Below are 72,089 nucleotides of genomic sequence, written 5' to 3'. Positions count from 1 at the left end.
TCTTTTATTTATATTTATATACATGTAAAATAGTTGTATAATGTGTTTGAAAATTTTATTTTAAAACAAACACTGGGAACATATAACTCCCAACGGTTATATTTGGGAATATATGACCCCACAGCATGTTTGCTGTGGTACATATACATTTCAGTAATATAATATATTAAAAAATTTACATTCTTTAATCATAACCATCATGACCCATGTCAACCGGCAAACTTAATCATTTTTGGTATGGCTCCATTCGAATTAATTACTTGTATCCCGGTTAAGTTATACACCGCACAGTACTATTGATCAACGCGAGTTTGACGATGTAGTTCATATACTTGTTGGTAATTGACAGACCGTATACAAGTTAACCTTAATTATGCATATAGTAAGTTGGGAAACAAGCTACACATTGACACTTGTTATTGATGATATGCAGTTTTTGTATATTTTTAATTTCTCATTTCATACAACGAATATATTTGTAACAAATTATATTAAGAGGCGATCGTCAATATTAGCACGAACCATGATAAAGTTTGAAGCCCATGTGATCCCACACTTATGAAACTTTGGGATAACTTAATAACCGATTCCATAAATTTAGGTTTCATTCCATCTATAACAATGACACTTTAATTCTTTTTCTGTCTAATTGTAAGTTATGTGGAGTGACCTTACGATCAATATGATCTATAAGCATCCATATATTTACAACATATTAAGAAGGAAAATTTTTTTATAAGCTACTTAGCAATGTCAAAATTGAAAAACAGTAATAATGAGCAAATAGGTATATGCTAGAGTAACAAATCAACTTTAAATTAAAAGAAAATGTCACCATATTAATCATCCACTCTACACAAAAGTACAGCGGCCAACGCCACGAAATATCTGTTCACCCAGCACGAACATAAAATATCTTGTCGAATGTCGCATATTTAGCCTTTGCGACGATTACAGAGCTGCTATCCAGAATCAACTTTTCCGTGTCATTTTAGCAATGCAAATTTGAGTTATTCAAACTGGATACATCATACCGAAAAGAAAGACAGATTAGAAACCCATGATGAATTTGACCAAACTTGACTTTGCTCCAAACAAAGATAGACTAAGCCAAAATAGGCAGCACTTTCTCCTCCGTGATAGGAAACATCGAAAACCTGAAAAAACCGAAAGATATAAAGAAAAGGAACAGAACAAAAAAAAACAATTATTAAGCTCATTCATAACGCTAATATAGGATAGAAGAACCAACACCTAGGGATAATAGGTAAACACAGCCAGTACAAGAAATCTAAAGACAATGGTACTAGACTAATAAATCTGGTGGCCTTCCTCAATATAGTTATTGTGAATTATTTACAAGCAAACGTGGGTATCCCAAGATAGCCATACAATCAAGATGATATAATAGAGGTCAGAAGTAGTGCACATGTCAAACAGACAGCAGCTCAAAAACACGGGAGATTCAATATACAAAACCTCAAGGATCATAGCAAAAATAGAGCGTACAAAGAGAACATGAATCTAAAGCTTGGAAATAGATAAACGAGCGAAAATGCCAATATCGAGTGGAATACATGTAGAAATATTACCTATGAGGCTGCAGAAGAAGCTCTAGGATTTGAAAGAAAACCGATAAACGGAGAAGGAGTACAGAACACAGACGGAAAATAACAGAGGTCATAAACGATGAACTGAGGGAATTAGATAAACCAAGAATTCAGTCGGACACGAGGTAATTCTATCAGCATCTAAAGAAGAATAGAAAAACATTTGAACCTAGGACAATAATGTGCCGGGATATAGAGAGATGAATTCTGGCAGAGCAAGATGCAATACTGGAATGATGGGTGCTTTATTATGAAGCAAAACTAGGAACAGAACAGGAAGAACGTAGCAAAAAGTTGCATTGCTGTATTTGTTTATTTAGCTGATCATCGAAAACTACCATCAACATCTGGTATTAACTACAATAACGTTGGGACAACTAATACTAATTGTAAGATGTGGAATCATTAATAGTAAACGAACAATACATGGTTGGATTTAATGGAAGAACTATCAGCAGAACCATTCTACTGATAATTGCAAAGGCTAGAAGGTTAACAAAGTTTACATTACTGTATTTATCTCTTTGGCAACACAGGCTATAGACATCAGCAAACAAACCGCTCAAGCATAGTGGTATTCTATAAATTCATATCACGAAGGGAATCATATATTCATATGTATTATGACAAAATCACAACAAATAAACATCGAACAAAATCGTCAGAAATAGGTATCACTGTCATCAAGGTATTCAATGGCAGTTTATTTTACTGGTAATCCTTTTTTGGAATATTGTGGGAAGCAGAGTCAAGTAACGAAATTTCACTTTAAATTAGTGACTGTTGTTGAAACTTAAATATTTATAGATTGTCACACCATTACACCAAGTACAAGTTTATCTCAATGCAAGACCATTAAATGTTTTTCCCGATGAAATGAATAATATCGTATTAATCGCAAAACTAACTTCAAACGTGTTTAATAAACGACCGCTATTTCAGCAACCGTAAAATTGGTCCATTAGTAAACGCAAATGTTGCCAAACGGTATATGATGTTTGTACTTTCATTTGTATTTGAATTGAGCAAAAAAATTGTAAAATCTCGTGTATATATATTTATTGGTTTAATATATACTATATTTGAACACCAATTGATTCACGAAGAGTTAACCGGTGTGTAACTTAAAATAAATACAAAATATTTATTTATTAACATAAAATATTTAACAACAGTATTTTAAAATAATTTTTTTATAATTTTATGTAGAGGATTTAATAAAAAAACTAAGATAAATTAGAAATATTGCCTTTTTTCTTATCAATTACAAATGTTAACAAGATATCTTCAACAGCTCCTCTTCCATCCTGGATGTTTTATTCCCATTATTCTCAAAAATCTTAAGATTTTAATCATTAATTTGTAATCGTCTTGTGTGTTGCCTTGGGTCGATATCCAATTGTGTAAAACACTAGCACAAGCTATAATCTGCATTGCAGATTCACTCTCCAAATGATCGCTCAATTGTTGAGCGCACACTGTATAGCTTAGTATTGAAAATCTGTTGAACGTCTGTTAAGTGACCATTATCTTGATACAGTTTCATTAAATTCATTAGTTGTGAATAAGCAAAATCGCCTACCAGGTGCTTATCGGATTGCAATAGAGGGTTTACTTGGTCAGTAAGATTCTGATCTGTGTATCAAGCATTCGTCCTGGTCGACCAATGTTTATGTATAACAGCAATGTTTATGTAAACAGCAGAAACTGTTTTCTATTACAATAATTATGACCATTTCCTTCTGGTTGTTTTATGGCAATGTGGAACCCATCGGCTGCTCCCACAACACCAGGTACACCCCCGGTCGATTTTGAAAACCCTAAAAAAAGATTAATTTGCATAAAAGAAAAAGAAACGATAAAATTGTATTAATATTTGTAGTATCCTCGTAGTTTTCAAGGCATTTTACACACTCGCCTAATAACTGGCATATTAGATCATCTAAAGCCAAAAACCACTCTTATTTATTACCCAACCCAACCCACATAATAAAAGTTTGCGTTTGCCAACGCAAACGTAATTCCCTGGTGAGCACATCCATTGAATCATCAAATTCTACACACTTTCCAGAAGCTTTCAAAAATCTAGCAATCATTTCATTGCCAATACTGCAATTACGGCAGTAACACCATTATTGACTATCATATGCGTAGTCCAGTAATGTCCAAACGGAACATAAACAATTAGAAAGATTATAGATCTAGGAGGTAATCCTGCCAAAGGAACCACTTTTCCTTTGCATTTGAAAAAAATCAGTATTGTCGAACAACTGTAGAGTGAAGTTATAATTTATACTTTTAAGTTTAATTTGCATCTTATTTAGTCCTATCAGAAATATACCTTCTTTGCGATTATCAAATATTGATTAACTTCGAAATTTTCGTCTAAAGAATTGTGCCTGGAAAGCAACTTCAAGTTTTAAGCTGTTATTGATTAAACTACGAGGAATATAGCCCATATTCTTTATTCTGAATAATCTGGTATTACTAAGGAGAAAAATTCTCGAGAATTCCAAGCTTGTTTAAGGTACAATTTTGTTTATACACAAAACGAGCAAACGATTCCTGTAAGATTGGGTGTATTCCTAAAAATAAGGCTGTTAAATAATTACATAAACACAACATTATCTGTTTCTTGTCTTGTTGGTTTATTTGGACGGAAATTGACTCCTACGAGATGATTCATATAAACGTCTTTTTTTCACTCAAAAATCAACAAGAAGTTTCAAGAATACTTCTTTTACTTTTTGGAGTAAAATTTAGCTATCTGGAGTTTCAAATAAATCACTGTAGCTAATCCATAAAAACGAAAGCTTACTTAACATTACTATGAAATTAATTTCGATATAATTTTTCTGTTGATCTTTTGTAAACTGCAACACCAATTACTTAGCAGTACAATAAACTCTTTACCAAATTCAAAAAGATTAACGTCGTTATCCGTTGCCTTTCAGTTGCGATATTGCGTTCCCTGAATTTTAATATAGCAACGAATCTCAAATAAATGAGTTTATGATTGCCCGCGGGTTCCAAGCTCCGTTCAGATTCATAAAACGAATTTCTCTCTCTCTTTTCAAGTCGAGAGTCACAATAACAGATGTTATTGTATTCCCTCCGGTTATTTCAGGCGGGTTTTCTTCAGTTTGGTTTTTCCACCCTACCATTCAATCGAAACAGAAACATAGATTAGTATGGAGAAAAATATTTTCATTTTTTTCAAATCAATAAATCTCGCTTTATTACCTCTTAAAATAATATTATGCTGTTTACTTCAACTTTATGCGTTCAAATAAAAATGTCATTTAAGAAGTAGAACGTTTTTAAATTTAATATTATCAAGAAATACTTCCAAAAACATATCAGATATAATTTTCGCAGTAAAAACGTGATGTGCATAAAATTATAAAATTCCACATCATTTTAATTTACATACTTAAATAGTCTTTGTAAATGGTCTTTCTGAAAAAATCTTTTTCGCCTCTGAGTTAAGTTGATTCTTTTTGAGCAAAATTGCAATTAAAAGCAATTAATTACCCGAACTCTACCATGTGTTCTTGTATAGCGAGGGCACAGTACACTCACAAAGCAAACCCTTCCAACTGTGAACTAAACAGTGGCCACGGAATGCTTTAGGGGGCAAACAAAGATTTCATTACGAAATTTCGAGTACGTCCGGACAAGAAAGGCTTTCAAGTACGCCCGCAAAATAGACGAATCAAAAATAAAAAATAAAAAAGCTTGGAGCGTGGCAAAGGCTGAAATGCGGAACGAGGCAGGTGTACAAGCTTCCACAGAGAAAATTGCTAATAAAAAAATTACGCAGGTCGCCAACGTAATTTACCTGAAGCGCCATTGTATGCTGGAAAATTCTGTTTCGTTCGTGTGTATAGAAATTTATCGACCAACACGTGGTTTGGACCATATCCTCCAATGGATGTTGTAGGCCGTGTTACAATTGATGGATGTGAACGAAAAACTCTACTTAAATTGGGGTTTGGATAATTAAATTGTGTTTCCATTTGGATTTCGACCCTATTTTATCAAGAGAATTTTAATTGAAGTAATTCTTTTTAGAACACTATAAGATTTTTTTATAGAAACAACTTCCAATCTAATTTTACCTGAATGATTGAGTGAAATAATTAGCGAATCCACTCGACTATATTCACAATGGACCACAATGTCACCGTCAAAATAGCACTGGCAGGTATGCGCTTGTCGCGGTCCCTTGGTGCATTTAAAATTCCATGTTTGCAGAATGGGCATGTGAAATTCATCGTTGCCGCGGGTCGAATTCCCCCAGCACCTCAACTACGACAAAGTTTAAAGGATTTATGAAAATCCATACTTTGTTGTAAAGGAAATAAAAACCCATAAAATAAAAAAAAAGTTTATTGAATAAAACTTTAAAAAATTATAGTCTTAGAATCTCTTTATTAATGTTTTCTAATACCAAAAACCTCATTACCTGGAAAGCCATAAAACCGTTTTGGTTCTACAACTGGAAAATCATAAGCCATTGGAACACTATAAACATGAGAAATCGTTGGTTTAGATTCTACAACGATGGGAACACCGTAAGCATTTTTATTTGGTTTTGGATCAACAAATTCTGGAATACCATAGGTGTACGAAATTTTTGGTGGTTTAGGTGCTTCTATTACAGGAAGACCAAAAGCAATTTCTAGCTTTGGTTTAACAATTTCTGGAACACCATAAACCTGCGAAACTGGTTTTGGTGGAGCTGGAGCAACTTTATACGGAATTTGATACGAAAAACTTGAAACTATCGGTTTAACAGGTTTTGGTTTAACTATTTCGGGAATTCCATTAACGGTCAGGATTGGTTTAGGTACTTTGACACACCATAAATTTGTGAAATTGGTTTTGGTGGAGTAAATTGAAACCCATAAAATAAAAAAAATGTATTGAATAAAACTTAAAAAATTATAATTATGTTACTTATTGATAACTAATGGGTACAGTCTTAGAATCTCTTCATTAATGTCTTCTAATACCAAACACTTCATTACCTGGGACTCCATAAACCGGTTTTGGTTCTACAACTGGAAAATCATAAGCCACGGGAACACCATAAACATGCGAAATCGTTGGTTTAGGTTCTACAATGATGGGAACATCGTAAAAAACTTTATTTGGTTTTGATTCAACAACTTCTGGAATACCATAGGTGTACGAAATTTTTGGTGGTTTAGGTGCTTCTACTACAGGAAGATCAAAAGCGATTTCTGGCTTTGGTTTAACAATTTCTGGAACACCATAAACCTGCGAAACTGGTTTTGGTGGAGCTGGAGCAACTTCATACGGAATTTGATACGAAAAACTTGAAACTATCGGTTTAACTGGTTTTGGTTTAACTATTTCGGGAATTCCATAAACGGTGGGAATTGGTTTAGGTACTTCTGGAACACCGTAAATTTGTGAAATTGGTTTTGGTGGTGCTGGTACATCATGGAAAGTTACAACTTCTTTGGGAATTTCGTACGAAAAGCTCGAAACAATCGGACGCTGTTTTGGTACATCAACGACATGAAATGGTTTTGGTGTTACTATTACGGGAGCGCCATAAACTTGGGAGATGATTTCGTCCTGGGGAACACCATAAATTTGCGAAATTGGTTTTGGTGGTGCTGGAGCATCATAGACATGAACAATTTCTTCGGGAATATCAAATGAAAAGCTTGAGACAATCGGATTATTTTGAATTTGTTGTTTTGGACCTTCAACTGCATGAATTGGAACTCCATAACTTGTAGCTGGTGGTGCATAAAAATCCGCTTGGGATAATTTGAAAAGGACTATTAAACCTAAAATGATTGTTTGCTGTAAATAAAGTAAACAAAAAATTAGTAGATTATATTTTATCACAATTAATTGATTACTTACATGCGACATTTTCGGTTTGAATTTTAACATTGAAGTGAAGCCAATTTCTAAATCGTTACCTTTTATATACGAATTTGGAAACAAATTAAAGTTAAAAAAACAATTATTTTATCAAATAATCTAAAGAATTTTCTTAAACATTTAAAGAACCGGAAATTACACTTTCTATTTTAACGATTTTAAACGGAATTCCACACTATTATGTTAATGCTTTTCTTCAAAAAATAAGAATCTAAAATAAACCAATTTTAAGAAATCATTTAATTTTTATGATAAAAAGCTTGGTTATTTGGCAAATATTTGCTTCCAAAAATAATTTGGCAAATGTCCCGTTCCTTTATATTGCCATTTTCAAGCTCGCTTTAGCGCTCTAACTCAAAAAACAGGAAGGTCAAGGATAAAGAGTTCACGTTTTGTACGCTTGTTTTGACCTTCAACAATTTTAGTCGATAATTTTATATTTATAGTTTACAAGAAGTCGTTATTATAAGGAAGTCGTTGTTTATCTTTGTTTATGAATCATCTTGTTGTATGTAATAATTAATGTTACAATCATTGCTGAATACTGAAATAAGTAATACTTATCGGCCCGGGTAGCTCAGTCGGTAGAGCATTGGACTTTTAATCCAAGGGTCCAGGGTTCAAGTCCCTGCTCGGGCGATTTTTTTTGACATTTTTACTATTTTTTCTGCTAATATAGAAGAAAACCAGAAGCAAAAGAAAAGAAATTTTCGGTTTTATTACATAAATGAAAATGAAATTTTAGTATTATTGAAAAATATTGCTGATTTGCAAAGTACCATCATGAACTTGCCAACGAATTTTTAAGACTTTTTGAAAAAAATTCTTTGGTGCAGTGTTTTTGCCGCAAGTTGGGGCTCTCTAGACATTTCGTCATATTTTCCCTAATGAAGAACTGAGAGCCATAACTGATTCCTAACCCAGGAAGGAATGAATTTCGACAGAAGTGGCTCACGCTAGAACATGTCTAATAGAAAAAATTAAGCTATTCTACCAACTAATCTGTTCAATTTTCTGGTAACCAAAAAAGAAAAGTATCTTAAGAAACAATTGGAACGTTTTGATAATATCAGATGATAATCAGTGGATACAATGAGTTACACTAACAAATAAAAATTCTGTTTCTACTCCTGCGTACTCTACACTCACTCTGGAACGGCTACATAATGCTTTCATCTTTGTTCTATGTCGATATGCTTACATAGATGCTTATATCCTAAAAGTTATACCGCGATAGTTCCTAAATTCTATGGTCTTGCCAAGATCCATAAAAAAGATTACACCTGTAGACCTATAGTTTTATCCACTAGGGCTCCCATTAGATCTTTAATTGGTTATTTTCAATTTGAGTTTTATACTGCTCAATCTTCCAACATTACCTGTCATACAGAATCATAAAAATGTTAACAAAAGGAAACAGAATCCAACTCTACGTACGTATTCAAGTGGATAGATTGATTACTTACTGTATTTGTTGTCTGTAATTTCTTTTCGTTGTTGACCCGTTGAATGTCCTTCGACGTATATCCATTCTTCAGGAGTACGTCATTTAGAAGTCGTTCTTCATTCTTCAAATTTTCTCGTAGTTACAAACATCTTCTGTTATGGATGGTGCTGTGATCAATCTTGTAGGTAGAGCTTCCAATACCGGGATCCCAGACAATTTTTGTCTGATATTGATGGCAAAATACCGGTATTGCGGTATTATTTTTATTTAGCGCCCTTGTGTGCTGGAAAATGATGTAGAGGATTCTTATTTGTTAGCTATCTTCTGTCCGATCTCAGTTTACATTTTCAAGTGACGTTTTTTGACGTTTCATTAAAAACATGTTAGCCGGAGGCGATCGATTGAAAACGGCCCTGTTGGTTTAATCCTGTGCTGGAAAACGATGTTGACCAAACAGAAATTTGTTATCTATCTTATGTCCGTACTAACCTCATTTTTTGATCAGTGTGAAAAAAAGGTTATTTTTTACCATCTACAAGAAATATCATTTTGCACTCTGACAGAATGTTGAACATAACGAAGACTCAACCTTTGATGACGACAACTTAATGTTCGTGTTCAAGAAATTTGTCATACCTAGCCAACAATAAAATACTCTAAAAAAAATGGTGTTTCAGGTCAGTTTGATTCGTGTAGTGTCCCACCAAATATAACTGTAGTATGATAAGTCTGACAAACTACCAAGAGCCATTATGTTAAAGTTTCTTTCTTGAATCTGCACCTTTCCAGAAAATTCCAAAGCAGGAATTCGAAAGAATTCTACAGAGCTTTAGATAATAAAGTGTAATATCATTTTTTGACGCGGCAGTGAAGTTGAACCTTTGAACCAAGTGAAAGACAACAAAACAAAAATTTTATCCAGACCTTTAAGTTTATTGGTACTTTGTACAGATTCCTAATATCTTTCCATTTTTTGATTATCTTCTCAAATTCTGTATCTTATGCTTTGTTGCCAATCTAAAAATATAGTAGGAATTAACCTATTGTTAGCAGAGGTGACGCCGCAAAGGGGATAAAATCTTACAATTAGATATATCTAGTGATTGTAATTTAGTGAGTAAACGTTTTTATAGTAATACCGGTATCCCGGTTTTAAAAATTTTGAATACCGAATACCGGTATTGAGATTTTGGTCCGGTATTGCAAGCCTTGAATTGTTGATCCTGGTTGTTGTTACGTCGAGGAATGGTATCTGTTTGTCCTTTTCTTCTTATATGATGAACTTTAGCATTAAAAATTCTTCGTGCATTTGTTTACCATATTTATTGTGTTGTTGTCATCCACGTATCGTAGCCATAACTTTGGTTTCTAAGGAGTAGCTTTTATCGCATCTTCTTCAAACAGCTCTAAATAGGTAGCGATAACTAGTGATAACGGCGCGGCGATCCCATGGCTGTTCTCTCATATTGCTCATAAACCTCTCCTTTCCAGCTTAAGTAAGTCGACTTAATTAGGTTCTTCGTCGTCCTAATTAGTTTATTTATGGGATCCTTTTACTTTTCCTGCAGGTGTCTAGATCCAATAGTGTTTATCGTATTCCTGTCGACTATTATTTCTGACCTTTGCCTGCAGGAGGACAACTGTGTCAGTTTTCTCTCTTATAGTACTTAAAGCTTACTTTACCATCTCTCAAGTTGTACGTTGATGATTTACTTGACATTAATACTACTGCGATGTCCTTAGGTTTTGCCGTTGGCAACTTTGCGAATAGCTGTCTCTACTTCACACATAATGTCTTCTTTTCTTTGTTCAAAACTTTTTTGGCTGCATCTGAGTCGATGTGGTTTTTATCACTTTCGAACATGGTTCTGTGAAAAGTTGCAAAATAACATGCAAAACATTCGCTACGACTTTTATACTAAAAAATTTGTTGTAATAGGTTCCGTGTTCCGTGCGCTACCTTCACAAACTTTAACAACAACATTTACGCCAAATCTTTACATTTTAATACTTATCTCGGTTTCTATGCATCGGGGAGAGAAAATGAAAGAGGGCGATTTTGTTGAGAATTAAATTTTCTGCAATATTAATACTACAAATTTTTTTGTAATAATTTCTGTTTCCCGTGCGCTACCTTAACAACTCTTAAAAACGACATTTAGGCAAAATTTTCATATTTATCTCAATTTCTATGCAACGTGGCGAAAAAATAAAAGAGAGCGATTTTGTTGGGAATGAAATTTGCTACAACTTTTATGCTAACATTTGTTTGTAATAACTTCCGTTTCCCGTGCCCTACCTTAACAACGACATTTACGCAAAATTTTCACTTTTTCACATTTATCTCGGTTTCTATTCGTCGGGAAGAGAAAGTCTAAGAGAGCGATTTTGTTGAGAATTAAATTTGCTACAACATTACTACTACAATTTTTTTGTAATAATTTTCGTTTCCCTTGCGCTACTTTAACAACTCTTAAAAACAACACTTAGGCCAAATTTTGATATTTATCTCAATTTCTATGCATCGTAGCGAAAAAATGAAAGAGAGCGATTTTGTTGGGAATGAAATTTGCTACAACTTGTATGCTAAAATTTTTTTGTAATTTTTTTCCGTGCGCTTCCTTAACAACGACGTTTACGCGAAATTTTCACTTTTTCACATTTATCTCGGTTTCTATGCATCGGGAAGAGAAAATGAAAGACAGCGATGTTGATGAGAATTAAATTAGCTACAACTTTTATACTACGAAATTTTTTGTAATATTTTCCGTGCGCTTCCTTAACATTCCTTAAAAGCAGCATTTACGCAATATTTTTACATTTATCTCAATTTGTATGCGTCGGGGAGAGAAAATGAAAGAGAGTGATCGAATGAAATTTGCTATAACTTTTATACTAAAATATTTTTTGTAATAATTTCGTATTCCCATGCGCTAGCTTAACGACCCTTAAAAGAAATATATTTATAATTTATAGCAATATATTTATATACTTATTTATTAATTATACAGATTTTTATATTTTTATTCGTTATTATTCTCCCTAGAAATATGTTCTTTAGACGAATGTAGTTTCACTTAGCAACTTAACACGCACATATTTGTCTTCTAATTGTAATAATGAAGTTGTTGGTGTTTCTGTCTTATTACACCAATCGCAGTCACATTAGCGGAAGAAATGATAAAAATCACATTGTAACTTTTGTTTTCCTCACTCCGATGACGGAATCTTTCAAAGAATTTTTACTAATGTCGAAGAGATTAAGATTAAAACATCAAGAATAGGACGAAATTAAGTGGACGAGACTTGAGTTATTGTAAGGCACTTGGAAAGAAATGAGTTTGTAGAAGAACTTTTGCACACTTTTACACCGTTATTTTTTTACAAACTATGTTTGTATTTCAACGTGTTAATATAACTTTCTCTAAGTGACACTTCTATAATTTATATTGCAAATATGAAAATAAAAAAAATGTTTTAGTTAAATTTGAATATAAAATATTTTTAGTATTCAACTTGAAAGCTATAAAACATCGGATCGGAACGAAGTGAAAAAAGGGATCGCGAAATAAATAAAACATGCGACAAAAGCAAACGTTTCCCGGCGAAAAGTTCTCCCGGCAAACAGCGATCATTGGTCCCACATGAGACATACGCCCCTGAATTCCAATGCCCATATTTACTTTTGCCCGTTTGCCCACGATACAAATTTAAATACGATATATACGGCATACGATCAAGTGAACGGTCTCTTGGAATAGTACTTTCTCCATAGAAAAAAACCTTAATACATATGTATCTCCTATATCAAATATCCGGTTAACATTTTCAAGACTTCTCAAAAAGAACTTGTTGAGGCACTACCCTCTTGTAACAAAAGTACAGGAGCTTGTATTTTCGTGGATGTCATCGACTAATTATCTACAAGTACAGTGGTTTCGTTGTTAGCGAAGTTGTGTGTGTCGCACTCGAAGCCAAGAACCGAGTAAATAGTGAGTCTTTGGTAGTGTTGTTTAACTATGGCTTCGAAGTGGAGGATCGGATTAGATAGTTTGAGTATTTACCCGTTGAAGGTACACGTTTAGTTCGAGCAACAACTTTCATGAACAAGTTGGTATATAAAACGAGCAACACAGAATTATTATTGTTGAGTCAGTTGGTTAAGAACACGTATTAAGCATGACCACAAAGTGCCGGTGTTAACTGAAGTTAATTCGCGTTTTCCTTTGATGTAGCAATTTTGACCAATTTATTAATAACGCAAATTGGATACTAAAAAGAACTCCTTTACCGGCGCCAAGTTCATTTAAAATAACAATGTTTATAGCTTATCTTCTAAGAAAACCGCGCGAAAGAAAATGTTAACGTTGATTATCGTATAATTAAGATACACGGTTTAACTTTCATTAGAAAGGATTGAATAAATTTAATATCTACAAGTACATATAAAAACGATGACAAATTGGTTACCTCATTAATTGGAACCTTCACGTCTACGTCAGAATACTAATGAGTATTAGGAATTTATCTTACTTTATTAATGCATCTTAATGACTTTCATCGCTATCTTATACATCTATCTCTATAATAAAAAAATAGTTTGAAATAACTAAAATTTGGACGTAGGTTTCAGACGGCCAAAAATTTACATCTGCACCAATTGTGGGGACCCCTCTCATCTGACCAACAAAAGACCTGTCCCGAGGTATAATAACTGGGGCCACTCCCAGTGTCATCCAGGACACAAAAAGGCAATTACTTCGAATAAAAGGGCCACTCTTCGAATTTACTCTTGAATGAGAACCTGCTTTCAGACTGTCGCGAGACAAGACCGTGAATAACAGGATGAGTAACTGGTAATTGACAGGAAAGAACGACCCACGTGTAATCCTTTATTTTCGACCAGCCGGTGACTTATATAAGTTATCCAAACAAATTTAATCATAACTCAAAGCATACACAATCTTTATTTATTTGGGGAGGAAAAGATAACGTGATACTGCATATTTATAGAGTAGTGCTTAAGAATAAAAAAAGGGTTGGGAAAATGAAGGGTAAACTAAAATGTATAAAACGTGATTTGTCAACGTCGACGGACAGCTAAGTGTACAGAATTAACAAAGAGTTAATAAAAATGCGGTCGACGTCTAATGGCTTCGTTGATGATATAGGGTCGCCGACCTCATAGTTTTCTGCTATCGTAGGGTTGGTCGTAATAGCATTTATTTATTTAATTAGAGTGCAACAAAGAAATCGATATAAACCAACCTCTTTTGAATAATGGAAATATTATCTAACTTGTTATTATCCGAGTTTTAAACCTTATAACATACTAAACCGATTATATTTCATTACAAAACTTTCAGTTTACCTACTTTTCAAAAATATACTCAAACCATTTGCGCAACTAAACTACGTTATTAGTATAAAGCCAAAATTTGTGTATGATTAATTGAAACATGAACGGAGTTAGCGTTATTGTTCGCATGTAACTGTCAAGTTTCGATCCAAACCGTAACGATATCTCTCTGTTAATTATGCAAGAGCTCGCGGGAAGGGATTGAAACAAACGTCATTACTTCTTCGGGTTGTCAGCCGTTTGATAACTTAACAATCGCCGCGCTCGCGCTTGGAACATAAATCTCTTTAGCATTTAAATTGAATTACCATATCAGAATGCAACGGAATCGCTGCCACTTTTTGTCCCCGAATTATACAATTCCGGATTATTCGCTTGGAAATTAATCGCGTAATCGGGATCTGAGGGAGTGTACACGGTCCAGAGATTAACCTCTTTGTCGGAATCCTGAACCCATTTCGTGTGCTGCTTGCGGTTTAGATAAAAACAAAACCGACCCATTTCCTAATGTCCTAAAGGAATGAGTTTTCTCAATATAATAAATTGAATTTGTTACAAAGTAAGTATTGAAATAATATTTTAACAATGAAACTTTGAAATAATTTCTTATTATAATTATGACCAAAGGCTTGAAGCGGTCTGATCATCGCCTGCCCTCTTTCATCTTCAAAAAAATTACTTTTTCATCATGGTGTGAAGGTTTTGTATGTTCAACAGCCGTCCAAGGGAAAATGTGCATCGCCTGATGTAATGATCAATTTAATAATATAATGATCAATGTCCTGTGTATATTCCTACATGTAATCACTGAATTGCTGGCATTGAATGTAGTAAGTTGATTATATTGTGTGGGACACTCTAACAGAATATGACAATTAATCTTTCCACGCTCGATTAGGTAAAAAGTTCATGCTACTATGTCCAGAATAGACAATTTACAAAAACTAAACAATACAGACTTGAATCTTTCTTGGAACATTATTTAGGCAAATTCCATTTTCTTCTTGATGAGAATTGTTTACTTCACCCACTTTATCTATTTATTTCTCTCAAAATACGACAAATTAATGTGGTGCGATGCGGTATAAGAAAGCACGTGTCCAAGTTTCTGAAAAGAACAGTGCGGGTGAAGTTGAAGCATGTCTTAGGAAAAAATAGCAAAACTTAAGGATCATAAAAACAAAGTGTAAAAGGTACAAGGTGACAAAAAGTAAAGTTATAAAACTCACAGATTGTGTAGTTGTCTATATCATCAATATGGAATCAGTAGAATGTAAGTAGATCTTTGCGTGATCTTTGCGATCATTTTTTTATAAAATTCTATAATCCATCATTTGAAAATTACTGTATATCAAGAAACCAGATCAAAGTGTTGAACAACGCTTACAATATTAACAATATTAACATTGTTATTAAATCATCCTTGCTTATTGATAAAATAATTTAATAGTGATTTTACATATCCTGGCTACCGCATAATCTCTTTGTCGTTGTTATAGACTTACATTTTATGTAAAAACTAGAGCATGTGGTTTAATAATTACCTATTTTTGGAACGGCTTACACTCAACTTGTTCCCAATTTTATATGGAACTAATAAACTGTCAAAATTGGCATATCGTCCAGTAAATATCGGTAATGAACATCAAAATAGACACTCGATATTAGTTTCTAATAGGATTTCATAAATAAAAGGAAAGGACAACAATAAACCTACAATAAAAATGCAAGCAAGCATAGTGACATAGCCCTTAATCAAATTCTTATTTGGGCTGGGTTGATTTGGATTAAATTAAACTTAAAGGGTTCAGCAAACTCACAGTTTTCTGTCAAAGTTTAAATTTTCCTATCGAATTCCCATTTTTCGTTCATTTCAGAATAACATTAAATACATCTGAAATATCACTCATTCGTTCTGAAAGATTAAAGATCATTAATTTTGATTGAAAAGCAATTGCACATCACACCTTTGGGAATCAATCGAATATATTGGTTTTATTTGGAGTTTTAATTTTTTATAATCAGAACATATCCTTACCGAATAATTGACAAATCAGAAGAAAGCAACTGAATAAGAAATAAATAAGAATTAGTAAACAAAGTACGCTTAATAATGAATGTATCTGGCAACATGGCCAGGAACACCAACCAAGTCCAACTTTCTACGAAAGTGTTGAAACATAATATTTTTGTATATCCCCGTTTGGGTTATCGTTTATTTGAATTTAAGTTAGTTTTTGTTTAACACGTGCGAGGTGGGGATGTAAATTTGTGAGGTCCTGCGAGTCTGGTTTTGATTTGGTTTTCCACATTGGTTTGTGACACCAGACTCGAGTGACCTCTTGGGAACCTACAACATTTTTTTGTAAGCTGTTTGTCCTTGTGCTCAGGTTTGTCATAATTAAGTTTGTATTTTTAATTAATTGTTAACTTTTGCATTTTATTGAGAGTGTGGTTAATAAACCAGTTTTCTTTTGGAATTTTAACATTTAATTCATCCACCTTATCCCGAAACCACATTCCACGGAATTTTCCGCAAGAGTGTTTCTCAGAACATATTGCTACATTGCTTTCAGCAGTAGTGGCACCATCTTTTCAACCGAAATATATATCTAACTTATCCAAAGTCGTAACGGTATCCTCAAGCAATACCATTAAGTAATGCCATCATGTCTCCCCACATTCACAAACAATCTCCCCCACAACAGGGATGTTCATTACCTTCACTGATGGTTAAAGTAATTTTTACTAATACATTGCTTTTCTACGTTGACATGCTCAACTTAAGCCTAAATTAACTTTTTCACTACCTTACTCAACACCAAAGTGAGCGGTCTTTACACCTTGGCATAATATGTATTTCGACTTACATCCTTCAGCAACATTGTTATTTTCAACTATTTTAAACACAAATAGTTCTGACAGTCTTTTAATGATTTCCAATCTTATTCTATCAATGCCAAGAGCCTGCTAGTCTTGAATATTCCTCACCGCCTCCCCCATCATAATTTACATAGGAAATCATCACATCTATAATATGTAATGTTGTTCCGATAAATACAAGCAGTTCTGGGGTTGTCAACTTCTTCCACGTTCCAATTCTTGATCGTTTTGTTTTGTTACTACAGTAATAATTCGCATAACTATTTTACTTTCTGAAGCAGCTATTTGCCAATGATTTTCATTGCTTTAAATTTCTGTTGCTAACTAATTGCATTTATTTCATGCGGTACGAGTTGTTTAGATACCACCAATAACATATTAATGTAAGCTAAGATATGCACTTAATTGACTATACATTAAACTATATGAGTTTAAAAAATTAGTTTCATTACTTAAATCATTAAGAAATCAAAGCAATAAAGCAAACTCACATAATGACGCATTCAATAGACGTGTTTATGTGCTTTCGACAACGATAATGTTAAAGTGCGAGAATTTTTATTATGTTGAGTGTATTTTATTTTCAATATAGATCTCAAAAAAAGATAAAAATCTCAGCAAAAAAATCGTGTTGCTAACGCCCCGAGGAACCCAATCGAAGGGTAGCCAAAAGGGTCGTTCAATAAACGCCATTTAGGCGAGATATTATCAATATTTTATGTGGCGCCAGGCCTCTTTTCTTTTCACCCCGTAATACAACGGTGCACAGACGACTACGTCGATCGAACCCTCCCTGTACTTGATTTTACTTGAAATCACTTTTCATTTCATTGTCAATCAAACGTAAAATACCATAAGAGATTTTCAATTCAACATTTTATAAGAAATAAACTCGTAAAAAATAAGTAATTATTTATAAAAAATAGATTTATAAGAACAAAAATCTTTTTACTTGTTAATAAAGTATACAATAGCACTCAATTAAGAGTTTAAGAAGCGTGTCCAAATGGCGGTTACCGCAAAAGGCACCACAAAGACGATCTCTTCCAGTTTACGACGCCTGCCGCTAACATTTATGTCGTATCATATGGTAGCGGCAACAACGATTCACTCTGTAAGCTCGTTGTTTTTGTATTCTTTTTACATAGTATGGAGCTCAGTTTCACCGAAAAGATAAGTTGCGACAGTGAGATTTTTTGTTGAAATGTTTATCTATCTCATGTTAACATTTAACTATAAAAAACTTCATTTTTCATTAAAATTAGTTTATTTTTTTATGTTGTTATCAACGAACAGAAAGGGTTTAAACGTTTGCAGCCATTTCCTCTCTAGAAGCGGTGTAGTTTGTAGTGTAACGGAAGTATAAATAGAACTGGATGTTCTTTCCGGAATAGATAAGGTTAAAATTGAGGAAATCGTTAAAATATACAATGTACCCGAGTTAATCCTAGAAAATGTTTCAACCAACTAAAATATAAACTATAAATAAATTGATGTTTAAGTTCTTGTAAACTACCGGTGGTCTTTAGTTAGATGATCTTATACAAACCACTGGACTGTGTCTTCTCTGTTATCTACGTTGCTAAGTTGGTGGGGTGTAATAAGCAAGGGAATTGGTTAATATCCGGCTTAGACATTAAACCGAGACCTCGACTGCCTCAGATTGTCGTAGTCGTTGGGGTTGACGTTATTAGCAAGTAGAGCGCCCTCCTTCCCAGGTCAATTAGTAATCCAGAGGCGACGTAAATCATAATCACGGTCGTCCAGATTGGGATTCCAAACGGAAATTAGGTCCCTAAACGCTGCGATTTTTATCTAATTCTTAAATATACTGTTTTCATTATACCGTGTTGGTTAACAGAACGTTTTCTAAAGACCCTCCCGCTGCTGTTAAACATAAAGACACGTGTCGGTGGATGTTCAATGGCAACAACCGTCCTCGTTGAACATTAACCGTTCATGTTAGCCGGCAATGTAAACCCCCGTGGGTTTACATTGAAACGCAAACCAGCTGTTTGCACAATGGATAGGTTCTATTGTACGCGAACAGATTTGTGTATGTTTTTAATAACGCTGATAAAATAAAATCAATTTTTATCGCTAATACAAAATTTGTTGTTATTTTATTTATGTAACAATAATCCGGCGATAAAATTCCGAGTTAAGAAAAGGTATACACCTATAATAGGCTGATCGGTTTACCTCTTGGTGGCCATCCGGGACCTCCGATATTGATCAATAATGCGGTTATAAATCGCGCGTTGGCCTTTTAAACGGTGACCAGGATGACAGGGACATTGTGGTTATATTTACGGTTTCCTCGTGCGGGGGATGAGTCGCTTTATTCGTGTTTTCAGTCATATTATTCTTCTATACATCATTTCGCCCACGCCCATGAAGAGTTCGCATGCCATTATCTGTTTACGTGTGCTCGCTCACATATGGCAATGAAGTCTCTTTTTTATTATTTTTTTTAGTTTTCTCGGTATCGAAGACGACCGCCCAGGGTCATATCTGTAAACACGAAACTTGTTATTGATATTTAATATTGAACGCGGTGGGGACGCTGCTTTGGCTTTAATTTATTCATACCGCACTGATATCGAATTACATTTAAAATGTTGTTGTGTTATTACAGTATTCAAGAAAGTTGTTGATTCGTCACCGATAAAATGAGAAATACACTACATACTATAGTTACATTGTCCATATTTACATTCGACACACGTGTAAACGAGTTCGATGCCACCTTGTGTGGAACTACTAATATGTAAAAGCTGCCATGACAAGAAATCACCTGGACATCAATTGCAAATAGCACACGAATAACAAGAGTGGCAAGATCGGACAGGTGCGCTGTTTCTTGCAAAGGTTCTGTATGGTGTGGGCGTGATTATGCAAATGTTCAGTAGCAACAGATGGCGACAACATTTCACTCCTTTCTTACCGTTAAGTAACGAAAAAAAATGTCTTGTTCTTTCTCTTATAAAAATAATCTAAAAAAATTCAAAATTAATTAATTCAAAATAAACGAATATTGTCAGGTTCATCTCAACTTTCTCTTCTTATCTACTTTTACAGTTAATCAATGCAAATCCGATAAGTTTCAGAATAAAATCCCGCCTCTATTGTGTTTTGATGGTTGATGTTAGAGGACTCGTTGATCTTGTCCATAAATTCTGTTGTAACTAGAATTTTAAATGTTTCTTCTAAGGATAAGTTTTAAAAGTTAAAAAAGAAATAATTCGTTAAAGAGAGGCACGGCACGCGATTAATTGTAAACAAGTCGCCGTAGAGTCGAGCAGCTCGCCCATTAATCTCGAAGACATAAAGCCTCTTTCATGCGTTAATTTCCATGTTGTGAGCAATCTGCACGCGGTATGCGAGATTCTCTGCGAGTTTGCTGCCGTAGTAATTACGGCAGAGTGTGGGCATTCGGATCTGCACCGTTCCATCTACGACAGTCACACTTCACTTTAACCATCTTTTTCCCCCTTTTTCTCTGATACCACCACAGCGAAAACTAAATATTCTTTCTTCTCTCGTCAGGTCTTTAAAAAAAGGGCCACGTATCATTAACGGCACGCGAAAAGAACTCATGGAAACCTCTTAATGAAGAGAGGATTCTGGAGCCCTTATACTCTGTGAGTAAGGGAGAAATTATCCTCCAATTTAATAGCGTACGGTTGACTGGATTGCAAACACGAACCGACGTATAATTGGATTATTTGGGGTAGTATTGACTTTTGAATGGGAGTAGATGAAGTCTACTCAATTTTATACCAGCATTTTTTAATCGCAAAATTTTATCCCATCTATGTGAAATAAATTATTTATCATAACTGAACACATTCTAATATTACTATTATAGGTTTAAAACAGCTAAAATTATTACCGTTTTCGTGGTTAGTTAAAGTTGTGTATTTTAAAGACCTCTTACTTCGAAATTACCTTTAAAAAGTTCCAACAGTTACTAGTATAAAAGCTCCATTTCTGATGTATAAAACTTATCGTTAACTTTGAGTTGTGTTTTATGAACTTACTTTATTAGTTTTTTTTTATTAGTCGAAATTGCATTCGTCTATGTTAGGTTTCTTTTGAACGCCCCTTGCAGTTAATACTACAAAATTATAATTGAGTCTATAATATCGGAGTTAAAAGCTTTGACAAAGTTGACAAGCAAGCAACTAAAAAGCAATATTAGATATCAATTATAGTGCAGCTTTAATCTTATTTGTAATTTCTTTAGTTTTCACAATGGAAAATGTAGATGCAAAAAGAAAGAAATAGTAAATTAGTTAGATAGTAAATAAAAAGACTTAGAAAACCTAGGTGTAGATATCCTCAAATTACGTTTATGCCTAATATTAATTAAATTTTCCATAAACAATACTTTCGAAGTTTTTGAAATTTAACACCAATGGATACTATCAAGGAAAAAATAGAAAACAACGTTGACTTAGTTAAAATTGGATAAAACCAGAATACAGTAAAGTTGTATCTTAAGTTCTTGCTTCAAAACATATCTTTTCTATAGTATCTTTCGTTATATTATCTGAAAGGATGTTGGTGATTATGTTCGCTCTTCTTATAGTTCTTTTCGGTCTTTGTAATTTTTTTTTTCAGCATTTTTCTCATCCGTAAATCATTTTTATCCAAACACGTTAATTACTGTATGACTGCATGTAGATCTCTGTATATTCCAAGACTTTCTGTTAGTTTCCATAGTTGATTAAGATCTTCATGTACCTTTTCGATTCTTTTATTCCAGATTTAATCTTAGATTGCTTTTATATCTTAATCAATCAATAGTTTCAATTAGTTTTCATTCTGATTTCTATGCCGCATTTAACTTGAGACTACTTTTGTGTTTATTTCCATTTTACATACATGGTTCAAACAATGTTTGATTACTACACTTCAACTACAGTTATTCTTTTTTCTGACATTTTCGTACAGGACACAAATTCTTTTTCTTTGGCTTCACTTATTGAAACTTTGTCTTCACAACAACATTCCTTTTTTCGCCTAATCCTATCGCCGGAAATTCGTAATTTCTTCCCTGTTGTTGTTATTTTTTGCCAATATGACTCGTCTTGATATATGAATGCGCTTTCAGAGTATCATTTAAGTAGCTCTTTGTGTATCAACCCTACATTGAAGTGCTACCGAATTAGTGTGCATATTTCGTTCGACTCATGAAACGATTACAAAACGATTTTTAGATTTTAATACATAAACAATGAACAGTACATTCGAATGATAGCTGGTTTTAAAATTTTATACTTCAATGTTTACAACATACTAATACAAAGGTATTCTTACCCCAGAATATTTAAGAATATATTATTGTATTCTAACAAATTACCATTGGCACTACTTAATGAATAAAGCAAAGGCATTCCTTCATGCATGTTGCTGTAATCATCGAGTGACGATGCAGCATTTGTTATAAACACTTCATGTGAATCAGCATCTAAATCATCTGATCTTTCATGTGAAAAAGGTTAGAGGCTTCATCATTTAATGTTGACGCTAGGAGGACCTATCTTGTATACGAATCCGGTTCTTTCTTAATTGATCTTGCAGTACAACTTATTTTGACATACGAACCTATGTTAGAGACGTTTTTCTTTGATTCAGTAATAAACATTTCTCATTTCATTGCCTCTTGACTATTCTTTTACGGAATGTTAAATTACAAACTAACCCAAGTTGTCCTTCTTATGTTACAATGTTGTGCTTGAATATTTTGGCTTTCCTTACATCCAAATATTCTTTGCCTTTCAGTTGAAAAACTGTATCTTTATTTATTTTTCACTCACTTGCATCTGGTGTCCTCTTTCCTTCTATCATTTATGTTATCATATCCAACGTGCGATAATGCAACACTGGTTCTAGATACTAATAATTTAGCCTCAGGTTCATTATTTTTGTGCGACATGAAATGCCAAATTATTACTAATAGATAAAAATTGAGAAATCAGCATTTGTGTTAATGAAGCATCTGTTATATTCAACTCAACACGTTAATTTTGTACTGCTTTTTTTATTCCACATTCTTTTCTGCATAGTTAAAATATTTTCTCATAATAAAATTAATTATTCTATTATTCTGAAGAGACTATTTACCAATATATAACACTGACGGTCGTCAACCTCACATAACGCTTTCAAATACACGGTAGATTTGGAAGTATATACTCCGTAGGTTGTAATTGTTTCACAACACAATTGACGATTAACGATTACTGTTTGTTGATCTATTTGAAGTCGTACTACGTCCGCAATAACTTCTCAATGTTAACAATGATGAAAGTAATCGTTTTATAGAATTGTTGCTGGTGATCATGCTTACTACAACAACTTAAAATTGAAATTGTGATTAAAAATTAAAATTAGAATACTAGAAGGTTAAAAACTGTCTGTGTAACTCCATATCAATTTAAATATTTTGTACTTGTAGGTTCTTAAACTGTTACTTGAGATTTTTCTGAACAACACATTAAGGAAATGTAGTTTTTAGGTTTTCTTTTTTTAATTTTGTATGTACAATCCGTTAAAAATAAACTTGACAGATGCGGAATGAAGACTTTATCTCCGTTCCTGGCACCATGTTTACCAAAAAGACAAATATTTACTTCTTCTTTTAGAGGATACCACCGCTGCGGTGTCGAAACGCGTCAAACACGTTGTAACAGGACGTAACGGAATCAAAAAAATTAAAAAAGAAGAAAGGAAAAATATCAACCCATTAAATTTGATTTAATATTTAACTTTTTTTATCTTTCTTTAGACGTGCAACATTTATTAAAATTGCGTGTAGCAACTCACGCAGGTAATTAGCGATTCAGTAGGGAAAGGCTGACTTCCCCCCAAGCCTTTTCCTCTCACATTACATGCGCGGATGTGTTCATATTTCACGTCCACGCGCCAATAACTATTCATACAAAAGTCCTAGAGGTGTTATGGGAAAAGTTGACTCATAAATTTGCGACCGCTCTGACCGTACCTGTGGGGAACTCCTTCGGCTGAAACTTTTCTCGACCGTAGTTTGTAAAAGCCGAGGCGTTAAAGAAGTTGGCGTCCCCCTTTGAGTGGGTTCGTCACCCCGTGTTACCAACTTTCACGCGCTAAAAACCCTTAACTCGATAACTACTTATTGAAAATAATTTAATGTGCTCTTCTCAAAGTTTTCTTCTCATCTTGGTTGTTTTCTTCCTCACCTGTCTGTTGTCTTATCTCTTTTGTACACATCGATGATCTTAATTGGTTAGGTTGGGTTAACTCGAAAAGTTTATTCTCTTTACTTTAGGTCTTTTATGTTCAAGTTGGATCGATCGTTCAAAATATACATATCTCCTTAGCGACAGTTCCATAAGTCATATTGATGGCCTCAGCAGAGCACGCTATTCAGATCACATAATCGTATTGGTGCTGCAAGGGACACATATTGAATTTACCGCGTTTGATAAATATGCATGACGATATACGGACACGGTCTTGGTATATCGATTGGCGTCTAGATGGCTTTACACGTCTATCACGTAGACACCGTACAAGAAACTGATACTAAAATGGTGTTCCGATACATTGTTTTAAAGTAAATTTAATCTTTTTTGTTTGGTCTGGGCCCTACGGGAAGGATTAAAAAACAAATCGATATTACAAGGTATAAACATGATGACGGAACCCCCAGTTGGTCGTATCGACCATCCCAAGAGCGGTAATGGCATTTTTGCATGCAAACTTATCGATCGCAGTCTGAGTGAGTGGCGACACACGTGCGCCGCCAGAATAATCAACCCCGTTCGGCATTATCAAAGAAATTACTCTGCCATTGTTTCCTTTCGGTGTCTGTACGATTTGATGAATATTCCGATGGCGTCTTTGAGAGTTAGTCTCATCAGACAGCTGCAGCTACATAACAACGAATTCAATTCAAATTTATAGACAAGAATCGTTTTTTTAATTTATAAATTGTTAAGTGACAAAACAAATTTTTAAAGGGACCATAAAACATGATTGGTACAATATTTACTCCAAACCGTTTACCCATGCACACACACCTCATTATTCCCCAAGCATTCTCGTTTTACGGTCGCTATTTCGCCATTCCATTTTCTATAAAGTCGATTTTCACCCTCTTATTTTATAGCGTCGACCGACGCGTCATCTATTATCGGCCCAGGGCACGTAGTGTACAAATTGAAAAATTCAATTTTCTACACTATAAACTTTGGCCAGAATGCAAAACGTTTACATACCCTATACTTACATCGAAACAGAACGACTCAAGAAATGGGACTGTTAGTTAATACATTAAAAAAAAATTTGTATGGCTATAATTTTAAGTCAAAAATACAAGCAAAACACAGAAAATGATAGAGAGAAAACTTTTAGTGGATGCAGCTGTACGTGTTTGGAACGATACATAATATAAAGTGAAGGGTTCTATTTACGAGATGGCACCTCGAGTACTAGTTCACAAAGTGTGTATTTTTCATGCTCGTATATTTCATCTTTATCCCACACTGGCTCATAAAATAATTCAACCTAAGAATACTAGCCATATATAGACTTGAATCGCGTTGTTTATTATTATTGATCCAAAGAAATTTACTGCATTAAAAATTTTATTTGTTGTCTAAATGACAAAAAGGATTTCTGCGTAAATCAACTTTAAAGAATTATATATTCAAAATTTTAAATTATGTATTTATTGAGTTGAAAATTTCAAAGTTAATTACATCATTTGTGGTTCGCTCAATTCACTTCCATGTGACCGAATCTGAAATGACATCGAAGGTTTCAGAACTCCCTAATAGTCGTCCGAAGTAAGGGTTTCAACTACCCATGCGGATCGATACTATTCATTACGTCTTCGGACCCGAGTGGGCCCTTATATTGAGACGTGTAAACTGACCGTTATTGACTTTCGGGTGATATTGGCCCTTATAACTGCGTTTCCTGCCATTTGGCTGGCTCAAGATATGTCCTGCGACGGCCGTGTAATGGTCGTTCGCTTGGATCTCTCAAAATTTTCCACCAGGCGAAAAGTCTCGCCTGGCAAATGGACCATATCGCGCACTGTGTTCGGCCGTTTCGTAAATTTGTGTCTCGTCGTCGTCGTTGGTTTCTTTTCTTGTTACAGTGGAGTCGTATCGCGACGAGTCGCCTCGTTTTCTGATGGGATTTTAATGAGACCGCCCCGAGAATCTTCGTATACCACTACGTCGTATCTTCTTAGATAAGAATGTAATCAAGGGGTGTGAACTTGATGGCGCAAAATTTATAATTTTGTAAATGCAATTTAATTAGTTTGAATAGATTTTCTTTTTTGTAACAAAATGGAAAATAAAGGAATAATGTACGTTTTCTTTAGAGAGGAATTAAAATTTAGACAGTTTTATTAAATAAATATAATTTGCTTTTTTTGATAACGTTTTAGTACATAATGACATTTTTTGACAAATAATAACTTAACCGGTGGTTTATTACTAGTAAAATTTTTAGTAGATTGCTAACCATTTGATGAGCAATAATAGCTATTTAAGAAATTTTACAAAATCAAAAAACAAGAAAAGTGTAAAAGTTGCACAAAACAATTTTTTGGAATGTTAAATGGAATGTTATTCCAAAGGTGTTTTATATGATTGTGTACATTTCATGATTCACTATTTTGCTCAAAGCTACATATCAGTATTCACACGAGGCTAAAAAAATGTGTTGAAACAATGTAAATATACAAAAAACGAGAGAATAGAGGCTTTAGTCTACAATGCATGTGACCAAATAGCACATGGCGTGTGGCAGGAAACAAATATTAATGACCTTGGTGTTATAAAAAGTGTTGCCCTTCAAGGAATTATTAAAAGTGATTTGAAACAAAGATTAATCACTCATATGTTAACTTAGATTACCGATGATTTTGGCCAACACATGTATCTAAACATAGTTGAAGTAATTACTAAAAATCAGATTTCTTGAGAAGCATGTTTGTTAGAGCAGCCATGCAAAATTTGCCTCAACGTTCTTCAACCATAAGTCATTATTTTCTACCCTCAGTCGTCGCATATCAGCAGGTAAAACATTATATTTCGGTTATTTATTTCGGAAAAGTAGCTTTTCGAATGTAGCCATACCTCATCATACGGTAACTTTCGCATAATAAAGAGGTTGATCGTGAATTTGTTTCAGTTGCTCGGTAGCCTAGTACCGCATATTTTGTTTATTCACATATTCTCACAAATGGAAATGCGTCTCATCATACATTACTAAATTATTTAAAACATTATTCTTGCTACTGCTTCTCGTGCTCATTCTACGTTCTCTTGTTACCCACAGTTTTTACAGAACCAACATATTCATTCCGTACACTTCCATGATTACGAAACCTTGTATCTCCAACAAAATTGTGTTGCACTGTTATTGAAGTGCAACGATAATTGCACTTCTATAACACACTCCGATACAAAAGCTACGTTGATTCACTGGCCACGTATGGTTACCTCCATGGCTACTAAACGACATTGAATACGAATAATTAAACCATTGATTCTCTCCTCCACTTCACTGATATTCAAAAAGTGGGTTTAAAAAAATCGTTAATATGCATTACGCAACCCTGTACAAGTTTTCCAAGCGTGCTGTATGTTACCATCAATTTACTGAAAATTCTTTATTGGTAGTCGAATTTATCCTAAAAATTCAAAAGCGCCAAAACCTTTATTTGAGTTCAGGTATAGAATTAATTTAATGGCATTTAACTTGAATGGGACAAATTCAATGCCCAATATAACATGGCTAATGACATATTTAGGCAGTCAGAAAATATGAAATTACAGTTTCATATTTATGTTATTAAATGTCGAAAAAACATCAATGAACCCCGCTCATTTCGAGTGTGCTGGAGTGTTTAAAAAGAGTTCATTGATCAGTTCGTTTCTTGGGTGTAGTGTTTCAACAAATACATTAATTTTATATTATATATAAAATACATAAATGCTATTAACATGATGACTGGCTTTCCTTTCGGTTACGAAAATAATAAATTCTTAGTAAGAACTTCCCTGATTTTGAATTTTCTCCGTCTTCAGGTCGTCGGTATAAAACTAAATCTTTTGCTTGCTATAGACATATTTTAAGGTTTAAGTTTAATGTTCTAAGTTGATACCTTGCGTCTTCTTCATCTTCCTCCTTTTTGTTTAGTAATGCAAAAAACTTAGTGCAGAGGTAAGATGTAGTAAGTATATAAAATAATTATTGCAAATAAAATTGTTCTACAGTAAGTTATTTTAGACTTTATCATCTCAAATGCTCACGAAAGGATATGAAAGGACTGATCATGATTACGTCATCTAAATATACTAGACAAAACTTCCAGGTAAAGCTTCTTAGGAAGGTTTTGATTAATCGCTCAAAGGTTGCAAGCCACAAAGTTGCATAATCCAATAAGCATAACCGTGAGTTGCCCATCATATTTAATCCATGTTTGACCCATCATGTTTAATTCCAAAACACCTGGTTCCAACACCCATAAACCACTAGATTGTTTGATGATACTTCTTATTCATGTTGTAAATAATTCTTTTGTCTTCTTCCCCCTCCGCCAAAGGAGATTTCTGTGGTCCCTGCGATCTAAATTGCTACCGAATTAGTCTTGATTATCCGATCACAATTTTATGGCACATAATATTTGTTCGTCTACTTCCCCCTTACTAACCAGGAAGCAACTTTAGTATTGCCACATCAATTCATGTATTTGTTTCAGCTCTGCCTTCTCCTTAGTGATGTCTCACTTGCAAGCTTGTCAACTTTGTCAACAAATACATCAGCATGCTGAAAATCAAACTTAGACTTCCATAACGATTTCACTTTACAGTGTTAGATTCGCATCAGCAACATATAACATACTTTCTTTTAGATGTAACATGAAACCTTGGGTTAACCTTCATTAACACTTTGTAATTACGTAGAAGAAAGAAAGAAATGGAATAGCTTTCGTTAGTAGCTAAGAACTGTAGAACAGCTTCTAATTTAATTAATTGTATTTGCACATCAGCTTATTTGGCGCCATTTTAGTTTGTTATACTGCTACAACATTACTAGCATAGTGTAAACATTTGTTGACAAACATTCTAATTGTATCGCTTTGATCTTACCATATCGTTTGTATACATCCATGAACACGAGGCAAATTAAGGCAGCCATACTCAATGTACGCTTGTGCGTTGGACACAGCGAAATAAAACTTTTCATATTAAAAATGTGATAATGTAAACTACAAAGTAATAAGTTAAGTAAAACTGTATGGGAAATAACATGCAGGTTCTTAAATACCAAAAATTATTGTTATTGCGTGTATAAGAAAAGTCGTGTTGAAATATAAAAATTATATATTTCAAACTTTCATTAAAAAATTGTTTATTATTTTGTTCGTTATTCATTGTTAAAGTTAAACCAAATAAACAAATGATACATACATCACTACAAAGGAGGTTTTAAATGTAATAACTACAGATTTTTGAGATTTGCTGAAATATCAATTAGTCTAGTATAAGAAACTCAACATATTATATTATTGCGCTGTTTCTAAATTATCCTCTTGGAAACAATAGATATTTAAGCTCTTCTCTTCCTGAAGCTTAACATAATTTAATTGACGAAATTTACATTCGATTGAGAGCTACCCATTACTGTTTTAATACATACTCCATTTACTAAGTTTAGGCGTTCAATTACACTATCTACAATGACTATTATTGATTGCTTTGAAACGCATATAAGATTCACGGTAAATAGAGCCTCAAACCCTGTTTGTGATTATGCAAAAAGTGGTACCTAAAAACGCGGTTTGAGATAAAAGAGTAACAATAATGCAAGTAGAACTAATACTAAATCTAACTACAAACAACAATACTTACATAATACTAGTACTCAAATTTAATTAAACAAATATTTTAAGAAACCAAACAGAAAATTTATAGTAAAAAAAGGAACAGATGCAAAGAGTGTATACATTTTGCTAGCTGCAAACTACTAATAGTATACAAAATGCACTGCTTGGTTTTCCTAATTCCCTATATTCATAATATTAAAATAAATTAATTCAAAATAAATATGAGCAAAATTATAAGCTGAGTTGCTTCGAATTTTGAGTTTGTTCATTAGCCTTTTGACATATTTCCATTGCGATCATGGTAATCGATATCAGTCGTGTTTTGCCAAAGTCTTCTAATATACTTCGTTGGTAACTCTGGATGTCAGTCATTATGAACTAGATTCTAAAATACAAAGAACATCATTCAATTAATAGGATTATAAAACTAAAATTTTAAAAAGAAACATATATCATCACGTCAGAATTATAACATTTTATCATTTAAATGATAATATAGGTATAATAACGTTATATATTTTACATAGTTGACATGGGTAGCAATTTTTTTATGTATTCTATCATTTTTCTGTTTTCGTCGTTTGATATGACATGTACCTCCGTTATTTCTGTAACTCTTCCTCTCATTATGTGTAATCATTACTCTATGTAAAAAATTGTTTTTTTGGAATGTGCAAAATTGCGTCATTCTGACATCTGGTAGAATTGTTATCAGTCAGTTGACCTAATACGTTTATATAGTGGTGAGAGCATCAATACCCAGGCTGTAGTGATAACAGACATTATTATTCAATATATACTCTGAAAAAATGTTTCAAAATGCCCTCAAGAAATCAAAGTCAGCGGAGAATATGTAAACAAGTTAAGATACGCAGACGACACAGCCATTATTGTGAGCAGTGCAGAGAGATTGGAACGAATTTTGAATGGCGTGACTAAGGATGAGATACTCTAGGATTTAAAGTAAACATAAATAAAACAAAAGTAATGGCGTGCACACGTATGCCAAATCACTGTATTAATGTTCGTATTATTACTCTACACACACTTGTTGTGTCAGAAACATGATAAAAACAGAAAAGAGAGATATCAAGTAGACTTGATCGAAGATAATGCATATCTATCAAATGAAAAGCTTAATTTAATAACTTCAAAAACTTGATACAGATTAAATAACATTAATAATTGGATATTAAAGAGTCCTGATACACATCAATTCACTCGTGATGAAGACTAGACGCAGATTTAATGGATTCTTGACTTTATACAGATCTGACATAATAGATACATTGTAAAGACTTGATGAAGGGAAGACATGAACATCAGCATCAAACAACTCCATTTGAATGCAAATTGGATAAAGACTTGACGGATGCGTGATGGAAACTTAAAGTAAATTTGATCAAGTCATAATGCATGTATCCAGTCTGACGCATACTGGAGATTTGAAGCAGACACCAAAAACTAGACACAGATTAAATAAGGAGTGATAGAGATTTTGAAGGAATGTTGATATAGAGCTATATGTAGGTTTGATGCATACCCAATAGGAATAACATACAGTTTTGATGCAAATTTAACGGGTTCTTGACTTTTAACAGATCAGACATAATAAAAACATGGTTAAGACTTGATGAAGAAATGATGTGGACATTAACCAGAGTAGTTTGAATTTAAATTAAACTTGATTGAGTCATAATGTATCTATTGAGTCAGTGGTGTACTGGAGATTTGATGCTGACTTCAAAAACTTGATGCAGCTTAATGAAGAGAGTGTGACGTTTTTATGCGGTTTTGAAGGCTATAATACACTTCTGGATGAAGTTTTGATGCAAACCCGATAAAGACATAATGAAGCGTTAATATAATCTTGATGGAGTTTTAATACTATGCAGACTTACAGGAAAAATATGAAGAATTGACGCAGAGAAGATTTGTTGAGTTATACGGAATTGTTTAGATGCAGATGTGGTGAAATCTTGATAAAAGCATAATAGACATTTAAAGTAGGCTTCATCAAAGCATAATGTACGTATTCAGTCATAGATATAATAGAGATATTATGATGCTGATTTCAAAAGCTTAATGTACAATTAATGAAGGCTGTATGGAAACTTGATGCGGTTTTGATGACATCATGATACACTCTTAGATGCAGTTCTGTTATACACCCGGGAGATATGATGGAATATTGATATAGGTTTGATGAATCCTTGATTCTATATAGACTTGACTTAACAGAAAAATATGAAGGCATGACGCAGAGATGAATTGAACTTTATACAAAATTGTCTTGGTGCAGACGTGGCGGAGCTATGATGAAACGGTAATAAACATTTAAAGAAGGTTGTAGCAAGGTATGATGTTTCTACTCAGTCAGAGGTATAATGGAGTTATGATGCAAAATTGAAAAACTTGTAGATTTAATGAAGGCTGTAAGGAGATTTGATGCGCTTTAGGAACGCGCTGAGGACTTGATGCTTGGATGATATAGTCTTTATACGAGTTAATCTAGATGTAGGATGGAGATTTAAAGCAGTATACATGAATTTTATACAATCTTGAAACATATTTTATGCACTCATAGATGTAAATTTGATGCAGATGTAATAGAAAGTTGATTCTGTACAAATTTGACATGAGGGAAATATGAGAACGATATGCTGCATCTTTCCAAAACGTATTGAATATTTTCATGATTTATGTGATATTTGGAAAACATGGTTTTACCGTTTCTAGATTTAATTATTTAAATGAGAAATTAATGAGAATTGTAAAACTTTATACATAGCGGTTTTAATGCAAGCTGATGAGGAGTTAATCTTCGCCTGATAGAGATTGGATACTGGACCATATTGAAGATTTAATGCAGATTTCAAAGATTTGATACAAACTTAATAAGACTTGAACTTACCAGATAGCATAATGCATATTTATCAAGTCAAAGGCATAATGGAGATTTGATAACTTCAAAAACTTGATGCAGATTAAATAAGTTAAATTCATTGATTTAAAGAACTTTTATTGGGTATTTTTGTTATTGTCCTTACGTTGCAGTGATAATTTTATTTTTTAAATGTTTAATCAATGCGAAGCATCGGATATGATCGCTTTGTTACAACTAGAGTACTACAATCTTCTGCTAAATTTTAAAATGAAACTTTTTGTATTCGTAATTCAGAATAGAGATTATTGAAATATAAATTCTAATTGTAATTCTTCATAACGATATTTTAAATTCTTCACATTACCACTCAGATCTTTCCTTGTTGATTTAGTTGCTGATTTTGGGTAATCTCTTCCTTTATATGTAACGTCTCCATCTACTCCATAGATCACCGTTGATTTAAGTAGATATCTAATACGTTGTCAAGAAACCTTCTTAGAATGACCTTAAATTACCTTAAATTTGCGTTAAACCAGAAGAACAAATCAATATCGAAACAACTTTAAACAGTATTTCATAAAACAATTAGAATAGAGATCAAAATTGGTTTAATGTTAAATGTCTGTAAACAGCTGAAAAGGTGATAAAACAAGATAAACATAAAAGATTATATATGTCATAACATAACCTTTTAAGTGATTTTGTTTAACGTTTTTAATATATATTTTAAATCTATTTAAAATGGGAATAGAACACATCAATTCTGTGATGATGATATTTTTAAGAGCAGGTAGCCATTTTGATTGTTTTACACTTATTTCGGCCTCCGGGGTAAATGATGGTGCAAAAAATAATAATAATATAACAAGATATTATACATATGTATGTCATAACATAACCTTTTAAGTGATTTTGTTTAAAATGTTTTAATATACCTATATTTTAAATCTATTTAAATGGGAATAGAACAAATCAATTCTTTGGTGATGATATTTTTAAGAGCAGGTAGCCATTTTTATTGTTTTACACTCACTTCGGCTTCCGGGGTGAATGATGGTGCAAAAAATCTCGTAATATTTCCAATTAATGGTTTCATGTTAATGAATCCGAATCGACTTGCTATCCAAAATAGTACCACGATTAAAATTATGGTCAACACCAAGTATAATTTTGGCGTTGCAAACGATAATAAATTTGAGCTCATCCTTAATAACTTCTTCGTTTATCACTACAGTACTACTTCTCATAACTATCAGTTGAACATTAACTGATAATATGTAATGCCAGTAGAGAGCAGCACTGTTGATAAAAAAGATACCATGTTGCATAATTTTAAATCATTATTGCTATATTATAAATTTAAAATTTTAAATGATATTTTTTTTTTATTCTTAACTTTGTTTTAAAGAATTTGAAATCAAGTAATACATTCCTCGCCCTTAGGATAACATGCTAATGGAAACAGGGTGCAGTTAAGCGAACCGTTCCTCCACAACAATTGACTTAACCACAAGAAACGCTATTTCGCATTACCCTAATCCTATTGACCGGGTATCTCAAGCTATTGACGTGTGGCGCGTCTTCCCTAAGCCAACGCGGTTAATATTAATGAACTTCGGGGAAAACGTAGGGTGACGTCGCGGCATCGTCCACAGGAAACCTTACTTATTCGCCCTAAGGTTTATAAGAATAAGGGCGGATTATTTCGGATTAGCAACAGACAGACATCGGATACGGTCGACTGTAATCTCATACACAATTCGGTCCGGGGTGTAGATTGATTTTTCTTTTGCACGCTATCCAACGTTGAAAATACCGATCATGAACTTGAATTAATTTAAAAAATAAAACTACACAATTTAAATACAAATAATAATTTATTGACTTATTTGTTACAGATGGCTTGAAACGCAATAAACGATCAGGAGAGAGGTACAAAAGTAAACCTCCTCTACAGTTCAACAATGAACATAATTATCCTGACGCTGATCCTTCTGGTTTCGGTTTGGGAGAACGCGTCCGTGGATCCTTGTAAGTACACAAGAGTCGATAGTTACGGTTCAAACTAGGTAATTGCTGGAATAGGTACATTTGCACAAAAGGGGAGGAGGGATGTTGTCGGTAGTCTAGGGAATTTCGATTCTCTCTCTCCCCTATCCATTATTAATACAGAAATTACTGGGCAACGAAGCAGGGTCATGAATAATTTCCATCGATCAAAAACTACCGCCGATGGAATTATTACCAATTAATCTGAACGCTCAACTTTGTTAATATTACGTGGAAAATTTCTGACATGTTTAACAGGAGGGGAATCTATATTTAATCAAGTTTCGGATGTATTTATGGAATTTTAAATTGTGTACAATATCATTCAAAAGTGAGAAATCAAAAATTCACATCCTATGTTATTTTCGTATATTAAATCTATTCTATTTGGCATATTAATAATTATAATTTAATTTTAAAATAATATTATGCCTTAACTATTTATAAAATAGATCTTAATCTTAATGTAAAATTCTTCTTTTCTCAATAATAATAATTCTTTAACGTCTCCTTATATGTATAGATTGGAATTTGTTGCATGTCATCAATATTTTTCTTATTCACACTTATAGTCCATTCATCATAATAATTAATTTAGTATTCTATAGTCCCTGAGGGATTACATTTTATACGTTGGAGATCTTTGACTTGTGATTCCTTTTTGTCGACGCATAGTAGTAGAAATTCAATTTTTTGTTGACCATAAACACGTTCTATACGGCCTTAACCTTAAACAAATAAAAAGGATTAATAATACGTGTTGTTAAAGTAGAGCAAAACATTTAATGTTAGGTTAGTACATAAATAGTTATTTAATAAAACTCTTTATTTCACACACATTTGTGAAAATATATTAGAATGTCATTCTTTATCACCCTTCTTTATAACAACATTTTCTCATTTTTTATTTACGAAAAATCTTCCAAGCAGAATTTTGGTCATTAAATGGAATTAGTTGTTCTTTAAAGTCAAAGATTTTAGCAAAAAGAATTCAGCACAAAAGCTACTTCCAAATAATGCCAGAGGAGGTGAATAAAGACCGAGAAGAAATCAACGAAGATGGTGTTCTCACAGATCAATATTTGTGTCAAGAAGTAAATAGTGAACACGCGAAGAAATCCTTCCAGTTTGCTGCAAAATGAAGATATGGCATTCTAAATCGGTTCTCTCAAAATGAATTGGTCGTCGGAATTTATTACTTTCAATTAAGAAGCTACAATATAAATATTATAATCATAAAAAAAATTCAAGAAAAGAGAAATTAAATTAATCAATTACATAAATTCATCAACAACTTACAATAATCTTTTATTTATATAAGTCAAAGTCAGCTCGATATGGAATAAAAATTTGGGATCTCGTAGACGTAAAGACATCGTACTTTTTCAACATGCAAATTTACGCAGGAAACCCATTTATGGGTCAGTCTGAAAAATTACAAAGTGAACGTGTGGGGAAAGACCTCATGAATACTCTTTATAAAACTGGTCGAAGAGTGATAACAGGTAATTTCTTTACAACCATCTTTTGCAAAGTTTTTACTTACTTAATTTAGCAAATTATTCTTCTTGGAATTGTGCTGAAAAATAAACGACGCTCCACAAAACCTATATGTATTGGAAAAGAGAAATAAGAATCCATTATAGATTGCGTTTTTGCAAAACATTGTGATAATGTCATATATTCGCAAAAAGAGCAGGTTTATGTTCTATCTATATCTGAATGTTACGATCAATAGGTATCATGTCACTAGAATCAGCTGTACATCTTGTACTCGTCATAATATTTGAATGCATTTATTGCTTATACTAAAAATATAGATAAGTAGAAAACTTACAATTATAAAAAACGAATACTTTTAAAATCATTTGGTAAAGAATTGGCTCTTCCAAATATAAGAGAGCGATTACCAAGCGTAGATAAAATTCTCATGTTATCCCAACACAACAATGTCAATTGAGCTTTTTATGCAAAGAAACAAGCTATTCAAAAGTGGAGAAGAACTAGTCTTTATTCTAGAGATGTCAATATTAAATATATAGAAGCTCATTACGAAAGAGAGTTAGTTACAAATTTTGCAATGCTTAAGATCAGTCCTTATTTCTTTACTTACACTGTGTACTTCAAATGGAGCAATTTGTCATCTGTAAAATGATTTCAAATCGTGGACATAATGATGAAAAAGCCATAAGACAGGTAGAGCAAAGATTAGTAGGAACTGGTAATTTTAATTCCCGTAAGAATAAGAGAGGACGCCATCCTACACTAATCGCCGATCAAGAAGAACAAATTTTTGAATTTGTTGAGACACAATGAATTATTCCAAAAAGATTCAATTCATGATTATTGAAGAGAATTCAATAATCATATTTGTATTGAAGAGACTTCAAAAACTTCGAGATCTACATGATGGAGACAAAGAGTTTTGAGTCAGGTTTTGTAGTAGTTAATGTATTTCGTAAATAATGATCCACATTTTATTAAAAACATTCTCTGGAGTTATGAATCCATATTTACTCAGACTGGTATCCTAAATAGTCATAACTTGCATAAATGGAGAGATGAAAACCCCCATTTAATACCCAAAACGTCACCCCAAAGACTATGGTCAATAAGCATTTGGACTAGATTATTAAACATCAACATCGTTGGTCCACACATTCTACATGACCGACTTATTTCAAACTTGTATCTTCAATTTTTAGTGATAATTATTTGTTACTATCATTACTAGATGATATTCCATTGCAAATTCAACTATTGGTTCTAATATGATAGATTGAAAGAGGTATACCTACACTATAGCCTCCTAAGTTCCCGGATTTGAGTCCACTGGATTTCTTTTTTAGGGTTTTTTTTTAAACAGGTTTACCGCAAACCAATTACAAATATTAAAGATGTTATAGCTCGTATTCACGCTGTTCACGTATTATCACTATGAATGGAATTCGCTATGTTGCCATGTTGGAAGACTATTTTTTGCCAGAATTGGATGGACTTGATATTAGTGACCAACACTGTGGAACCACAGCTGATGTTGACACAGCTGACCAAAGAATTAATCTATTGAAGAGGAAGTTCAATAACCACGTAATCTCAAAAAATACGTTAAGTAGTTGGTTTACGCCAACAAGCCAACAATATTAAAGGAATTCAGGGACAATATCGAACATGAAATTGCCATGGTTTCACCAATATGTGTGAAAGAGTGGTGCAAAATTAGGTCCAAGGAATCGTTCGCTGCAAACGTGCTCGCGGTGCTAATATGATCGATAACGAATTCCATGGTAAGAGCAGGTGGTGTACAGCACCTGGAATAAATTCTAGCTCAATATCTCAATTATTCTGTTTTATTTATATACAAAGTTATGGTGTCTTTATTGAAAAACCTGATACTTTATGCATGGGTGGAGCAAACAAAATGTTAATTACCTCATTGATTTTAACGAAATCAAATTGGAATTTACTACCTGAAATATAAAAAGAAATAATTATAAAATTACCGCATACTTATAATTTACGTACATACTTGTATTTTTAGGTAATGTTGTTAAAGAGCAGATTTATATTATTTCATTAGTTCTATTCCACCTTCTCTCAGTATTAATTGACCTGGTGATGGCTTCATATTGACATGATTTTATCCAAAGTTGTTTTTCACTTTCTTTCCAACCCATCATTTCTACTTTTCCACAAATTGTTCTTATTCCACACAGCATCCATATTTACATACATTTTTTGTTTGAATCAAATAGCAATTATAACCTATTGTAAAAAAAATTAATAAAATCCGAACGTTTCAATAATATTTAATTTAACACGAATAACCCAATCTATTTATTATTCAGGATTATTTATTTAATTAATTTAAATAAACAATTCTCACAGAAATACTGATTTTGAAAATGAATCTAAAATTTTTAATATCGCCTAAAATTGATTATTAAAACAAAGTAAACAATCTACTTTTTAATTTTTTATTTTGTTTATTTTGTTTTATTTACTGATATAAAATTAAATATTAAATTGTTTTTATTATAGCTCAATGTATCGCTCCTTTGGGTATGGAAAATGGTTCCATAAAAGACGAGGATATAACGGCAAGTTCATCGTTCGACAGTAGCAATGTGGGTCCCCATCACGGCCGGTAAGTTTAAATTTATGCTAATCGACTGAAGGGCGGAAATTCCGCTGGCAATCCTTCATGTTTTCCCGAATTGAACGCGCGCCTTTCTCGGAACGAGAAGAAACACCTCCTCATTCTAAGCTCACCCGTGACAGTGACAGATCACGTACCTTTTCTCCTCGTAGGTACTTTCGCGGTAGCATTTCTAGATGGACGTTTTATAGTCTCTCAACTGAAGTAGGTGAATAAGAAGACACATAAGGAATGTAAACAGCCGCCTCTTTACGTCATATTTTCTCAACTCTACCGCATATTTTCTTTTTAACTCCAACTTTAAACCAATTCATTTTTTTTATTTGAGTTTATTTATTTTGTTTCCCGGATATGGAGTTGCATAAAATATGGAATCCGATGAAACGCATTCAGAACGGTTTTATTGCCTTAGGAACTTGCCTGACGGTTCATATCGGTTTCATGACCACATTCCCGGACACCATTTTCAATTCCATTTGGGCGTCCGGCCGCGTCCTCGCGTCATAAATCGACATATCGCTCCGGACATGTGACATTTGACATCTTTATACGTCGAATATCAATCGTCTCTACTTCTGCGGTTGAAAACCGGCCACCGCTCTTCGTTGATTGCCTTTTCATGTCCAAACGGACTTCTTTTACTTCTTTTCGGGAGTTCTTAGAACCTCTTATGTGTGTAATAGACGTGACTTTCAAGAACTTATTGAGTTCTCTATGGATTGAGAATACATTTTATTAGAAAATAAATTCAATCTAAAGAGAAAATAAGTTGATTTAGTATTTATCATAATATCTACTTATTTATATCGTTTTTGATTTGAGTTATTATTTCGTTCAAAAAAGTGCCTATATATTTGGAAGGACGTTTAGATTGTTACGGAATATAAAAATTACAAAACAGTATAGCAGCGTATTATGAAGAACATAGATGTGAAGAGTTCAAGTCTGGAACTAAAATGGGAGCCGATCTCAAAGATCTCAAAAAATCATATTGGTCTTTGATGTCGGAGTTCTTAATTCTGTCCCATCTGGTCTTTCATGAGATTGTTCTCAAGGTATTCATTTTTGATACTCTTAACATGCTGTTAGTTTTTTTGTGTCTTCACGTATTTCAATTTTGGGCAGATGCAAGGCTTGTATAGCCTACCATTACAATTCATCTTCGACCAAACTGTATCTCGTAGGCAGCCTGAAATTACGAACGGTTTGTTAATCTGACATCTCAGGTCCTTTACACTATCGCACGTACTTGAAATGTCCACACCCAAGTAATAAAATTCCATGGTTTGTACAACGGACTTGTTATTGATTACCATCTTGTTGGGTTCCTTGCTACCACCATGTATTCAGTTTTTGAAGTAGAGAAAGCTATGTTTAAAACTTCACTCGCTTGATAAAACCTGTGTAGTTGTTTTTGCAGGTCATCCTATGAGTCAGCATCAACAACATATTATTTTGTCTTGTCACCATCATTGTAATATGAACTGACATCATTTTGACTACACATTCATTTTCACCCAGGTTGATTTAACTTTGAATTAGGTTAATTTAATATCTATTTATCGATTTTATTTTGACATGGGTTGAATTTATTTTGAGTTGGGTCAACCCCATTTTGATTTGTGTTGACCTTGATTTTAACAACATTTTATATTGTGTCGACTTGATTTCATATTGAGTCGACTTCATTTTTACTTCCGTTGAAATCCTTTCAACTAGGATTAATTTTATTCTTACCTAAATTGATTTAACTTTACCTAATATTAATTTCAAACTTCAGCTAACTTAATTCTAACATGATTTTATTTTTGCATAAGCTGAATTTTTTTTAATTAGGATAGCCTTATTATATCTTGGGTTAATTTCATTTTAAGGTTCATTTTCATTTTGACTTGGCTTGAATTCGTTTTGACATAACATGACTTCATTTTTACTTGGGTTGACATTACTTTGGCTGGCATTGTCTTAAGTTCTACTTGGCTTAACTTTATTTTGACATGATTTTTCGTTTGTGTTATACTCCATTTGACTTGGATTTGAATTCAAATTTAATTTTCAATTTAATTTTCATATAAATTTTGCGTTGATTTTAGTTTTTATAATTAGGGAATATTATTATTGATTTCAATTAAATCGTTCCTTTTTCAATACAACTAGAAGCTTGTCTAAAATGCGCGAACTGGGTTGAGAGTCCTTCAGGGTTCCATTGTTACTTCGTTATTGCTTTTATTTCTCTCTGCCATAATTATTAGGAAATGTATTGACTTTAATTAATTTCTCCTAGAGTTTATTTTTCTTCATTTTCAGTTTTGTCAACTTCAGGTTCGACATTAATTCGACATAATTTGGCTTAATTTGAACTTAGAACAGCTTCATTTTTACACTGGTTGATATATTTGCTTTGTATTAAATTCTCTTAACGTAATAATAGACATAAAAAAACTGAATAGAAACAGAGCCAAATCAACTTGCTGAAGCAAATCAAAGTTTAGAGGCTTCATGGGTGAAATTACGTCGTTCAGTATTAATAAAGATAATTAAAGACATTTGATTGGGCAAAGTTTAAGTTATCTCCTTTTAAAATTTTAATACATTTGAAAATCATCAACATATTGATTCTGGAGTGTTCTAAGTCAGAACATAAAGTTATTGGTATAGTATAATCCTGGATAATTCCAAGGGTAGTAACACTTTTATTCTATTGATTTTGTAGTAGAATACTAACCTCATTAAGATGACCCAATAACCTAATTTCAACACTTCTCTCCAAAATTTTAAACGTTACAAACAAGATGCTAACAGGCTCCAATTCTTTAAACTCGTTCGGAAACAAATCCGTCTTTCTTTGGCCCAACTCCCAACTCCTGACAGTAATAGACATCTTTCTTTGTGCCTTAAATTATTGGAATTTGGGATTACCACCCCCAAGTAAAAAAATTAAATTATTGAAATTTTCTCATATTGATCTTTCAACCTCAATTTTTTCTTTATACTTTATTAGAAAAAATATGAGATTAATACACCTAATAAAAAATAATTTTAATTACAATTTTGATATTTATTTTTAGTATACGTACAGAAAAACATGGTGGTGCATGGTGCCCATTAAAGCAAGCAACCACAGAACCAGAAGAATGGATCCAAATCGATTTAAAAACAGTCCATGTGATCACAGCAGCAGGAACAGCTGGTCGATTTGGGAATGGTCTTGGAGTTGAATTCGCCGAAGCTTACATGTTAGAATATTGGAGACCAAGGTTGTCCAAATGGATTCGTTACCACAACTATAAAGGTGAAGAGGTCAGTATAAAGTTCAGTTTTCATAAAATTTTTATTATTAATATACATTTTTAATTCATAAAACACACACAATAGGATAGTATTTATATATTTAACACACAGGTAGGGAAACCTTTTAAAAAACCGTTTCTCCGCTCCCCTAATGTATTCGAGTTATTACACACACAAAATAGTGAGGAGTGGTGAGTTGGCTTCTTGGGGGGAAAATCAATACGGCCAACCCCATTGCGTGACGAGCCTAGTAATAAATGTATTTGAAAATGCGGGTTTTCCTGCGTTACTCATAGAAAAACAGGACTTAACTGTTTTATAATAATAATAATAAGAATAATACAGGGTGTAGACAAAAAATAATAAAAAAAAAGTAATTTAATAAGATTTAAACCCATAATACTCCATATTTTAACGTAAATTACCCCTTTTATCTCAACTTTTAATCAATAATCTCACAAACTCTCCTTAAGATAAACGCGGAAAACTTCCGAAAGAACGAGTACGAAGTCGTCCGGATCTAAACTCTGAGCATATTTCTCCACAGTTTTTACGGTCATGTTTGTTCACCCCAGTGACTTATGCCACTTTCCGAATGGGTTTACGACCAGACTTTGTAATTTCGCTCCAAATAATTTAATTACTCGGCAAAGATTTTTCTTGTTTTTCCGTTTACTTCGTCCGTAAAATTTACATTAATATCCTTAACGTTTCTTAACAATTTTTATACCTCTAGATATTCCGCTAATTGGACGGCTCGAACGTGCTCTTTTCTTAGCAGTTAACTCGAACTGAAACAACAACGTAAACATAAAAAAATAACGAGCTCCATTTACAAAATGCAATTACTTCCGTTTAAGTCTGACATTTAAATGCATCTCCACGTAATATAATAGCTATTTATATGTTTCAAAAACGAGTATGAAGGTGATCCAAACCGTGATTCAAGGTTGATTACATTATTTTATTTATTAATATAAACAAGTAAATAAAATATCATTAAATTTAAGTACCAATTAAATCTTTTTTGCGGTGTTCAATAATTCAAACAATATAATTCTGACCTTTTGTTTTGTTGACTTTTATAACAACTTTTCCAATACAGCGAGGAAATTTGAAAGCTTGACAAAGGTAAGGTCAAAGTTCATTGTTGAATTGAATATTGTTCCAAAACAAAAATTGAAATTACAAAAAAGATTGAAATTATTGTTTTCCCAAAAATAAAACTCAACCTACTGTTTATCAGATATGTACATATGGATTGAAAGAAAGCCTAAACTACACACAAGCTTATTCAGATTAGATGTAGTAACAAGAACTCTTCTAAATTGAAATAAGAATTGGAAACGAAAACGAAAATTCCGGGTACTCAGGTGCTAAAAATTTTACACCATTAAAGTATGAATACCGATCGATTAGGAAGCGATTAAATCCGGTGAATTGAAAAGAAAAATGTTAACCTTGTAAGATATTACACTTATTAGAACTGATATGAGGACTGCCACTTAAGTTTTTACGTTTACTGATTTTTGAAAAGTGAAAATGTTGAAACATTTTAAATTAACCTGCATTATGTTCCAAGAAGTATATAATAAATTTAAATATTAGATAAAGATTAATTAATATTGCTAGTTTAACAGGTCGGTGATGAATCCGAATACGAATTACGACAACCATTGAGAGTTAACAGTACAGAACACCAAGTTTAGAGATTGCATCAGGCATAACATGAAGTAATTCCAGGTTTGCAATGAGTTTTCGAAGCATCGAATATATAATTCATTCATTTATTGACGAGGATAAATATAGTATTGGATAATGTCTTTTGAGGATCATAAGATTTAAGAGCAAATAACTTAAAAAAATTAGTTATAATAAATAATGTTGAACGCTGTTTCGATGCCATCAACGCAGAAAAGTTTTAAACTTAAATCATAACAAAAGTAATTCATATTAATGAAATCAAATTTTATATAAAATAATAGAAGAAAATGCAAAAATTTACCGGTTTAGACATTTACAAAGATTATAGAGAGTAATTGGAATAAACTACTATTGGTTTGAATCATACTGGTTGGAAAACGTATGAATCAATAACTGTAAAGATGTCCATCAAGTTGACCGACAAAGTAATCGTGTCAAATAATCTCAAAGTGGCATGGTGTTACAGCAATAGAAACACAACGTCATTTATAGAATTTAGCCCTCTGCAAGTAGTTATAGGGCCATAAATCGAACATTGTAAGGTGAAGAAGCACTCTTTTAGTATTCTTGTCGACAGTCCTTCCTGTCGTCTTTATAAACCAGACAATGAGATGGCACAAAAGTTCTAGTGGTGTGAAAGTTGTGCAAGGAGCCATTGAAATAGGAGTTGCTTACATACTTTATTTATCTTCCACTATCCAACACAGATGCTGTCCTCACTTAATAGCACCGAATGAACACACACACACGAATATTTATATTGAAATTCGTGATTGCGTTGCTCTTTAAACTTTAAAATTACTCATCTCTATGTATCTCTGTTGGACATTGCAGAAGAAACAGGATGATGTAAAAGCACAAAGCAAGAAGAGGTCTTTATTTTTTCCTGATAAAAAAAGATTACGTTAGATTGGCAGGATCACAAAATTCATAGAAATACAAAGTAAAACTGTTGAAGAAGTATCTAAGTAGTGTCTCCCTATATAGTCTAATTTGATAATGGTTGAGATTTGTAATAAACAGAAACAAAAAAAAACTAGAAAAAGCTCTTTAATAACATAAGCAAATTTTCAAAAAATACAAAATATAGATACTAACAGAAGAAAAACAGAAAGAGAAGAAAACCTGAAAAAGCTCTTTAATAACAATACAATGCTCGCAAAAATGTGTAATGTTGGCAGAGGTAGAATAAATTTTCCTAAAGTTTTAATGACTGTTCTTGCATCATTTTTTGCCATCAAATCACTGTAATTGATAGGAATTTTGTAAATACTAAAAATATTTCTCCAAAGAACAAATTATTTCGCTTCAGCTAGCTAGTGCGTAAGCTACATCTCAAAAGCAAAAGTATAGAGGATGCTTTCGTAATACAATATGTAACAATAAAAGTACCTTTGCAAGTATCTGTACCTTATGTAATTCAAAAATCTATCCAACTTTACCTTACATTAGATCATTAAGGTCATCGATACTACCAACCAAAGCAAATAGGAAAATGGAAAGTTAGGAAATTTTAGAAAAAATCTTAAACAGTTAAACAGAAAGTAACGAAAACATAATTCAAAACAAAACAACAGTAGTGAATGAGAATAAGACTCTAAAACAAACAGTTCCTCACCTGTTTATTTTAGTGTCTTATTCTGTCTCTTGTCTATTTTGAGAAGAATAGAAATCAAAATGAGACCTGTGCAAAAAAATACAAAACATAGATACTAGAAAAAATCTGAAGAAACTCTTGAATAACAGAGGAAAATACATTGCATGTTGGCAAAGGTAGAATGAACTTTCCCAATGTTTTAAGCACTGCCATTAAACGTACTACTTACTATATATTGTATAGTTCCTAATCACTTATTGCCATCAAATCACTGTAAATAATATGAAATTTCTGAGTATTGACTGTGTTTTCTTCCACGGCAGAAATCTTTACAATACTTTATGACTCGTCGCTAATCCTTTATAACATGTATTCTGTAACAATGATTGCTCTAATTTCTTGTTCAGAAGATTAAAACCATATTGTATCTCGATAGCACCTCTTCAGAACTTTTAGAATATTTACTTAAGTAACTTAATATCATATCATATAGTTAATTATAAGTTCAGGGTTAATATTTTACAAAATATGTTAAGCAAATCCAATAAGAAACATCGTCAAAATTGAACAAAGCAAATTGTAAATGATACGACTATAATTCTTCAACAGTCAACGATAAATTGCAAATAACTATCGTATTAGAAATTTAAAAAAAAACAAAGATAATTATTTATTTTCTAATAAGGTTAAACGAATTATCTATCTCTACATTAGTTTAAATTCGTTGTCTATTTCATACTATTCATTAAAGTAAACAACGATTGTTAATTGTGATCTCGTGATATAGGTACACTAAAACTATTAATTTCACGGTTTCAGTGAATTTCTGTCAATTAACCACAGCATGTTCTACATTAACTCGTTTATCGCTTAAACAAACTGTATTTTGGTAATTTGTGGAAATGTTCTGCTTCCTCTCACCGAGGATTTATTTCGATTCGATTCCTATGGCCGGCGATTAGTATTTTTTTATTTTAAATCAACAATTTCGAAATTTTAATCGAGTTTAGATTAAAATGTTGAAACACAATTTCATTGTTTACACCACAACCATAAAAAAATAAAAAAAAACAAAAAAGGAAAATAACTGTTCGCAGATTAAGAGATTAAAATATTTTCGTTGGGGGCGACCTTTTCCAGTTTATAAATTTTAATGGAACGTCGGCCGTTTTCCACCCCCGCAATTTGTAGGGTTACACGTTCCTCATCATACCGGAAAGTTGGCAACGACCGCAAGGCGTTTCTTTTTTTGAAAAACGAAATGAGAACAGAAAATAGAAGCGCCGAGATTTTTTTAAAATTCACTTCAGATCGAGTTCATCTAATGGACCCCGTTCTAAACGAGCTTTTTTTCTGCACATCCCTATCTCCTGGTCCTATCCGAAGATATTCCGTATTTCAATTCATCCTCGGAATTTCAGTAATGGTGCTGAATTTCCAAGGTTTTCCCTTGAATAAGTGGGTGTGAGTGCTCGAGCGAAAGTGCTCTTTTGATACACTGCCCAGGAGGATTTTCTTCACTCCACTGTGCGTTAGGTAGTAACTTAAAGGAACCTTTTGAAAGTTATGCGCATGTGAAAGGAAATATTGATCTTAAGAGGCTACTTTACCAAACAGCTCGGCAAATTACAAAAAAAAAACATTATTTATGAAAATATTTGGATGAAATTTTGTACATAGCTTCTTCTAACAATTCTACATAACGCATGGTGAAAATTTTTAAAGTTTTCCAAAAAAAGGGGTTTTTTTCCTCAATATTATAGAATTTGGTCGTTCTTTTTTAGCTTGCATGATAGTATACTTGAAAATAGTAACATTTTTCAAATAAATTTTTTCAAAATTTTTAGTTATAAAGGAATAGTTTGTAATTTGCTAAAATTGCAAAAAGGTAGCGTAAAAATGAATATTTTCCGTCAAGATTCCCACGAAGTATTACCACCGCGTTAGTCCCGCCTCCTGCCGACTGAGCGGCGCTGACATCGACTCTCTTCATCGAAGCTCCTTGTTTTATCTATTACTTTTTAATGTGGTACAGAAAATAATCATTTCCAAAAGTACGTTTTGAACTTTATTTTCCGTGATTTTCTACTGATGATTGTGTAATTTAACAAAATTTTTGAATTTATAGTCAATAGTTGTTATTTTATTGTGTACTATAGTGTTAGTTTAATTTAGTTTGTGTAAAGTTTTTATAAACAATGGGTAAGTATGTTCATCTAAAAAACTACCCCTTAGCATTTGAAGATGTTCTCGAAAAAGGAGTAATAGACGATAATAATTTACGATATAAATTTTTATAAAATCTAAAATTTCATATTTTATAGTCCGAGATTCAATTGAAAAATGTATTCATTCCGAAAGGTAAGTTAAATTTTATTAATTTTATTGTATAAACTGTGGCACACATAAAAAGGACTTATTTAAAAAGAATAAACAAATAAACAAATGATGCAGAACCAAATACTGATGGTGGAGAATAATCCATTCAACTGCAACAAAACTCACATTAAATTTATTAATGAGTCAAAAGAAGGGCTTAGCAACTCATTTCTTTTATGTTTTATGTGCGGGATAAAAAGGAAGCTTTACACTGAAGAAAGCAAAGAGTCTATTGAGATAAACTCTGCTGTTGTTTCTGTTATCTGTCGGTACCGGATATACACAGGCTGAAGAATTATTGTTATGTGTGGATATACCATTTATGTTAACAAAACCATTCCAAAAATATCGAGAAACCGTAAGTGACATGGCATAGCAGTCTATGAAGAACGCAGGTAAAGAAGAATTAATTTAGTTACAGCTTCAGAAGAAGTAAATAAAGACTGAATAAAGACTGTAAACGCTAAACGCTACTGTAGTACTGCTATAAAATAATTGTATACATAAAAAAAAATACTCGTGTATACAGGGTAATTCAGGTAGGTAGCGAAAGCCGATCAGGGTAATGATAGCAATTCGGTTATAATTTATGAGTGACATTTCACACGAAGAATATAAAAGAAAGAAGAATTTATTGGAAACTTGCAAGATGGATGCATTAACAGAAATAAAATACAAATTCTTACCAGAAGCTAAAGTACCAATCAGATATGGATCCAAGAAAGGTATCTGTGCCTAACTGCATCGAGATTTGGTGATGTATGTAGGATGAGAAATGACACGTCTTGCTTAAATAAAGTTAAATCAATCTTGTACTCGAAATTTGCTAGAAATAATAACACTAAACATGGCCAAGACTATGAATGGCTTGCATTAAAAAAATTTGAAAGTAAATATAACTTGCCAGCAAAGTTTTGAGCTCTATTCATCCGTAGGATGTATGGATTCTTAGTTGCAAGTCCAAATGAAACAATAAAAAACGAAAATGCCATCGTCGAGGTGAAGTGTCCAGCGAATTTCAAGAGCTTACATCTATTCAACGATGGCAAATTAAAATTTCCTAAAGATTTTTCTAGTCAGGGCTGTTTTATTTATTACACTATTAGCCATATTTTGTATACTTGAATCATTATTTAATATTATTATTAATTAGGTATTACATATTATTTCATTTACTTATACAAGGTGATGCAGACCATGCAGTCCATTTTTTTAAACAGAAATATTAAAAAAGTTCGAATGAAAAGTAATAATATTCATACAGGAACCACATTTATTCAGCTATTTTTTCTTTAATTTTTGTAACTACCTGTGTTTTCAAATAAAATTACTTACACGGTTACTCTGAGACACCTGTATATCAAACGAACGCATAATAATACAACAAAGATATAATTTATAAATGTTGTACCGAACTTTTCACATTCCCTGTATTGCAAATATATCTATTTTAATATAAAATGAAGTTATAAATGTTATTTTCGTTTCAAAATGATATAAATGTTTTATGCCTCGCAAAATTATTTATTGCATTTGAAATTGATTTTTGCCTTACATTCAATTGAATTATAAACCCATAATCTTAGATGTTCTCAACTTCTTTCTCTAATTTCTCTATTAAAAAATTAATATTCTATTCATATCGAAAAAAAGCATTAAAAAACTGATATTTGCGTAATGTAAATTGTTGTGAACCAAAATACTTAAAAAAACAAACGTAGTAAAAAGGTGGGCTACGACTACGATTATTAATAAAAAATCAAAATAATAAATAAATTGGAAAGTCAATAAAAAGATTGATTGTAATTCGTAATTAAGAAAAATTGTTAATAAACAATAATATTTAGAAGAAGTCGTTTAATTTCTTCATTAACAACATCGACGAGAAAAAGAATCGTAATAAAATAAACACGATGTTTTTTTATCTATAAAGGGTCGGGCCTAGTAGAAAATAAACTCCGCCTCGTTGCTTCCGAACGTCCGTCGTCTGCGCCCCTCAGAAACTGACCGACCTGGTAAAGTGGGCTCTTAAATATGAATGTTTGTAATGAAAAATTTCTTTTTTGACAAAAAAAACCATACAAAAATTTATCAATAAGTATCGAATCAAACTTGACACAATAATTTAGTCACCTTTGGATATAATGTACGAAAGATGGGTTAATTATTATTGAAATTTAATAAAATTAATGTTTAAAATGTGTATCATAGTGAATTAATAGCGAATAATAACGCTTGCTCGTTCCTATCTGGAACAATTCGGAGGGGTGACTTTTTTCGAAAATTCAATGTTATCGCGGCATCGTGCATAATGCACATTCGTTCCGCTTTGTTAACGTTTCATGAAATTTCATAAAATAATTGAATTTCGGTGTCGATCCCACTCTCGGGACTTGTATCGACATATTTTCATCCAATTTTAAAACCTCCATTATTAAAACTACTCTATTTACAGTCAACTCAAAAATGCACACGAAATCTGTTCAAAATGTATCTTAAATAAAGTGTTGATATGCAACCATCTTTATAAATATGCTAAAAGAGTTGTTTAAACGAATATTTTTTTAATTTGAATACATTTTGATCTTATTTCTTTAGTTTAATTAATTTAATTAATTAAAAAAAAATAGTCTGATTGAAATAAAATTTGTTCCGTATCCTTTTATCAACAGTACAGTGTCGTCTTCAGTACTGACAAGTAAAGGTCTAAGGTCTAACGATTACACCACCACGACCCGGCAATAAACTAAATCATGACCGGGCTCTAATTTCCTGCTATCACGCGATCATCGCTCGCCTATTTGGCGCCGCGACGCCCGCGCCCCCTCTTTCGCCTTTACCTCACTCGTCGTGGTTTCCTTCTCTTTTTTGCCCTTTGACCCAGCTCACGGCCATGTCCGCGTCTCTCTTACCTTCGTTTTCCAACGTTACAAGTCACGCACACATGTTTCGAACTCACGGACAATTCTCTTGTTTCTTTATAGATTCTTTACACTCATATAAGAAATAATATGCTCAAGAGACGAAGTATTTATGACATATAAAAATAATCTCCTTTTTATTACTAATCTATGTGGTGAGCAAAAGGAAATGTCGGTATAAAATGAGTGATAAGATATATTTTTAGTTTGTTTACATCTAGTAAACATTTGTTTTGATAAAAAGTATAAACTTTGTTGTTTATTGGTGTTAATATAAAATATTATGGAATTATGCAAAAATTTTTTCTTCTACTCATTATTTAAATCGTCTTTAAATAACAAGGTACCTAAACATATACAAAACCTAAAAATTCATTTTTTTTCAGAAGATCGTTGACATAATCTTGAACCCGATTGGATAACTCTTATTAATAATGATTAACTCTTGAATTTTCATATTCACCACGCATTAAAATAAACTCAATTAATACATATTATTATCACTCTCCATTATGACTATATAATTTTAGCGAAATTTACATTTCACAACAATATGCGTTCTAAAATAAACCTTGCTTTTTAATAATAAAGCCCACATAATCCGTGTAGAGTTTTGCATACATTGTCCGTATTTTGACAAAATAGTTATTTTAATAAATTACTATGTGTTCCCTATGTTATTACACAAAATACAATCAATTGAAATATCTTTTACCATGAGTCCAGAACATGTCAACATTAGGAAGATTTCCTTGAAACTAGATTTGGAATACTTCCTGCTCTTTAGCCTGATTTTTTATGCTGCGGACAACCAGCTAACTTTCCATCTTTTTGGAGATTGTCCTGGCGGCCTTTTGGATGTTGGTCTGCAATCTTTGGAAATCCTTGGCAATCTATTCCATTCGTAAAACATGCTCATTTCAGAGTCACTTCAGCGTATTTTCAGCGATTACTCCCAAAATTCCATCTCGTTGGTACGAACCATTTTTTTTGTTTCCACTATGTCTGTCCACACTTCCGCAATATATGTCATTATTCGCCAGTTTTCTCACGTTCTTCTTGACATTACTAACTATTACCATAGTTTTTGTTTAGGTAACATTTATCTCCATGTTAACTTTTCCGTCTGTATTCTAAAAGCCTGTCCATATTTTAGAATAACTAATTCAATTGTATTTCTTGTCATATAGAGTCTATAGAAATACAATTTCATACATTTGAAATCATGGTTTCAGAGAAGTTGTAATAAATGGTTTTTATATTCTTGGTTGTCACAAGTTTAAGTGTTCGTTATAATAAAACTAAAAACATTTTACTAAAACTGTTTATTCTTTGATATGTTGTTGTAGACTGCTCAATTGAATGTATCAAAAGTCATACATTCAGTTCGTTTCATAACGGATATGCATCGTCGACAAGTATCTATTTGTTACATTATGCTGATGCATATCCGTTCAACTTACTTGTATTTCTTATTACATATTTAATTCTAATTATTTTATAGTTTTATTAATTCTTAATTTTCCCATTACAAAGCTATTTCAACACGTGGTTAACCATTCATTTTATAATGTTTGCAATTCGTTTTTCATCTGATGGCTTGGTTTTCCTTTCTTCTTCTCTCTGTTTGTGTTAGTCTCTATGAGGTATAAATGAAAATCAATCCCAATCGAAATCACCAAAAATTCAGTAATGTTTTTTTATTTATTTCTTTTCTATCTTGCTTGTACAGCTAAGCATTAAATGCTGAAAAATATCAACAAAATGAAAAAGATGAGATAAAACTTTTAATTTATGTCCTTAATCGATTTCGATTTTTTCAAAAATCATCTTCCGAAGGAAGCGCTTGAAAATTCTAAATGAAAAAGATTCGAAGACCAACACAGCGGAATGTTGTGCCGCCCAATTTAGCTATCAAGTAAATCTCTACTCTGGGCATATGATGGCATATGATTCCGTGATAACGTTTAGACAATCAATTTGAAAAGATGAGTATCACATTCGATGTGGATGTTATTCACCTGTTCCTCTGTCCTCGTCACCACCATAATTCTTCACCTTGTTCCATCCCCTTTAGAGTTCCCCCTCAAGTGCAGCCTGTTGCAATTTCCTCTGCGATGAGGACAACATCATCTACATGGCACATGATTGCTCTGAGATTGAACATGGGAACTACCAAAGTTTCTGTTCTTCTCTTGCATGTTTTCACCACTTCATCCATAAAAGCTATAAATAGCAATAGGGATAAACTGTGTTCCTGTCAAACACCTTTTTCCATAACGAACATGCTAGAAGTCTTCCCCTTAAGCCTCACCGCTCCTTCCACTCGCTGGAACATGGGCCTGATGGCCTGCATCAGTTGTGGGGGTCGCTTTTTACTTTCTTAATAATAGAAAAGAATGTCAAATATCGTTGTGGTTTTTCTTTTGCTGATATTTTCAAAGCAATTTCAATTCACAAAAAAGGATTTCCTTTGTTTTCTTAAATATTTATTCCAGATGGAAGGCGTAAAGAAGCCAGAGATAATGTAACAAGACTTAATTCTGCCTTTATTCCTCATCTCATTGGTTTTCCACTCGCTTATCTTTAGCATATCTTCACTCATTCATTTTCTATTAAGTATCTGTACATATGGAACACCATACATTGTTATGGATTCCCTTATCAACATTATGATTTCGTTTGTATACCACAAAAATTTCAGCTCTCTTTTAGTATTTTTCTCATTATGGTAATCCGCTTTTATATTTTTTCTCGCCAGTAAAAGTGTAGAAAGTGATTCTTTCTTCGAACCCTCATGTTGTTATGATCTCAATGCGTAAAACATGTCACATGCTAATATCTTGCGTACATCACCTTCTAGTTTTAGCAATTTTTTGTACTGATCTTTTCTTATACAGCGATAATGCTTCTAACAATGTACCGAATGAACTATTGAATGTGTCGATTGTAAATCCATATTAAATAAAAAAAGGTCAGGTGTTATTGAAATGTGAGTACATGTCGCCTAATTAATTAGATAATCAACAGTGCATGATGAATTCTCCTTCGTAATGATAGGTATACGTCACTATGAATAATTGACAGGTATAAGCGAGTCATCACTGTGGTAACTTTTCTAACGTCAAACTCTTTAAAAATAAAAAACAATTGATTGGCTCCACGTTTACTCTACGACACAGACTACTCTACGTGAACTTTCTTTCAGTTCTTACTAAGCTGGAACTGCTTTATAAAAAAGATGTAATCTTGATGAGTCAATATAGAAGCTATAATGGTATTTATTATTAGAGTTGTAATTTTAACCCAAATCAGTTAAACGCACTGACTAAGGAGCACTATTGACGATTAGCAGTATTGACGACTAGGAGTATTATTGCTGCATCAGATGTCTCTGGGTTCAGCTGCAAGAGATTTTGTATGTTTTACCACAATAATTGCCTTTATGCCTTCTAGGAGCCCACTTGGACACTTTTTTATCGTATGCATATAAGACGTGCCTTGACCTTCTAATTCGCGGTCACTTCTCATATGATCACTTAATCACCCTTGATCATAATGAGATCAGGTTTACATAGACTGCCGACACTTATATACTCTAACCAACCCATTTCAACTCGACTAAACTATCTTCGGAGTTTCTGGACACAGATCTCATTCTCCAATCATTTGCGATATTACGAGTATTTCCCCAGTACACACATACGTATACGGCGAATTCAAAAAGCGCAGGGAAGATGGTCGTTTAGATATATAAATCCAAGTCCACCGTCATGGCTGTGATTTTTTTTACATGATGGATCTCCTACATGAATCAGACGGTCATTCGATTTAAGTACATCGCATGTATTGACCAGTGTCTGGGCAGTCTGGACTATGTAGCAAGAGTGGAGGAGGTAAGATCTAATAATAAGCGATAAAACTCTCTTGTTAAACCTATTTTGTCAAATTCACAGGGGATAATCGGTGTATAGGTCCCCCTGCCCTATACGAGATGGGGATCATGTATGCTATTTTACTTGTTGCTAGAATTCCCCTCCAACTCCAAACTGAACCAGGGCGCAAAATTTTTTCTTTAAATCTAAAGAGAGTAGATTGGTAAGATCTCTTCCTGTCACGTTTGGCCCGAATAGTGAGGTCTAAAGCAATGAAATTGCGGAGTACATCGTCTACACTTTTAAATCCTCGTTACAACTTTCATCGATCATCTAGCATGATGAACGTTCGACGCTTATACATGCATTAAAAGATGTGTTACGTCAGACATCTCGTGATATTGTGATTGGTCATTTTGAAAGTATATTTTTATTTTCATTGTTGGTGAATTATTCAAACGGTTTGAATAATATTAATTTCTAGGAATACAATTGAAAATTCTGTTAGTACAACATGAAATAGCAACATTTTATTGATTATTTATAATCCATGAAACTATTTTATGGCATGGTTTGGTAGAAATACTACTGTTTAAATATCGTATTTAATATCGGTTGAATACTAAAACCGTTGCCATGGAATCTATGTAATTTTACTATTCAAAATGTGTGGATTCATTTTGCGCATTACGTATAAATTTCTATATCTACATGAAACAATATAGCCAATCAGAAATTTTGATTTGTTGGTTTTTAATTTCATCCAAAATCCATATACTCAAAAGATTTTTTACCAACACAAACAATAATTAAAAATCATTTTTTGTTTTAGGTATTCCAAGGTAACATAAATACTTACCTGGAAGCAAAAATTGAATTAGATCCACCAATATCAGCAAGTAAAGTTCGGTTTTACCCATACAGTCATCATAAAAGAACCGTTTGTATGCGCGTTGAATTATACGGTTGCAAATGGACCGACGGCATTGTAAGTTATTCAATGCCGCAAGGAGATAAAAGAGGTGCAAATTGGGAGTTTTACGATGCAGCTTACGATGGTCAATGGGATGGTCACGAATTAAAACATGGTTTGGGTCAGTTAATAGATGGTAAATACGGTAACGATGACTTTAAATTGGGATTTCGGGATGAAAGACAGAGTTGGGTAGGTTGGAAAAACGATAGTAGATCGAATAAACCTGTTGAAATAAAATTCGAATTCGACAAAGTGAGAGAATTTTCATCCGTACATATTTATTGTAATAATTTATTTACAAAAGATGTACAAGTTTTTTCGACTGCGAAAATTTTGTTTAGCGTTGGTGGTAAAAGATTTAACAGAGGTGAACCAATTACTTACGAATACATAGAAGATAGAATTTTTGAATATGCTAGAAATGTTACGATTAAATTACACCATCGAATTGGAAGATACGTTAAAATCCAATTACATTTTGCTGCAAAGTGGATGTTAATAAGTGAGATTAGTTTCGATTCGATTATAGCCCATGGAAATTTTACACCTGAACCGGAACCGACCACTATTTCTCCAGTAAAACACCACGAAAAAAATTCTAAAGAACACAATAAAATTGAAATTCCAATTCCAAATAATAAAATTAACGATTTCTTAGCATACATTGTAATAGGATTAGTTGTTATAATCCTTCTTTTGGGTGCATTTATGTTTCTAATAATCAATCGATTTCGAAATCGAAAGTTTCTACGAAGTCCGAACAATTCAAATATTGGATTCCCTGAAAACACACTTCCTCATTTCCAAGGAGATTCCGGATACACCACCAGCGAAAAATGTAACGCAATAGAAGCGTATGGTGTTACTGAAATTGAAGATTGCCGAAGAAGTCACGGTTCGATTAAATCGAGTTTAAGATCAACTTTACCACTTCCACATCCTGGATTGGATCATTTACAAGAAAGTAATGAATATCAAGAACCGTATCAGGCTTTAAAATTTGCACCTTATTACAGTTATAGTTCTGTTGTTATGGAAATGCAGGATGTTCTTATGAATAGTAATAAAAAATATGGTAAGTTTAAAAAAAATTTATGATAATTTTATAAAATTTTCAAATTTATAGATGCGTATGATTATGCAATACCAGAAGCTGGTACTTTACCTTTATTGGGATCTGAAAAAGCAACTCTTCCATTAACTAGAAGTCGAGGAGGAAGTATAACATCGAAAAATTCAAGATTTTCAACGCAAAGAAATAGTCATGTTTCGGTATGTGTATATTTTTAAAGAAAATATTTTGTTTTAACTTTAATCGTCATTTTTATTTGAAGAATGGAGCACAACAAGAAGCTTTGGCAGCATTAAAGAAACGATTAGAAGAATCAACGTTACCAGAATTTCCAAGACACAGATTGCGAATGTTATCAAAACTATCAGAAGGCGCATTCGGAACTGTTTACATCGCCGAAGCGGATGGTATCGCTGAATACTCATCAACTTTAACTTTAGGTACTCGTCTCGTTGCAATAAAATTTTTAGGTGAAACCGCCACTGATAAAGAACGTAAAGATTTTCATCGCGATGTTCGAATCTTAGCAGCTTTAGAGGATTCGAATATGGCAAGAGTTTTAGGAATTTGTACAAACGATGAACCACTTTGTGTCGTTATGGAGTACACGGAGCACGGCGATTTGTGTCAATTTTTAAAGACTCACGTCGCCGAAACTAATAATACATTACCGTTTGGTGTAAAAACACTTAGTTTTAATTGTTTATTATACATGGGATCGCAAATTGCTTCCGGAATGCGATATTTGGAATCGTTAAATTTCGTACATCGTGATTTAGCGACGCGAAATTGTTTGGTTGGTAAAGCTTATCAAATAAAAATTTGCGATTTTGGGACATATAATGAACTTTACGTTAATGATTATTATAAAGTTGACGGAAACACACCACTTCCAATAAGATGGATGGCTTGGGAAAGTGTTTATCAAGCTAAATATACAACTAAAAGTGATGTTTGGGCTTTTGCGGTAACATTATGGGAAATTTTAACATTTTGTCGAAGACAACCTTATGATGGTTTAAACGATCCTTTGGTTATGGAAAATTTAGCACATATGCACTGTGATGACGGCCAATACATGTATTTACCAAGGCCGGTTAATCATAAAGATATAAACGATTTAATGTTGGAATGTTGGCGACGAAAAGACATTGAAAGACCCAGTTTTACCGAAATACATTTGTTTTTGCAAAGAAAAAATTTAGGGTACGCTCCAACGTAGATGTAAGAACATTTTTTAAAAAATAAATTTTGTGGGATCAAGATTAAGATTTTTAGATGAGAAAGATTTTTTTTAAAGTATGATTATTGTTGATGTTAAAAAAAACAGGGAATGAATTATTTTATTTTATAATTATATATATATTTCGTTTATTAAATTGCAATAATTTTTTTAGTTTCAACTGAAAAAGTGAAGCTTAAACACGCAATAATTAATAAATTGTAAATAAAAGAACCCTTTTTCTATAAAAAAACTGTATTATTATTAAAGTTTAATGATAAAAGTCACGAATAGTTATTTTTAAATTTATTTTAAAGAAGATTAATGTATATAGAATACAGGGTGATAACGTGTATTATTACCATTGAGGTTATATTTTAAATATCTGAAGTAACAACCATTAAATAAATTGGATAATTTTAATACTTTTGAACGTGAATCTTACGCTATTAGAATAAAGCTGTGGTAATTTGTGGCAATTTTATTACACAAAAACTGTAATGTTTCTTTTTGTAATAATAGATTTTAACAGATGGCGCCTTATTAGAGAGAAATTCAGATAGAGACATGCAAATCATTTGGAGATTTGAAAGTCATATTGAAACGTTACCACTTTACCCTTTTGTTTTTTATCATGCCATATCATGTAAAGATTATACACTGCAATAGAGAAACTATCTTTTTGTCAAGAGATTAAGATGGTGATTAGAATGTAGAGGAAGGATTGCTGAAGTTGTTATTAGAAAGGGATTTTAAGGAACTTTGTTGAAACCATCCTTATCATACCGGTACCCCTTATTTAGCCACTTAATTAATTATTGATTATATTTTGTTGCCCTTATTTTTGGCCAAAAATCAGTTTAATGTAACTTGAGATCTTTCTGTTGTTTGAAGGTGGAGTTTTTTTTGCAGTAGAACAGATGCATATCAGAAGCTAAATGCACATTATACAAGAAGGCTCCATTGTAAGTACCTTTTACTAAAGTAGCATTGCGTAAATTTATCTTGTCACCAACGTAAATTAATATCTTCCGACCAATTGTGATTTTTAATGTTGGAAGTGATTTAAATTTCTAAAAACATGAATTTTGTGAAAAACAAACAAATTTGTGGTAAATGTGGCACATTACTTATTGAAAATGAAATTTCACAGAATTCGTTACATTCTGCTTAACATAACGTGTTGATAAGACTATTTGGATTTCAATTCATTGCTCTAGATTTGATTTGCACACCATATTGACTGATGTTGATTTAACTTGCTTGACCAAAAAAGTCAGAAATAAAATCAGATCGCAGATCGATCAACAATTGTGGCGACAATGATATCCATCCGAATACGCTCAGTAGGCTCAGAGGATTCCTGAGGAGCGCACTAGAGTACTTTAGAGTAATCAAGTTATCATAAATAAATTTACAAAAAATATAAAGTAAGTGCATTTATTATTCAGAATATACATGCCAATTTAGAATTTTTTTGTACTATTGTAAAAGGACAACAGCATCAGAATAAACAAATATTTATAATAAAGCACAAATACTAAATCAAGATAATCAGTGCAAAAATCAAGTACAGTAAAGTGTCTATTGACGCTGGTAATCAAGGAGAAATAGAGACAAAAACACGAATAATACAACCTAAGGGATTGAACAAAACAGCTATCTCTGCTACATAACTTTATTCTAAAACCATGAAAGCATATACAAACAAAACACTTAATTTATTCTTAAAATAGTCGGTTATTTTCACACCTATCTTCTTTTCTTGTTAATTATCTTTTCTTTAATATTTGTTTTGTTAAAATACGAATTTTTAAAATGTCTGTATGTCAGTGAAATGTTGCTGTTCCATAACATCTAAGAGTTTTAGCACCTTTCTTGCTGCTAACTTTAGATTCTGATTTTGATCCGTCACCTTCTACTAATCGGCACTAGATTCCTGGAGTGAACTTGGTCCAGGCATTGTTTGGTTACGTAGACCAACACATTCGAGTCAATATTTAACCACAAATAATTTCTTGGAATTTCTTTCTTCATCCAGTTCTTCTCAGCCCTGAACATTTTTTAACGACTGGAACACATCTAAATCACTATCAATTTCATGTTTTTCAGCTGATTCAACGCATAAAATGTTATTAAAAAACTTTTGTAATTGTGGCAACTCCAATATTTTATTGGACATACAATATGTTGTATGCTATATCTCGAAGCGTAATTGATTTACAAAACTGTAAAATCCTTCTTTACGTTATCTTTTGCGACCAGACACATTAGTAAATTTTTGCTGTCCAATCTCTTCATTGTTTCTATTACACCCTAATTCATAGATCAAATCAGGACGGTAATATTTGGCGGAAGACAACACAGTGATGTTCGCATGTGACAACGTTTCACCTGATATATGAGGTGAGGCATTATCAAAAAGCACTACTGCTCAATTATATTGCTTTTTGACCCGGGTGACCTTTGACATCTACATAATTTTTTTCGAATGGAACAAATTTATCTTTAAACTACATATAAAAATTTCCCCTATCATCCACGCAGAATGGTGGTGATAGTATTCAACTGGCTTTAACTTCCTTAATACAGCTAATTTTAGTTTATGTTCCCCAGTAGCATTTAAACGACAAAAGACTGTAATACGATATGTATTCATAACGGTTTTTCGTTAGTAGCTAATTGTACGCCAATAGAGGCCGATCTCATCAAAAATGTATATTTGGGCAGTTGGTTTGTGGCACAGAAAAACTTTCTTTAAAACATCTCAACCAACCTGTTGAAAGTGTAAGTCCTTCAATGATTACATTTTTACGAAGTATTGTGCTTTAACTAACACATATGGACGGGAAACAATTAACTTTACTAGTGTTCGTTGCTGAAAAAGACACATCACCATTACATTTTCCATTTGCTCAATCTTCGCAACTTTCATTGCTTGCCAAAGTCCAGCTGCTGTTTCATATACCTAAAAGAATTTTTCAAATTTGGGCTGCTGTTCACAACATCCCATATGGTTTTTTTATCCAACTCCTTTTCTTCTCTTGTCTCTACATTTGTCTTTTAATCATCTCTTATATATATATATATATATATATATATATATATATATATTTCCACTTTTAAAACTATCCGTTCTCGCTTAGGAACCATGCTAAGTACTAAAGGAAAATTACATTTCTAAACAATGTAGTAATAGCATCGCGATGCACAACGGTGCCTACGCAACAAGAAGTTACCCACAAGGAATGAAACTACTGACAATATCAGTAAAAATATAATCTGAATAAATGCGTATTCCGTTTTTGTTTTTGTTTCACCTCTTCATGAAAAACAACCCAAAATATTTATGTTGCAACCTCTGTACTTTACCACAGATTTAATAAATTTAAGTTTTTATTCTATGTAATACCCAAAATAGCTGTATATTTTTGCTGTATGATAACGTATGACATTCCACTTCATTTTCTTTTGTGAATGGCTCTGTCGCACTACTTAATCGCTATTATAGTGACCTTGTTAATATATGCAGAAAGTGTTGATAACTTGAAAGTGAGTGATAACTTCCTTTGCTATCCAACGAACATTTACAGTTTTTTGTCTATTTAATCCCACAATTATGACGCTTTGAAAATCTTTTCAGAGATTCCTCTAATTCACTTTCTAAAGAAGCGCTTAAAAACTAATTATTGAAACAAATTTTATGACATAATTTTTTGGATACAATTTTTGATAAGCTTTTTACCACTACCTCCACCATCAGCTGATCACATATCACTTTCACAGTGTAAATTTAATAAAAAAAAACTTTAAAGCCACATTTTTTAGTGTTTTGTGCATATCCTCTTTTAGTTGTGTCTTTCTTTTCAATGATATTGACTTATTAACACATAAGTGATCAGCTAATTTTACCAATTTGTACCGAATTGGTTTATGTTTTATAGCCATCCACAACTGTCCATATTTTGGGTGATTATTGAATTCTTATACAAAACCAAAAGCATCATAACATCAGCTACATGAGATGGCTTGCAAGGCATTAACTTTAAAATTCATGTTGAGTGCTGTCAATCATCATCAACATTTTTATTGGTTAACTCAAAGACGTTATATAATTAAGGCTTTATATTATCTTATGAGAAAAGTAAAATTATTTGGTAAAATGTCGATATAATAAAAATTTTTTTAGCTATCTATACCTTACAAATTCGCATTACGAAATATTGTTGTAGTATTTCTACGCTATGTATCGCGAAATTGAATTTGTGCTTCATTGCCCTCCAATATTTGTTCATCCTGATGCTGTATTCCTGCACTCCTCAACTGGATTGAAAATATCTAAATTGATTTTTGGATCCTGCAGGTATTTTGCTGCATTGTGGAGAATAAATAATGGAATCAAAACAATTTAATTTCTTTCAACTGTACATATTGTATTTATTTTAATAATTTTGTAGAAAAAAGTATTGCTGTATATTACCTTGAACACCAAATTTTGTTATGAAAATAACCCATTAATTTACAACATACCTCACCTTGATTAACTCTGATAATGAAATTAGTAATACCAATCACAACTAATCAATCTTTGTTTAGAGGATGAAGGATTGCAATAAATGCTACTCGGATACAGCAAATGCTACAGTTTTCTTTTTGTAAAGTTTATTTACTTATATGATAAGTTATTTCAGTTCGAATATGTAAATGTTGACCAAGATATTTAATTTACATAATAGAGCAGAATGAGATTAATAAAATAACATATAAGTAGATCTTAACGGCTTTTCTAATAATAAATTTCTTTCATTTCTGATGAATAAGATAATAAAATTTTTACTTCAAATATTTAAACATAACCTCGATGATTATTACGAACAAAAAAAATAGGATATAATAAAAATGTATCTTTTGTAGAGTTTATTTGAAAGCTTTTCCGCTTGTAAATAATTTTTGATTTGTAAAAAAAAATACATATATTTATAATTTATTTTAACATTTTTCTGGTAGTGCTTGCTAGTTGCTGATTAAACCAAAGCTTTTTCAAACACAATATAACGAAATAAATTCCTTATTTCCCATTATTTTTGTGTGCCAAAAACTAAAAAAAAAACATGCAATACAAAAAAAGTAATCTCATCTATTTTTCATCTAATATTTATAAAATTGAAAGAAAAAATAAAGGTAAAAAATAGTATTAGAATTTAATCAAGTAATTAATTAATTAATTAACCTTTTACCTCAATCGCAAAATAGAATTGAGTCATCACACTTTAGTACAACTCTTTTGCACGTTTTGTTAAAAAAAATAAAAAATACAAGCACTACCTTTTCAACGCGATGATAATCACAATGATTAGAGAAAAATAAATACTAATAGAGCACTTTTTGTGATTATCACTCGTAATGTGTAACGAACGAAGCTTATTTCTTAAGAAAAAAAAAATGATGAAAAACTTTCACACTGGCACAATAATACGAGACAATGTATAGCTATTAAATAAAAGATAAATGTTATATATACACTATTATACTAGTCAATTGATTCGCCTATGTAAAACTGTCATCGATTTTTTAATAAGACAAAAAGGCTTCAAATTTGTATTGTTATTTTCATTATAAAACTTATTCTTTATTTTATTAATTTCTATCAATTAATCGAAATAAGAGTGCCTGTAAAAAACTTTTAAGTTATATTATTGATTAATAATTTGTAAATATATATTTATGTACATTAAAAGAACATTCCATTTAACACAAAAATATTTTCGACTAAAAAGGCACTAAATCTATTCTTGTTTTCATTTTGTTTTTAATAATATTTTCAATAATAATAATATTTTTATCGTTGTGATTTCTCCGCAAATAATTGTCAAAGTAACATATCAAATTAATAAATTGATTATTGGTACGAAAAACATTTCAAAATCTTTTATTTTCCCTTTTCTAATTGTTTTCCTATTACATTAATCTACTTAGTTCATAGTAATACATAAACTGTAGTGCGGTCTTTCTCACGACAGGGTTGGGCGACAGGAAAACGCACAATGGAATCGAACAGGTTATGTTGAAGACTTTTAACTACAATAATGAATACAGATTTATTAATCACTCTTGTTGGAGAAAGACCTGTATTGTGGGATAAAACTCTTAAAGACATTACTTGATTTTTCGGGAAACACAAAAAACTTTCATCACGTCTTATTCAAATAGGCATTTGCGCAAACTTAAAGCCAACATAGTAGTGATTGAAGTTTGTTTGCGTCTATGTAGAGTGTAGACCGTTTAGCCGTTTTACCTTGGCAGCGTCGACATGCTAGGAAGAAATAAGTCACATTAAACAGCGACTTCAAAAACATTGGTAAAAAGGAGAAAAAGACATTGTATGAGTAGTATATAGGTAGTCTTTTTTATTAAATATTAATAGTATTATTGCCAACTGAGTTTTCCCTACTAAGAAAGAGTCTGCCAAAGTATTTCTGCACATTACCTTTTAAGACAACTAATTTTCTGAAAGATCTGTCTGCTAAACTAGCTCTACTCGGTGATCATATTAAACCTCCAATAATAAAGACAATAAACGCTCCAGTGGAGCAAACGAGCAAAGGCTTGTGTTGAATCTTACAAACATTGATTTTACTAACGTGTAGTTATTCAAAGACTCTATGTATTTATTCTTATCGTTGAAAAAAGTTACTAACTGTAACTCAGTATTTGACTGCTTTTTATCAAATTTAGGCACTGAAAATACGAAAAAATCCTGTTCACTTTCACTTGAAGTGCTACTACTCGGTTCTTGGGATTATTCAGTTGCAGTTTCCATTGCATTAATGCACAAAAATTTTTAATTCGCTTTCTCTCTACTTCTAATTTGTCAGGTAACCATCTTGATTTAATAGCGAAATGAAAACAAGCAGCTTGTTTTTTAGCCTGCACAACAGATGCATGTTGTGCAGCATGCAATTGAATCATTTACTTCAGGCGATAATTGAAAAAACCTTCAAAATCGTGTTTCCAATGAATTTGTTAGTCCATTAACCATAAGCTAGCATGACGAAGATTTTGTTCTAGCACAATTTTCAATCTTTGTCTCATGTCAAATAAAGTGGGTAATAATTGGTCATAATAACAATCTATTTCCCTTTGTAAATTATCCAATGCTGTAGCAGTGGGTCTCATGACCACACAAAATTCTGTTAAATATTGAAGTTTCTACCTCTTTAAATGTAGGTAAATTAAGTTTATTGTTTAAATCATTTAATAGAGATTTGTATTTTAAAAGATGAGTTGTTGTGTCATATAACGAATTCTATCTTGTTGGGTAAGGGTACATAAGACTGAAGGCTAAAATGTCATGTAAATATAACTTTAGCTGATTTAGGTTTTCTTAATAAGTTCCATAAAGCAGTGCACTTTGCGAAAGCTGTTTTTAATTTTTGGAAATTGGTTGTTGCTGACAAGATTAAAGTATGGCTTGCACAGCTTAAGAGATTTGGTAACAACATTCAGTTCTGCAAATTATTATCTTCAACATCAGATATACTGATAAACTGAAATTCTTAAGCAACACTTTCTGTTTATATTGTATCTGCATCTACTAAAACAAAAATTTTACTTATTATAATGACGACCAAATAAAATACCCCCATATATATTTATGAATATCCTTATGTGCAAAAAACCCATTCATAATTCTTAAGCAGTATTTCTTCATGATTTTATCCATGACCTCAGCGAGTTGAATCACGACAGCAACTTCTACTCCGGCTCTTTCTGATTTATGGACACCTGACCAAATTTAAAAATTGTTTTCTAGTTCCTCAGTGCCTTTCCCTTTCTTTTTGTTTCGAGCAGTACTGCGATGTCGACCCTTTGGTCCTTCAAGGCATCTATCACCTTTGTTTATTTTTGTGCTATACTCTGTGTATTCCATGTTACCAGTCTTAAAGTCCATCATTGTGGCAGCTTCCGTTAGCATTTATCCATCAAATTCCGAGGTTTGTTGAAAGTATTGAAAGCAGAAAAATTATAGGATGCCTTAACAGTCTATGGTGGGACAAGAACATAAGAAGAGGAACTAAAAAGAGACTAGGAAGAACACTAGTAGAATCAGTCCTGGGTTATGGTACTGAGATATGTAGAGATGGACTATTTGAGAAGAAACGCCAGGGTGTCAAGAATACAACGAACAACTAATGACGAAATTCGAAATCGTAATGAAAACAACGTCAACAGTGATAGGACAGAATCAAAGTAGGGGGTTTACGGTGGTTTGGACACCTGATGAGGATGAATGACAATCGCTGGCCGACGAAGTTATTTAAATGGGTCGGGTTGGGTTGGTAGTATTTATTAACAAATAAATCTAGGAAATTTACAAAATGTTTCTTTCAAATAATACTCTTAAAAAAACAAATTAGATATAATTTAATTAGAGAATTAATATAATTAGACATAATTAAAAAAAAATCAAAGTATTACTTTAAACTGTAAACAAAAAGCAGAGTTTGAATGAACTTTAAATTTACTAAATTTACTTCCTAAATTCTTTACTCTTGATCCCCGCCATCTAGTAATCATGCCCTCAAACTAAAGCTTATTAAGGCTGATTAGCGAACTCTATTTATTAATAATGGTTGTAACATTTTATTTATAGTTTATTAATCATAATTACATTTTAAATTTTGTATTATAACCAGTATTATATATTAGTTATAAACGAAAACAAAAAGTGTTGTTAAACCGATTTTTTAATTATTTTTACCTACCTTATGTTTCGCTAATAGATGGCACCGCTTACACATGACAGTTTACCCGTTGGTTGTCAAACATTTTAAAAGTTAACGGAAATTTAAATCCTTTTTTAATCTAACCAACTGCATTGAGTTTTAGATTGATTGTTATTTTGAAAACTGTGTGTATACAATATGGAAGTGAAAAATATGGGATTAATGAGAAAACCATTCAAAAAAGCACCAGTTGTGAAACAAACCAAGGGTAGTTTATTAAGAATGATTAAATCAAACCCTTTGATAGGTATTGATGACAAAATAAAAAAAGAATTAGGGATTACTGATGAAGAGTTAAAACGATTAGGACATATACCAATAGTAAAAAGTACAATGTCGTTAAATATCCATAAAAAGAATATAGGCGAAGATAAATCTAAAAGTAATCGTGTTGTTAGACGATCATTTTCTGCAGAAAATTTTAATGAGAGAAGTCGTTTATCAAGTGGAAAAGACTTAAACAGAACTTACTCAGAAGAAAATCTAACCAGGAATCAATCAGAGAAATTATACAATTTCAAAACCCCCCAAAACAAGAAATATTTCATCACAACTCCATCTACAATAACAACAAATCCTAAAAAATATCTTGTTTCACCAACTCCAGAAAATATTAAAATGAATCTAAATAAGTGGTTAAGTAAACGAGGGAAATCCATGGGAGCATATCATCATTTAAAATATTTCGGTATTCCCCTCGATGAGATTGAAGAAGAAAAAGAAAATATTGAACAAAAACCACCTCGATCAGAAAGTTATGAAGCACTCCAAATACCACCTAAAGAAAGCGAATATGATACGAACGCAAATTCCAACATTCAAAGTCCCTTTATTGATTATGAATTTATTGCTAAAGATGCATTAAACGATTTATATAAATTAATTCAAGATGGTTATTCTTCGGAACAATGCAGCGAATGGCTCACGATGATTCGAGATAAATGTAAAAATTTAGAAGAAGAACCAACTTATTGGGAATGTCGAGCTGCATTAGAAGAACAAAATGAAAACCTTCCCAATGCAATTTTGTATTATAAAACAGCAATTATAAAAGGGGCTGAAATTGAAAGTGTAAATGGTTCGCTGGATATGCTTTTAGAAAAGTTTAGTTTGTTAAATATCACTTCTTCTGTAAATGCTAAAGAAGATAAATCTAAAAGGAGGGTTATTATGGATGCTAGAAATGTTTTTAAATCAACGATAATACAATTTGCTGTACAGGAAAGGGATAAAAAGAAAAATGTGGGCAATAAATTAGTTACCCCAGTAAGAAGAAGTGCAAGATTATCTTGTTATTCAAATTCTAAAGGTGTCAACTTGTGTTCATCATTTAAGAATATTGAAGACAATGATAATGTTAATTTTAAAAGTAATAAGTTTTTATCTGTGCGATATAATTAAATTGTGTTTTAATGATTTTATATGTATATTACTTAATTTTACCCAATGTCTTGTGTTTTATTTAATATATTTTGTGTATTGTATTTATAAATTGATATATTTGTTTTGTTAGAAATAAAGCTTATGTGTTCATTTTTAATTTTTGACTATTTCTTCTAAAATCACATTTAGTTCTTCAGTCCCTTGTGGCTAAATATCACAAAGTAACCATAAGTTTTGTTTTACCATTTATGGTTTGTCTTATATTTGTACGTGATTTTAATCAATTCTTAGTTCCATGTCAACCAAATTATTGCCCCTCAATTTCCTTTCAAGTATCCACTTTCTAACCCACCATCGCATTTTCTCCCGTTTTTCTTGGATTTTGACAACTGTGAGTGTGCTAAGATAGCACCAACAATTGAACTCATCACGCACAAATTTCGATAAGCAGCTCGTTCATGGTAGACTTTCCACTGTTCATAAGTAAGGTCCCTTCAGCACATGCACATAAGCAAGTACGAAGGCGTGATACACTTTCGTTTTATTGTTCCATGGGAATACTATTTCGGTGAAGTAAGTAGAGTGATAAATTGCTAGCTAAAATAGTGTCACCAGTGCCGGCCTTAGGATTCGGAGCACCCATGGTAAGATATTTTTTGGCGCCCTTTATTTCTTAGTGTTGTACTTGATTTTTTTTACGACCAATAGATACTACTACTAACAATAAATAAACCCATGAAAAACTTATTTAAAGTTTTTATTCCAGAGTTTTTATACAAACGGAAAAAATATGTCAGCGCATCAAATTTGATATCAAAGAATGGAAACTAAAATATATGAATTCTTTAGTAATTTGTTATTAACTTTAAAAATCAATATCGATACCAATCAACAAAATTTAACTTTTCTAGCTTTTCCATCGGAAAATTCTTTAATTAAGGTAGAGAAATTAAGATTTTCTGCAATTTCATTTTCGATTGATAACCTAGTGAGACTAGTTAGTTGTTTGCGGTATTGTTGATGGCAAGGAGGTCTGTATTAATTTTAGTTTCAAAAAACTGCGTTCTCCAATTGCAACTGTTACTGGTATTGTTAGCAGAATACGTAAAGTTATACAGGCGTTAGGAAACAACTCTTGAAGTGACTGATTTTTAAAAAATTCAAAACTTCGGTTGTGGTTGTCTTTCAGATAATGTTGCTGACTCAGCTTAATATCCGATTTAGAGTTGAATGATAGTTTTTTTTGTAGTGCAGAACAATGATTCAACAGTTGTTCTTTATTTTGATTTTCGTTTATGTCAAACAAAAAATGCAAAGTTTCAGAAAAATCTTTAAGTTGACTAAATCTTTGTTTTATAGATATAAGCACCATGTCGAAGAGATTATTAAAAAATTGTACTTCAAACATTTTTTTGGGGTCATTTATTGGTTCATCATGAGCCCCTTCACCCGGTTGGCACTTAATGCGCCTTAGTCGCTTTTGGGGTTTAAAAATTGGCTATACATTTAGTTCGGATGCTATTTCAGTTTTTCGAAACCTATTTGACGGTAATTTTCTAATCTTTCTGCTGAGGCCATCATGGTTGACTCCATGCACTTTTGTAGTGTCGAGAATACGTTATCTAACTTTTCTTTAGTTACTGCGTCGAAGGCCCTTTTAACACAATCTATTAATTCATTCATATTTTTTGGCGATTTTGATGTTTTGAGAATTTCTGACTTGAACCTAAGAAATGGTGATATCTATGGTAGCATTGGTTATGAATTATGATATCTTGATTCATTATCATTAATTTTTATGCAAACGTTTTTCTTTATTACCTTTTATTTTTTGCTTATAACAGAATTAACATAGATGATTGTCAATTTTGATATTTTAAGAATTCCTGGCTTGAACCTAAGAAATGGTAATCTAAGGTCGCATTGGTTATGAATAATGTTATCCTGATTCATTATCATTAATTTTTATGGGAAACGTTTTTCTCTATCACCTTTCATTTTCTACTTATAATAGAATTTAACACAGATGATTGTCAATATTGATATTTTGAGAATTCCTGACTTGAAACAGAAATGGTGATATCTATGGTGGCATTGGTTATGAATTATGTTATCTTGATTCATCATCATACAATTTATGGGAAACGTGTTCTCTATAACCTTTAATTTTCTACATATAACAGAATTTAACGCAGATGATTGTCAATTTTGATATTTTGAGAATTCCTGGCTTGAGCCTAAGAAGTGGTGATATCTATGGTGGCATTGACTATGGATTTTTATCTTGATTCATTATCATTGATTTTTATGGGAAACGTTTTTCTCTATCACCTTTAATTTTCTACTTATAACAGAATTTAACGCAGATTATCGTCAATTTTAATATTTTGAGAATTCCTGGCTTGAAACTAAGAAATGGTGATATCTATGGTGGCATTGGTTATGAATTATGTTATCTTGATTCATCATCATTAATATTTATGGGAAACGTGTTCTCTATCACCTTTAATTTTCTACTTATAACAGAATTTAACGCAGATGATTGTCAATTTTGATATTTTGGGAATTCCTGGCTTGAGCCTAAGAAGTGGTGATATCTATGGTGGCATTGACTAGGAATTATGTTATCTTGATTCATTATCATTGATTTTTATGGGAAACGTTTTTCTCTATCACCTTTAATTTTCTACTTATAACAGAGTTTAACGCAGATAATTGTCAATTTTCATATTTTGAGAATTCCTGGCTTGAACCTAAGAAATGGTGATATCTACGGTGGCATTGACTATGGATTATGTTATTGATTTTTATGGAAAACGTTTTTCTCTATCACCTTTAATTTTCTACTTATAACAGAATTTAACGCAGATGATTGTCAATTTCGATATTTTGAGAATTCCTGGCTTGAAGCTAAGAAATGGTGATATCTATGGTGGCATTGGTTATGAATTATGTTATCTTGATTCATAATCATTAATTTTTGTGGGAAACGTTTTTCTCTATCACCTTTAATTTTCTACTTATAACAGAATTTAACGCAGATGATTGTCAATTTTGATATTTTGGGAATTCCTGGCTTGAGCCTAAGAAGTGGTGATATCTATGGTGGCATTGACTAGGAATTATGTTATCTTGATTCATTATCATTGATTTTTATGGGAAACGTTTTTCTCTATCACCTTTAATTTTCTACTTATAACAGAATTTAACGCAGATAATTGTCAATTTTCATATTTTGAAAATTCCTGGCTTGAACCTAAGAAATGGTGATATCTACGGTGGCATTGACTATGGATTATGTTATTGATTTTTATGGAAAACGTTTTTCTCTATCACCTTTAATTTTCTACTTATAACAGAATTTAACGCAGATGATTGTCAATTTCGATATTTTGAGAATTCCTGGCTTGAAGCTAAGAAATGGTGATATCTATGGTGCCATTGGTTATGAATTATGTTATCTTGATTCATAATCATTAATTTTTGTGGGAAACGTTTTTCTCTATCACCTTTAATTTTCTACTTATAACAGAATTTAACGCAGATGATTGTCAATTTTGATATTTTGAGAATTCCTGGCTTGAATCTAAGAAATGGTGACATCTATGGTGGCATTGGTTATGAATTATGTTATCTTGATTTATAATCATTAATTTTTGT

The 72,089-nt window shown here is 32.3% G+C and overlaps 3 protein-coding genes, 1 long non-coding RNA gene and 1 other non-coding gene across 8 annotated transcripts; 3 read left to right on the top strand and 2 right to left on the bottom strand.

The window, feature by feature from the left end:
• Positions 1-6,530: 6,530 nt before the first annotated feature.
• LOC139432489 (uncharacterized) lies at positions 6,531-7,671 on the bottom strand. Its single transcript, XM_071201144.1, has 2 exons — positions 7,518-7,671; positions 6,531-7,454 (listed from the first exon to the last, which is right to left on the bottom strand). The coding sequence occupies exons 1-2, from the start codon at positions 7,545-7,547 to the stop codon at positions 6,612-6,614; spliced, it is 873 nt and encodes a 290-aa protein (XP_071057245.1). The 5' UTR covers positions 7,548-7,671; the 3' UTR covers positions 6,531-6,611.
• Positions 7,672-8,104: 433 nt separating this feature from the next.
• On the top strand, positions 8,105-8,177 carry TRNAK-UUU (transfer RNA lysine (anticodon UUU)). Its single transcript has one exon. It is a non-coding gene; the product is annotated as a tRNA-Lys (tRNA).
• A 26,696-nt stretch (positions 8,178-34,873) lies between these two features.
• LOC111417582 (uncharacterized) lies at positions 34,874-51,274 on the bottom strand. Of its 4 annotated transcripts, none has more exons than XR_011641773.1 (7): positions 48,881-51,100; positions 43,245-48,304; positions 42,301-42,507; positions 41,949-42,246; positions 38,594-38,829; positions 38,497-38,534; positions 34,874-35,792 (listed from the first exon to the last, which is right to left on the bottom strand). It is a non-coding gene; the product is annotated as an uncharacterized lncRNA (long non-coding RNA). The 4 variants fall into 4 exon arrangements; XR_011641774.1 differs by lacking the exon at positions 48,881-51,100 and adding an exon at positions 51,107-51,274 and having other exon boundaries at positions 35,417-35,792; positions 43,245-43,305; XR_011641771.1 differs by lacking the exons at positions 43,245-48,304; positions 48,881-51,100 and adding an exon at positions 51,107-51,271 and having other exon boundaries at positions 35,417-35,792.
• Positions 34,960-64,177, top strand: LOC111417581 (discoidin domain-containing receptor 2-like). The gene is made up of 6 exons (XM_023049904.2): positions 34,960-35,046; positions 39,106-39,211; positions 42,292-42,523; positions 55,823-57,041; positions 57,093-57,238; positions 57,301-64,177. Exons 1-6 carry the CDS (start codon positions 34,980-34,982, stop codon positions 58,258-58,260), a joined length of 2,730 nt encoding a protein of 909 aa, XP_022905672.1. The 5' UTR covers positions 34,960-34,979; the 3' UTR covers positions 58,261-64,177.
• A 2,898-nt stretch (positions 64,178-67,075) lies between these two features.
• LOC111417615 (uncharacterized) lies at positions 67,076-68,586 on the top strand. The gene has a single exon (XM_023049947.2). It carries the CDS (start codon positions 67,185-67,187, stop codon positions 68,445-68,447), a length of 1,263 nt encoding a protein of 420 aa, XP_022905715.2. The 5' UTR covers positions 67,076-67,184; the 3' UTR covers positions 68,448-68,586.
• Positions 68,587-72,089: the final 3,503 nt, after the last annotated feature.

Source organism: Onthophagus taurus, chromosome 1, assembly GCF_036711975.1.
Source record: "Onthophagus taurus isolate NC chromosome 1, IU_Otau_3.0, whole genome shotgun sequence".
Taxonomy (NCBI): domain Eukaryota; kingdom Metazoa; phylum Arthropoda; class Insecta; order Coleoptera; family Scarabaeidae; genus Onthophagus; species Onthophagus taurus.
This window is presented reverse-complemented; position numbering and strand designations above follow the sequence as displayed.

Bases quoted from the DNA above. Each gene is read 5' to 3' on its own strand.
- LOC139432489 (XM_071201144.1), bottom strand. From the start codon at position 7,547: ATGTTAAAATTCAAACCGAAAATGTCGCAT. The intron at 7,455-7,517 runs GTAAGTAATCAA...CTTTATTTACAG, and splicing joins TCAAACCGAAAATGTCGCAT to CAAACAATCATTTTAGGTTT.
- LOC111417581 (XM_023049904.2), top strand. From the start codon at position 34,980: ATGAACATAATTATCCTGACGCTGATCCTTCTGGTTTCGGTTTGGGAG. The intron at 35,047-39,105 runs GTAAGTACACAA...TTTTTATTATAG, and splicing joins GAACGCGTCCGTGGATCCTT to CTCAATGTATCGCTCCTTTG. The intron at 57,042-57,092 runs GTAAGTTTAAAA...TCAAATTTATAG, and splicing joins GAATAGTAATAAAAAATATG to ATGCGTATGATTATGCAATA.
- LOC111417615 (XM_023049947.2), top strand. From the start codon at position 67,185: ATGGAAGTGAAAAATATGGGATTAATGAGAAAACCATTCAAAAAAGCA.